At 38.3% G+C, this 52,383-nt stretch overlaps 2 protein-coding genes across 2 annotated transcripts in view; both read left to right on the top strand.

The window, feature by feature from the left end:
- Window positions 1-1,077, top strand: part of BCL10 (BCL10 immune signaling adaptor) — a 17,598-nt gene extending 16,521 nt beyond the window's left edge. Inside the window, exon 3 of the mRNA XM_007946169.1 lies at window positions 722-1,077. Coding sequence (XP_007944360.1) covers window positions 722-1,077 — 356 coding nt within the window. The remainder of the gene's footprint in view (window positions 1-721) is intronic.
- A 19,666-nt stretch (window positions 1,078-20,743) lies between these two features.
- CUNH1orf52 (chromosome unknown C1orf52 homolog) lies at window positions 20,744-28,171 on the top strand. Its single transcript, XM_007946168.2, has 3 exons — window positions 20,744-21,019; window positions 21,665-21,863; window positions 28,098-28,171. The coding sequence occupies exons 1-3, from the start codon at window positions 20,744-20,746 to the stop codon at window positions 28,169-28,171; spliced, it is 549 nt and encodes a 182-aa protein (XP_007944359.1).
- The last annotated feature ends 24,212 nt before the right edge of the window (window positions 28,172-52,383 follow it).

Below are 52,383 nucleotides of genomic sequence, written 5' to 3'. Positions count from 1 at the left end.
CTTTTTTTGGTATTTTCACGCAAATTCTTCTGCTAATTGGGGTTTAGTCCAATTCTGTATCCTTCCCTTCAAGGCTCAGGGGTCCACGATTATCTTCTGTGTCTGTGTTAACTGGTTTCCCTTTTCTTTGTTGAAGAGGGTCTGTGCAATCCTTCTGCCTAGTCCACCATCTTGCCAGAACTCCGTATATGGACATTCTTACAGCACATACAAATACATACGTAAAAATACTGTCTGCCAGCCTTACATATGGTCATGGGTTTATACCCTTTTGCCTAGACATCTGTGATTATTCAGGTTGTCTACCTATGTATCTACCCATAGATTAATGTTTGTTATTAATGATAATGCAGTACTGTATATGTAAAAGTATTTATCTTTGTTGTCTATACTTCTTGTGTACCTTTCTGTGTCTTCCTTTTCCATCATGTTAATTGTGTTGGTCACCTGCTTTTGGTATATTGCCTTTCCCTTCACCTAAATCTTACCTGTCTAGCAATTTTCCCTCAACTCAATGGCACCTAACAGCCACAACAACAACTTCATGGTTGTTGAGAAAAGTTAAATGAGATTTGAAGTGGATTATGATAGAATTTATAAATTGCTATTTAAATTATGATTGTGTAATGACTTGCTTGAAATCTTTAAAAAGTTAACAAAATGAGCATGGACTCAATATTTTAGTTACTTTTTCATTTATATCTGAATAATTTTATTTTAGGACTAAAATGTAACAACTGTGAGCCTTTTCCAGATGGAGCGACAAACAACCTGTCTAGATCAAATTCAAATGAGAGTAATTTCTCTGAAAAACTACGAGCATCCACTGTCATCTACCATCCAGAAGGAGAATCCAGCACAGCCCCCTTTTTTTCTACTGATTCTTCTCTGAATTTACCTGTCCTAGAAGTAGGCAGAACTGAAAATACTATCTTCTCCTCAGCAACACTTCCCAGACCTGGGGACCCTGGGGCTCCTCCTTTGCCACCAGAGCTGCAGTTAGAAGAAGGAGCAACTTGTGGAAACACTAGTGAGATCTTTCTTCCCTTAAGATCACGTGCTCTTTCACGACAATGATACTTTTCCTGCCTTATTTTAGGAAAAAATTTTCCTAAATTCTTTTTAATAATTACAAAAAATGTTTTAAAGGATATCAATCTTTTAATAAAATCACTGTAAAGACTTACTAACATTTGATATTTGTATTTTAAAACAAATATGCTAAAAAAAATTCTTTAAAGAATTCTAAAACATTCTTAAAGAATTTTTAAGAATAAAGGATGTACACTTTTAGCATAGCTAAATGTAAATCATGTTGATCATGTGCTTCCCTCATTATTTTCTACTTTCTGGGTATTTCGGTGTTTTCAGTGTATGTTTTAAGACTAATTCTAATAGGGAACATTTCTCTATTTGAGGTTAAAGACTTAGCCTGGCAATAATGTTTCTTCTTAGAGCATTTGTGCTATAAATTTTCAGGGCTTATAATAGTCCTTTCCAGAAGAGCTCTGGTGGTGCAGGGGTTAAAGCATTAGACTGCTAACCAAAAAGTCGGCAGTTCAAACTCACCAGCCATTCTGGAAGTAAGATGAGGCATTCCGCCTCAGAAAAGATTTACAGCCTTGGGAACTCTATGAGTCAGTTTTACTTTGTCCTTATGAGGTTGCTATGAGTTGGAATCAAGTCCATGGCAGTGGGTTTGGTTGGTTTTGTTTGTTTGTTTTTGGTTTAATAGTCCTTTCCATCCGTTCAGCAGTTAATTTCCAGGATTAAGCTGTTCCTTTTAGGTAATAAAGCCAATTACTGACTTGGAAAGCTGACAGTGTACCATAAAGAATATCTTTCCCACTTGATTTGGTTTCCATGAACTTCCAGAGTCCCCTACTGATGTTGGAGGAACACTTGATGGAATCTGATCCACCTAATATTTCAATTTGCCAAAATGTATTTCTTATTAACCTTACAAATTAATGCTACTTTCTTAGGATTTTTCATATTTTGTGCTTTATTGTTTTAATTCCTGTAGAAAAATATCTCGGTATAAACCTTCCATTTTTAAAGATATTTAAAGATGTTTTTTCTGTTCCTTTCATTCTTTAATGAGGACCACTGTACAGTTGAAATAACTGGAATAAATTGTTTTCTTATGTGTGTGGTTTGATGACAATTATGTTTTTAATACTTTTGGAATAAGCAGGCCATTGTCAAGGATTTATCTTTTTGTTATGTAACAAAACTTGACCAATTATATTCATTTATAAATATTAAGCTGATTATTTTATTTTAAATTCAGATTCTACCTGTTACCTTATACCTACTTTGTATGTATTTCTTTTATTAATTAAAGAAAGCAGAGATGGAAATTTGCCATTAGCAAAAGTTGTTAAAGTTTTAAAAAATGTAGTGATATATTTGGAAGTATCAAAAATATCAATAGGAAATCAAATATCTAAAACACTTCTTTTGTATATACCAATTTTTATAGAAAACATTACTTCAAGTTGTAAGATTAAGTTGCATTTCTGGATAAACTAATAAATTTATCAATCATGTAGAAGATTAACATACTGGTTTTAAGAAATTTGTAGGGTAAGTATCTTCTAAGGATTATGGAAAAACACTTCACCTCTAGAGTAAGAAAATAGTGGCATTATGTTTAAAGAAATCACTTTAAAAAGCAAAAACGGGCTTTTCGTTAAAATAAAGTTCAGTATGTAGCTTCCTTTTTTTAAATTTTGAATAGGACTTACTCAGAATCAAAGACTTTAATTTAGATATACTGTAGCACCTATATTTATGGATTATTTTATAAAAAATAAAATTTTTGACTATATAAAAATAAAGGTTTTTATAAGCTTAGGCTTTTGAGTTTTGTGAATACTATAGTGTCATTTTTTTTTCTCCTTTACAAACTGAAAACTAGCCAATCCCAATAATGTATAAATTAGTATGATGATGCATTTGGTTAGGAGGTTAATACAGCAGTGAAAATTAACTTTTCACAGATACTGTATTATCACTTAATACAGAAACAATTCCGTGGAGCTCACTTTTTCAAGAGATAGTTCATCTTTGGTCTGCATGTCACTCTTGACAAACATGGTTTTTTTAAATTGTGATTTTGGTGAAAGTTTATAGAGCAAATTCACTTGGCATACAGCAATTCACATACACTTTGTCTCATGACATTGACTACAATTTCCCACAATGCAACAGCTCCCCTCCTACATCCTCCCCATAGTTACCTCTTCCCTCTGTCCTTCCCTCCATGCACCCCTGCCCCCTGAGCTGTCTCCCTGTGCATACACAGCCCTTCTCTTCTCCCATGATTGATTTCTCCAAGGACTGTATCTACCTAGTGTAAATGTTCTCCTCATATGCCTGTCTTTTGTTTGGCTAGAAGCCACAGGAGTGGGTTCAAGTCCAAACCTAAAGAGCAGCTAGGGGCCATAGTCTCTGGTTCCATTAGGCTCTATCAGACCAGCAAACTTGGTCCTTTTTTTTAGTTTTCAAATGGTCTTGAGTTTTGTTCCACATTGTTTTCCTAGTTTATTCAGATCTCCTACATAGATCCCCCTCCAAGTGGTTGACAGTGGTAGCTGGACACCTTCTAGTTCTTCTGGTCGCATAGTCATATAGGCTGAGGATTGCATGGTGTGCCAGTCCCTCAGACTAAGTGTTTCCATGAATTTTTGTGGTTTTCTTCATTCTTCTTTGCTCTGGACGAGGAGAGACCCATTGTTGCATTTAGATTGTTGCTTGCAAGCTTTTAAGATCCCAGTGGTTACTCGCCAAAGTAGGAGGTGGAACAATGTTTTGTGTAGTATGTTATGCCAATTGAGCTTGATGTCTCATGCGACTATGGTCCTGAGCCCACAGTTCCAGCTACTGGTTCCCTCTGGGTAGCTGGCTGTGGCCAAAAAGTGACTACAACCTTGTCCCTGGTCAGCTCTACTATATACCAGGAAATTCTTACAGAACTTAACAATACACTTCTAGAAACATTGTCTGCCAACCCTATACATGGTCTTGGGCACACTCCCCCCTGCATAGACATACCTAATAGTTCAGCCTGTCCACCCATCTATCCACCTGTATATCCATGTTTGTCTTCACTGACAACACAGCAACTCTATTTGCAAAAGGGTTCATCTTTGTTGTCTGTACCTCCCATGTACCTCTCTCTGTCTTCCTCAGTGCCACTGTGTTGATCACTCACGTTTGGTACATTGCCCTTCTCTTCACCCAAATCAATACTTGTCTCTACCTATCTAACAGTGTTAACTCCCCTCCCCTCTCACGGCTGGTAACCAACAAAGAAAATTTCCTTCCATATATAAACCTTTCCTTGTGCATGTCACTCTTAGGGCAAGATCCAACACTGGCAAATTAGAGACAGGTACAGGATAATGGCATCTTTTAAAATCTCTTTGTTTTAGGTTTTGAGCATTTTGATTTTTTGTTAAACTTCAGTTCTTAATTTTCATTAAGTCCAATTTATCAATTTTTTATGGTTAGTGATTCTTGTCTCCTGTTTCAGAGATCTTTGTCTATCACAATGCCATAATGATAATTCTCTTTTCTTCTGGAAGGAGCTGTGGTGTCACAGCTGCTGTTAAAACATTCAGCTGCTAACCCAAAGGCTGGTGATTAGAATCCCATCAAGCAGTCTGCTGCTGTAAGATTTACACCCTTGGAAGTTCTGTGGGGGCAGTTTTATTCTGTCGTTCAGGGTCATTATGTGTTGGAATCACCTCAACAGCAGTGGGTTTTCTTCTGCAAGCTTAAGCTCTAGTTTCACATTTAGCTCTATAATCCACTTCAGAGTGTTTTTTGTGTCCAGTATGAGGTAGACATCAAGTCTTAGAGTTACCATCTTTCTACCTAAGCAGTGTAGAAGACAGCAGGAAGTTTTAGGCTCTGGCCCTACGTGTCTTGTATAACTGGATAAACACATACATTGTTGGCTTTGAAAAACAGCAAGTTAAAAACCAAGTAAGATCTACAGCTGTCAAATACAATCTTAAGAGGACTTCCTGAAAGGAGAGCTGCATTTAAGCATTAACAATACAAGAATGACTTGTGCTGCCCCTAAAATCCTCATCCTTAATTTACCATACTATTTAACTTAATCATAGACAATTGGTCCTCATAATGATTCGCAAACTTTGCTGTCAATTAGAATCACCTGGAGAGTTAAAACTCCTGCTGCCTAGACTACACTGAGTACCAATTAAATCAGAATGCCAGGTGTGGGAGACAGGTATCAGGATTTGTAAAGATTCCCAGTGATTCCAGTATGCAGCAAATTGTAGGAACCACAGTTTTATTGCATGCCACATAGACTGCTTGGTGTTCCCACATATGTGATCTCATTTTTATAATAACCCTGTAAAGTAGATTTTATTTTTACAGATAAGAAATAAACTCAAGTAAATGACTCAAAAGCCATGTAGTTCTTTAAGATTAAATCCAGGGATGACTGACTCCAAGGTAAGTGTCTCTTTCACAATTCCATGCTTCCTTACTAATATTTTTTAAATGACAGAAAGATAAGAGTTGGGATTATGTATTTTTTTACTCACTAATTCAGTAATTATATACTGATTAACTATTCGAGGTTCTGGAAATACACTGATAAAGCAGACAAAGTCCATATTTTGGAGATAAAAATTAAACAAGGAAGATAAGATCATTCCAGTTGTTAAGGAGATAGTGAAATAGGGTATAAACTAAAAAGAAACTTGAGAAAGTAATTATGGCATTACCCTGGAAGGTTTCTCTCAGCAAGTGATGGCTGCAACCTAAATCATAAGGAATGAGCTAGCCCTGTAAAGTTCTGGGGGAAAAGTTACAGATGTATAATGAAGAAGCAAAAATAAGTTAGAATTGAATTTACCTGTGTGGCTGGACTATAAGTGTGAAGGTTAGCAGTGGAAGTTCAGGAGCCTAGATTGATGAGGATTCATAGATGGTGAAGATCATATATGAAAGGCTTTATAAACTACTGAAAGAAGTTTGGATTTTCTTCTAAGATTGGAAGCAACTGGACAGTTTTCAGCAAGGGAGTGATTATCTCATTTGTGTTTTAAAAGTTCACTGTGGCTGGTATATGGAGAATTGATTGATGGGGAGACAAGGATGGAAGCAAAGAGAGAATAGCAAACATTTTCAGTCTTTCAGTTTTCCCTTTTTCTTTCCCATTCATTTCCTTCCCTGTACTTTTAACAATTCAATCCACAAGCTATTATGTGAGACTAAACACTGTATCCTTCTCCGCATCTGTGGGAGATGGTGAGGAGGTCGTAGTGGTCTACAGTTGGGTGTTGGAGGCTGACTGGGATGTGAATGGTATCTACATAAAGAGAGGAGGTATGGTATAGAATATTAGGACTCAAGATGAGAAGGGCATCTATGCAGATGGACAGGCTGGCATGGGCTGTCAGAGACCAAATGGAGTAGAGATGGCTCAGTGCATGGTGGCTGGGCCAAGAGTAAGGAGATGTCCACTCACAAGGGGTCAGAACCTGAGCCTGGTGAGGGGGATGTTTTTAGGGATGTGCCAGCATTGAAGCCTGAAGTATTCAATAGGAACAAAGTGAGGAGACCATCTTCATAGGAGAGCAGTCTGTTACAGAATGTTAGATCCTAATGGGGTAAGCAGGGTATCCACACAAGAGAAGGGCCAGCAGTGATGGTAGAAGATTGACTGTATACATGATGTCTTAGTTACCTAGTGCTGCTATAACAAAAATTCCACTAGTGGGTGGCTTTAACAAACACATTTTATTTTCTCACAGTTTAGGAGGTTAGAAATCCAAATTTGGGGTGCCAAATCTAGGGAAAGGCTCTCTCTGTCGACTCTGGGGAAAGTCCTTGTTCTTTGGTTCCTTAGTGATCTTCATGTGATGTGGCATCTTCCCTATCTTGCTTCTCTTGCTTGCTTGTTCAGTCTCTCTTAGATCTCAAAAGAAATCGACTTAAAACACACCCTACACTAATATTGTTTCATTAACAACAAAGAAAACCCATTCCCAAATGGGATTATAACTACAGGTATAGGGGTTAGGATTTACAACATACATTTTAGGGGGACACAATTCGATCCACAGCAAGTGAGGATTGTACAAATAAGTAAATATATTTAGGATAACTGAAGGCAGGTTTCTCAATGTTGGAGAATGGAGTTACAAATAAGGAACAAGAGAAAACTGGCATGAACCTGTTGTACTGGATTAAAATGGGAGATATCAGTATGAACTCAAGGTTTTTAATAAGTACATCCCTAGGTCTGTCTACTGAGAGTAACTGGGGACATTAACATTATTAGCAATGGGCACACCTCATTGCTGTCAGCTTGCCATTCTCCATTAAAAGGAATTGGATCCTTAGAGAAATGGCAAATTACTGGGCTGGGGCAGAAAAGTATAACATGAGTCTGGAACATCTTGAGTCAGAAATAATCAAGTACTCAAAGAATGGTGGGAACGTGTCCAAAGGACACAGAAACCTGCTTAAAGGAGCTCTCACTGACCAAGCCTTCAACATCAAATAATGATAATGGATTTTAACTCTTGGATAAAGTAGGAAATCATGAGTCTATGTTGATATAAATAAATAAATGAATAAATAACAATTTAATAAAGAATGCTATATTTACATAGTCTCAAGGTATATCTTCCTACAAAATAGTTAAGTACAAACAGGGAGCAAAAAAATAACTTTACAGTGGAGAAGGCTGGCAGACACCACCTAAACAAGGAATCAAAGTTGAAATCATCACTGACAGAACAAATCCAAATCAATGTGCATCCCAAAGCCAGTAAGAAGAACACAGTAGCACTTGAATGATATTCCTGCTGAAAATGCATAATTTGAAGACAATCATTAGGAAAACTAGACAAACCCAAACTGAGGTTATCTTCTTCAAAATAACTGACCTGTAATCTTCAAAATGTCAAAGTCCTGAATTAAAGACAGACCAAGGAACTAGTCCAGACTGACGGGAACTAACGAGACATGACAACTGAACGCAATGCATGAATCTAAGCTGAACACATTTGCCCTAAAGGCCATGTTGGGATAATTGGCAAACTTTAATTTGATACAAGACCTAGATGACAGTATTTATCTGTTAATTTCCTGATTTTGATAGCTCTATGTATTGTGATTGTTCCCACCACTCATTTTGTTGTATTGTGGTGGCTTGCATGTTACTTGCCTCCTCAAAGTAGAGTCAACTTTAATGATGTGGATAGAATAAAGCTTTCTAGACCTTCAATGCTGATATGGCAGGACTCAAAATGAGAAGACACAGCCAAAAATATCCTAATAATAGAAAGGTGGAATGTATGAAGTATGAATCTAGAAAAACTGGATGTTGTCAAAAATGAAATGGAATGTGTATAAAGACTGACATCCTAGGCATTAGTAAACTGAAATGGACTGTTATTAGCCATTTTGAATTGGACAGTCAATCCAATTTGAATGACAAATTGAAGAGAAATATTCAAAAAGACATTTCTAGATCTATCCTGAAATACAATGCTGTGAGTGATAGAATAATATCCATATGCATACAAGGAATACCAGTTAATATGAATAATACGCAAATTTTTAAAATAGAATCATTATATGATAGTAAAAGTGCTTCATAGTTTCTTCCAGAAAGAAAAGAAGATTTCAAAGGGTGGTTCAAGAAGACAAATTAAATTATTATAATAAAATGTGCAGAGACCAGGAGGTAGAAAAGTAAAAGGGAAGAACATGAATGGCATTTCTTAAGCTGAAAGAACTGAAGAAAAAATTCAAGCCTCCAACTGGAGGATTCTATAGGCAAAGTATTGAATGATGCAGGAAGCATCAAAAGAAGTTGGAAAGAGTACACAATGTCACTGAACCAAAAAGATGTGGTCGACATTCAACCATTTCAGGAGGTAGCATATGATCAAGAACTGATGGTACTGAAGGAAGAAATCCAAGCTGCACTGAATTGTCAAAAACCAAGGCTCCACACTGAGAATATGGCCCCTAACTGCCCTTCAGGTCTGGAATTAAACCCACACCTGTGGTTTCCAGCCAAATGAAAGACAGGCATATGAGTTGAACATTTACCTCAAGTAGATACTCTCCTTGGAGAGAACAATCATGGGGGAAAGAAGGGCTGCTTATGCACAGGGAGACAGCTCAGGGGGCAGAAGTCCATGGAGGGATGGACACAGGGAAGAGGTAACTATGGGGAGGAAGTGGGAGGGGAGCTGTTGCATTGTGGTAAACTGTGGTTAATGCCATGAGACAAAGTATATGTAAACTGCTATATGGAAAGTGAATTTGCTCTGTAAATCTTCACCCAAATCACAATAAAAAAATAAATAAATAATAAAAAAAAGTTAAAAAACCAAGGCTCCAGGGATTGACAGAACACTCACTGACATTTTTCAACAAATGGATGCAATGCTGGAAGCTCTCACTCATTTATGCCCTGGAATATGGAAGATAGCAACCTGGGCAGCCAACTGGAAGAGATCCATATTTGTGCCAATTCCCAAAGAACGGTTATCCAACAAAATGTGGAAATTATCAAACAAAACCATTAATATCACACAAAATGAAATTTGCTGAAAATAACTCAAAAATGGTTGCAGCAGTACATATACACGGAACTGCCAGAAATTAAGCCAGATTCAGAAGAGTACGTGGAACAAGGGACATCACTGCTGATGTCAGAAGGATCTTAAAGAGTGCCAGAAAGATGTTTATCTGTGATTTATTGACTATGCAAAGGTATAAGACTGTGTGGATCATAATAGATAATATTGCTAAGAATGGGAATTCCAGAACACTTGATTGTGCTAATGAGGAACCTAAAACCAAGAGACAAATGTTCAAACAGAACAAAGGGATACTGCCTGGCTTAAAAATTAGGAAATGTGTATCAGGGCTGTATCCTTTTGCTATACTTATTCAATCTGTATACGGAGTAAATAATTGGAGAACCTGGACTATATGGAAAATAATGTGGTATCAGAATTGGAAGAACACTTGTTAACAACCTGCCATATGACAATGTCACAACTTTGCTTTTTGAAAGTGAAGAAAACTCAAAACATTTAGTGGTGAAGATCAAAGACTACAGACTTTAATATGGATTATACCTCAACATAAAGAAAATTAAAATTGTCACAACTGGACCAATAAGCAACATCATGATAAATGGAGAAAAGATTGAAGTTATTAAGGATTTCATTTTGCTTGGATTCACAATCAACACGTATGGAAGCAGGAATCAAAAAATCAAATTATGTACTTCATTAGACAAATCTCCTGCAAAAAAACCTCTTGAAAGTGTTAAAGACCACAGATATCACTTTGAAGGGTAATGACCCAAGCCATGTTATGCTCAATTGCCTCAGATGCATGTGAAAGTTGAACAATGCATAAAGAAAACTAAAGAACCGATGCCTTTGAATTATGTTCTTGGTGAAGAATATTGACTATACCATGGACTGCCAGAAGAATAAACAAATCTGTCATAGAAGAAGTACAGCTAGAATGCTTCTGAGAAGCAAGGATGGCAAGAGTTCATCTCTCATTCTTTGGACATTTTATCAGGTAGGACCAGTTCCTGGAGAAGAATATCATACTTTTTAAAGTAGAGGATCAGCAAAGAAAAAGACAACCCTCAATAAGATGGAGGCAACGAGATAGGAGATGCAGTATCTCCAACAGTGGGCTCAAACGTAGCAATGATTGTGTGGATGGCCCAGGACTGGGCAATGTTTCATTCTATTGTACAAAGTGTGGCCATGAGTTAGAACTGCAGTGTAGTAAATTACTTAGTATGGCTTTTCTACCCTTAAGTCATTGTAAACTCAGTGGTGGAGTGAGCAACTGAGGAGCTCCTGATTGTAAATGTTATCTACCTGGGTTATTTCTGTTGGGCGTGGCACAATGCAATGTTATGGGAGGCTCACTCTCAGGTGCTTAGAATTCTGTTGTTATGATTGGTTGGTTTGGCCACTCTGCCAAGCTCAAAAGGAGGCCTCTTAGAGGCAGAACTCTCTCTGACTGCTGATTGAGGAAGACGTGCTGCTGAAAGAGACATGCGCTACTGAAAGAGACACATGCTGCTGGGAAAGAGACGCAAGAGACACGCGTTGCTGAGTAAGACACCAAGGGACATGCACTGCTGGGGGAGACTGTGAGAGACTTGGCTGAGAGACAGTGGGCTGGGAAAGAGACTGAGCATTTTTCCTGAACTTGAATTGTAGCCTGGTGCTTCCCTAATAAACCCCATAATCTGTGAGTTCCGTGTGGCCACTGCAGTGAATTATTGAACCCAGGAGAGAGGTGGTGGGTGCTTTGGGAGGAACGGTTGGAGAAAGGGCTGGAGGGAGGCAGCATGTCTGGCCTTGCAGGAATAGGCCTTGGGCTATTGATGGTGATTCTGTCTTCCTCTTGTAGGATTAGAGGAGGTCAGAACATGTGGCCTCCTTGCCCTTTTTGTAAGAACCCACTCAATAGCACCTAACAACTAACAGCAACATGGTGGTTGTGTAGAGAACGTCCTTGTAGGAAATACAAACAAGTCAAGTATTTTTACTAAAGTATTTAGAAGTGATAGAGCATATCAGCAAGTTATTTTAAAATATTTCTGGAATAAAAGTTATTGTGTACTTGAAACTTTTCAGTAAATTTAAAATTTTAAGATTTTAAAAAGAAACAATTAAAAAAAAAAAAAAGACTGTTATGGATTGAATGGCTTTCCAACAAAATACGTATTGACATTTTAACTCTCTACCTGTGGATGTGATCTCATTTGGGAAGTGTTTTCTCTATTATGTTAATGAAGCCATATCAGTGTAGGGTGTGTTCTAAATCTAATCACTTGTGAGTCATAAGAAACAGTATAGCTACAGAGACAAGTGAGCAGAAATGGAGGAAGACAGGTGACATGTGAATGCCTAGGAACCGAGGAATGCAGGGGCTTCAGAAGCTGAGAAAAAGAATCTTCCCCCAGAGCCAAGAGAGAGCCTTCCCCTATAGCTAGTGCCTTGAATTCAGACTTCTAGTCTCAAAAACTGTGTGATAGTTGGAGCTGTGTGTCAACTTGGCTGGACCACAATTATGTATGGTTTAAGCAACTGTGGTATGGGTTGTTCCCATGATGGGATCAGACTATATGTTTTGACCACCCAATCCATTGAAAGAGAGTTTCCCTAGGGGTGTGGCCTGCTTCCAGTATATTTATGGACATCCTGGGAAAAGAGACACTCTTCTGTGGACTGGGATTCTGTTGTACTGCCGACAACTGTCCATGAGTGAACAATCTACTGTTTGACCTGGAGATCTTGGATTCATCATTCGTTGGAGTCAATAGCCAGTATACTGCCTGCCAATGTTGAGCTCCTCAGCCTCTGCAGCTGTGCGAGTCGGGAAAATCCTCCAGCTTGACGTTTGATCCAAGAACATGGGACTTGTCAGCTTCTGTAAGTGTGTGAGCCATTTTCCTAAGATAAATTTCTCTTTCTCTATATATAAGCTTTACTGGTTTTGTTTCTCTAGAGAACCCAGTCTAACACAAACTGTGAGAAAATAAATTTCTGTTCTTTAAAGCCACTCATGTTTCTGTTACAGCAGCGCTAGGAAACTAAGGCAAAGACTATTTAATGTTAAGAAATACTAAAAAGAAGACTACTGCAATTGTCCAGGCAAAATACGAGGATAGCAAAGTTGGAATTTGTTAAAAAGGTTTGATTTGGAATATATTTTAAGTTTTTAATGACTAGATTTGCTGCCTCTTGTCCTGAGAATCTACATTACTGATGATACAATTTAAAGAGATGGGTAAGTCTATAGGAAGTGTGTTGTATTGAGGGTAGAGAAAGAAAAGTTCAGCTTTGTGCTACTGTTACATAACATATCACTCCAAAACTGAATGTCTTAAAAATAACAACCATTTATTTGCTCGACATTCTGCAAACTAAGTTGGGCTCAGCTGTATAGTTCTTCTGATTCTTGTGATATTCTAAAGGTTCAGCTTGGGCTAGAGATTCCAGATGGCTTCATTTACATGTCTGGTGTCCCAGCTGAGGCAGTTGGATTAGACTGAGCCTGGCTGGGCTTCTTTCTCCCCTTTATTCCTGCAGAATACCTGGACCTCTCTACATGGTGGCTCAAGGCTCCTAAGAGCAAAAGTAGAAGTATTCTATTCATTAAAGCAAGTTACAAGACCAGTCCAAATTCAACAGGAGTCAAAACAGACCCCACTTCTTCATGGGAGAAGTGGCACACATGTACATGGATGGGAAGAATTGCTGATGGACATCTCTGCTTACAATCTACCACAAATACGTTAGTTTTTTAACTACAAAGGGCTTTTTGGCACTGAAGTAAGAAACTGGATATAGAAGTCTGGTATTCAGAGAAGACTTCTGGGCTAGTTGTATAAATGCAGGAGTTATTAGCGTAAGAATTATATTGAAAAACCATGGAGCTTGAGTTCAATTTGAAAAGGAGGGTAGATAAAAAAAAGAGGACCAGGACTGAGCCTGAGGTGCCCCAACATTTAGAAGTCAGTCAGAGAATAAGGTAATAAAAGAAACTAAATAAGGGCCTGTGAAACTAAAACTAGAAGAAAATTAAAGTGTATGATCTAGTGCAAGGCAAAAGAAAAAATGTTTCAAGGAGGCCCATCTTATCAAAAGGTGGAGTAAGAAGTCATCATTAGACCTAGTCAGATGGGCGCTATTGATGACTTTGATAAAAGGGCCTCATGTTACCAAACTGAGTACTCCAATCCCAGAGGCACTCAGCAGTAGGCCAGGTTTAGAAGCTACAAGATAAATATGATTATCTTCTTAGAGTGTCAGTTTTACTCAATGATAAATAACTTTATATATATTTTTGAATATTAAAAGTTATATTAGGGACCAGTAGGCAAAGCTTGCATACATTTTTCCAGACAAAATATTGTGTGCCAAAAAAAGTTTTATTCACATGGAGGCTGTTGCAAATATATTCAAGGGTCCCTTGGGGCCATCATTTTCCTTTGTCCTTACAGGTACTTGGGTGGAAAAATCTGAGAAATACTAATCTAGAGTCACATTCTAATCAACTATAATCCAACAGTATTTACTGATCATCTACTGTGTGGCAGCCACTGAGCTGGGAACAAGGAATATAAAAATGAACAAAGCATAGTCCAGCACCTCCCTTCAAGGAGCTCAGAGACACTGTTCTACAGGACTTGGGAAAGAAGAGTGAAGAAAATAAATATAACTCTACCTTCCTGGAGCCTACCTCCAGTAAAGAATGGCAGGTGAGTAACATCTGAATGACCAAGCATCCTTGGTGGAGTCTTTCAATATTTATACTGATACTAATTTTACCACATTAACTTGATATCATTCCCTCTTAGTTCACTAGGAGTCAAAGATTTCTAGTTTCCTTGGTGACTGAGTAGATGATTATGTCATATACTAAGATAAAGCCAAAAAAAAAAAAAAGCAAACTCACTGCTATTGAGTTGATTCTGACTCATAGCAACTTCCACTGGGTTTCTGAGGCAGTAAATCTTTTACAGAAGTAAATTGCCCCACTTTCAAACCCACCGGCTTTGAACCACTGACCTTCTGGTGAAAGGTCAAATGCTTTAGGCACTGAGCCACTAGAACTCCTTTATACTAAGATAGGGAACACAAATGCAGAACAGGATAGATGGAAAGATAATTTACTGATCCAGTAAGTGGTGCTGGAAGGCTGGCAGACTGTCCATATGAAAAGTTTAAGAGCCAGGGAGAGATCTATTCAGTCTGGAGCTCGGAGGATGTGATGGTTAATTTTATGTATCAAATTGGCTAGTCTATGGTGCTCAATTGTTTGGTCAAATACTAGTTGAGATGTTGCTTTGAAGGTATTTTACAGATGCAATTGACATTTATAATCAGTTTACTTTAAGTATATTTACCCTCAGTAATGTGGGTGGCTACCACTCATCTGTCAGATTGTTGTACTGTGGTGGCTTGCATGTTTCTGTGAGGCTGGAGGCTATGCCAGTGGTATTTCAAATACCAGCAGGGTCATCCATGGTGGAAGGGCTACAGAGGAGCTTCCACGCTAAGACAGACTGGGAAGAAGAACGGGGCCATGCGCTTCTGAAAAGAATTGGCCACTGAAAATTTTATGAATAGCAGTAAAACACTGTCTGATATATTACTAGAAAACTTTATGAAGAACTGTGAAACACTGTCTGATATAGTGCTGGATGATGAGCCTATCAGGTTGGAAGGGACTCAAAATACAACTGGGAAAGCTGCCTACTTAAAGTAGAGTTGACCTAAATAATGTGGATGGAATAACGCTTTAAGGATCTTCATTTGGTGATGGGGCACAACTCAAAATGGAAGAAACAGCTGCAAACATGCATTAATGATTGGAATGTGGAATGTATGAAGTATGAATCTAGGAAAATTGAAAGTTGTCAAAAATGGAATGCATAAAAGTTGATATCCCAGGAAACAGTGAGCTGAAATGCACTGGTATTGGCCATTTTGAATCAGACAATCACATGGTCTACTATGCCAGGAATGACAAATTGAAAAGGAATTACATTACATTCATCATCAAAAAGAATATTTCAAGGTCTATCCTAAAGTAATAATGCTGTCAGCGATGGGATAATATCCACACACCTACAGGAAGACCAGTTTTGGCCATTTTGAATCAGACAACCATATGATCTGCTATGCTGGGAATGACAAGTTGAGGAAGAATGGCATGGCATTCATTGTCACAAAGAATGTTTCAAGATCTATCCTGAAGTACAATGCTGTCAGTGATAGGATAATATCCATTAGCCTACAAGGAAGGCCGGTTAAGACTACTATTATTCAAATTTGTGTACCAACCACCAAAGCCAAAGATGAGAAAACTGAACATTTTTACCAATTTCTGCAGTCTGAAATTGACCAAACATCCAATCAAGATGTGCTGATTATCACTGGTGATGGGAATCCAAAAGTTGGAAACAAAGCAGAATCCCCAGTAGTTGGAAAATTTGGCCTTGGTGATAGAAATGATGCTGGAGATTGCATGATAGAATTTTGCAAAACAAATAACTTATTCATTGCAAATACCTTTTTTCAACAACACAAATGACAATTATACATGTGGACTTCACCAGATGGAGTACACAGGAATCAGACTGACTAAATCTGTGGCAAAAATTGACGGAAAAGCTCAATATCTTTAGCCAAAACAAGGCCAGGGCTGATTGTGGAACAGACCATCAACGGCTCATGAAAATTCAAGTTCAAGTTGAAGACAATTAAAACAAGTCCATGAGAGCCAAAATATGACCTTGAATATATCCCTCCTGAATTTAGAGACCACCTGAAGAATAGATTCAATGCATTGAACACCAGTGACCAAAAACCAAAGGAATTGTGGGATGACATCAAGAACATCATCCATGAAGAAAGCAAAAGGTCATTAAAAGGACAAGAAAGGAAGAAAAGACCAAAATGGATGTCAGAAGAGATTCTGAAATCTGCCCTTAAGTGAAGAGTAGCTAAAGCAAATGGGAGAAATGACAAGATAAAAGAGCTGAACAGAAGATTTAAAAGAGCAGCTCAAGAAGACAAAGTCAATTATTACAATGAAATGTACAAAGACCTGGAATTAGAAAACCAAAAGGGAAGAATGCGCTCGGCATTTCTCAAGCTGAAAAAACTGAAGAAAAAATTAAGCCTCGAGTTGCAATATTGAAAGATTCTATGGGCAAAATATTGAATGATGAAGGTAACATCAAAAGAAGATGGAAAGAATACATAAAGTCAATGCACCAAAAAGAACTGGTCAATGTTCATCCATTTCAGGAGGTGGTATATGATCAAGAACCAATGATATTGAAGGAAGAAATTGAAGCTGCACTGAGGGAAATGGTAAAAAAAAAACAAGGCTCCAGGAATTGACAGAATACCCACTGAGATGTTTCAACAAACAAATGCCGTGCTGGAGACACTCACTCAGCTATGCCAAGAGATTTGGAAGACAGCTGGCTAACTGACTGGAAGAGATCCATATTTGTACCTGTTCCAAAGAAAGGTGATCCCACAGAATGTGAAAACCATAAAACAACATCATTAATATCGCATGCAGGTAAAATCTTACTTAAGATAATTTAAAAACAGTTACAGTAGTATCTTGACAGAGAACTTCCAGAGGTGCAGGCTGGATTCAGAAGAGGATGCGGAACAAGGGATATCATTGCTGATGTCAGATGGATCTTGGCTCAAAGCAAAGAATAGCAGAAGGATGTTTACTTGTGTTTTATTGACTATGCAAAAATATTCAATTGTGTGGATCATAACAAATTATGGATAACATTGAGAAGAATGGGAATTCCAGAACACTTAATTGTGCTCATGAGGAACCTGTACATAGACCAGGAGGCTGTCATTCGAACAGAACAAGGGGATAAAATCAAGGGACTGTGTCAGGGTTGTATCCTTTCACCATAGTTACTCAATCTGTACACTGATCCAATAATCCAAGAAGCTAGACTATATGAAGTATATGGCATCAGAATTGGAGGAAGACTCATTAACAACCTGCGATACTCTGACAACATAACTTTGCTTGCTGAAATTGAGGATGACTTGAAGCACTTACTGATGAAGATCAAAGATTACAGATTGCACTATGGATTACATTTCAATATAAAGAAAACAAAAGTACTTACAACTGGAACTATAAGCAGCATCACGATAAATGGTGAAAAGATTGAAGTTATCAAAGACTTCATATTACTTGGTTGTACAATCAACACTAATGGAAGCAGCAGTCAAGATATCAGACAACATATAGCACTAGGCAAATAGGCTGCAAAGGACCTCTTTCAAGTGCTGAAGAGCAAAGATATCTCTTTGAAGACTAAGGTGTACCTGACACAGCCATGGTATTTTCAATCACCTCATATGCATGTGAGAGCTGTACAATGAATAAGGAAGACTGAAGAAGAATCAATGGTTTTGAGTTGTGGTGTTGGCGAAGAATACTCAGAGTACCATGGACTGCAAAAGAACTAACAAATCTGTCCTGGAAGAAGTGCAGCCTGAATGTTCCCTGGTCATGTTGCAAGAAGGGACCATTCCCTGGAGAAGGATATCATGCTTGGTAAAGTGGAAGATTAATGAAAAAGGGGAAGGCCCTCAACAAGATGGATTGACACAGTGCCTGCAATGTTGGGATCAGGAATAGCAGGGATTGTGGAGCTGGCACAGGACTGGACAGTGTTTTGTTCAGCTGTACATAGGGTCACTATGAGTCAGAGACAACTCAATAGCACCTAACAACAACAATAACAAGGAAGACCAGTTAACATAACTATTATTCAAATGTATGCACCAATCACTGAAGCCAAAGGTTAAGAAATTTAATATTTTAACCAACTTCTGCAGTCTGAAATTGACCAAACATGCAACCAAGATGCATTGATAATTACTGGTGATTGGAATGTAAAAGCTGGAAATAAGGAAGAAGTATTTATAGTTCAAAAATGTGGCCTTTGTGATAGAAATGATGCCAGAGATTGCACGATAGAATCTTGCATGACAACTTATTCTTTAAAAATACCTTTTTTAAACAACATAAACAGTGACTATACACATGGTCCTTGACAGATGGAGTACACAGGAATCAAATCGACTACATCTGTGGAAAGAGACAATGGAGAAGTTCAATATCATCAGTCAAAACAAGGCCAGGGGCTTACTGTGGATCAGACCATCAATTGCTCAAATGCAAATTTAAGTTGAAACTGAAGAAAATTAAAACAAGTCCACTAGAGCTAAAATATATATCCCACCTGAATTTAGAGACAATCTGAAGAATATATTTGATGCACTGAACACCAATGGAGTTATAGATGACATCAAGAACATCATCCAGGAAGAAAGCAAAAGATCATAAAAAAAGATAAGAAAGGAAGAAAAGACTAAAATGGATGTCAGAAGACACTGAAACTTGTTCTTGAGTGGAGAGTAGCACCTAACAACCAAAGAATGGAGAGTAGCACCCAGCAAAAAGAAGAAATGCTGAAATAAAACAGATGAAGAGAAAATTTCCAACGGCAGCTTGAGAAGAAAAAGTAAAGTAGCATAATGAAATGTACAAAGACCTGGAATTAGAAAGCCAAAAGGGAAGATCATGCTCAGCATTTTTCAAGCTAAAAGAACTGAAGTTGAAAAATTAAGCCTCGAGTTGCAATACTGAATGATTCTATGGGCAAAATATAGAACAATGCAGAAAGCATCAAAAGAAGATGGAAAGAACACACAGTCACTGTACCAAAAAGAGTTGGTAGACATTCAGTCATTTCAGAAGTTAGCATATAATCAAGAACCAATGGTACTGAAGGAAGAAGTCCAAACTGCACTGAAGGAAAAAACAAAAAGCTTCCAGAAAATATTCATTGAGATATTTCAACAAATGGATGTAGCTCTGGAAGCACTTATTCATCTATGCCAGGAAATTTCGAAGACAGCTACCTGGCCAACCGGCTGGAAGAGATCGGTATTTGTGCCCATTCCAAAGAAAGGTGATTCCACAGAATGAGGAAATTATCAAACAATATCATTATATCGCATGCAAGTATGATATCTTTGATAATTTCCACATTCTGTTGGATCACTTTTCTTAGGACCGGACACAAATATGGATTTCTTCCACTTGGTTGACTAGGTATCTGTCTTCCAAATTTCTTGGTACAAGTGAGTGCTTCCAGCATTGCATCCATTTGTTGAAACATCTCAGTCCATCAATTCCTGGAGGCTTGTTTTTCTATTCCTTCACTGCAGCTTTGACTTCTTCCTTCAATACCATCAACATCCTCTACAAAATGTAAATATTGCTGAAAGATGATATAACATGTTCGAAAATACCAACATTTAAGTACTATGCAAAGGAACTCTGGGGGCATAGAAGATAAGAGACTTGACTGCTAACGGGAAGGTCAGCGATTCAAACTCACCAGCTGCTCCACGGAAGGAAGACTAGGCAATCCACTTCCCTAAAGATTTACAGCCTCAGAAACCCAATGGGGGTAGCTATGAACTTTTTTTTTTTTTTTTGGAAGGACCACGCACAGCAAAGCAGGCCCGGAGGGAGGCTAACAACGAGCAGCCAGAGAAGTTGGAGGACCTCCGCGGGTAGGATGGATACAAACCATGAGGAGTTTACCAAAGAGAAGCTGTTCAAAACATGCCTGAATGAGATCAAGCAGAGGAAGATTTTCTTTTTGAACTGGGAGTCTACCACTCATGGTGGTCTTCCACAATGATTTAGGGAAGCACACTGAAGGTAATTTTTAGTTGAAAGAGAAGATGTAGCGGGATCAGGAAAAAATTCTAGCCCCTCTGGGCAGGGGCTAAACGTGGAGTGGCAGTAAAAGACAAATTACTTAGCCCCTCTTATGCCTTTAATAAATACTTACTGAATTCTGAAAGTCCTGACGCTCCTCAAAGCTCCTCAGGAATAATCCCTGGCTCAAAATTAGCTCCTGTTTGGGAACGTGCCGTGCTTCCAGCCAAATCCACTCAATCCGGGTGCTGGAAAGCCGCACAACCACCAGGGGGCAAGGGCACACGCCTGTCTGAAAAAGTTGGGCGGGACCAGCCCTGGGGCGGGCCCGGGAACGGCTTCTGACTTCCGGCGGAGCCCTCAGCCACCGCGCGCCTCCGTCATGGCCGCGGACGAGAAGGACCCTTTGAGCTATTTCGCGGCTTACGGGAGCAGCAGCTCAGGCTCCTCGGATGAGGAGGACAACAGCGAGCCGGAGGAAACGAGTCGCAAGGCCTCGGATCCCGTGAAGGCTGCAGGGAGTTGTGGCAACAAGGCGGAGAAGCGGTTGCCGGGACCTGACGAGCTGTTCCGGAGTGTGACTCGCCCGGCCTTTCTCTACAATCCGCTCAACAAGCAGATAGACTGGGAGAGGCACGTCGTCAAGGCGCCTGAGGAGGTGAGGTCCCTGACCCCATTTCCCAGTTTCGGCCCCGCCTCCGTCCCCTTCCTCCTGAGCCCCCTTTTGGGGACAGGCTGTCCATTCCCCCACACGCACCCACGCCCTGCGGGATGCCGCACAAGCCCCTCTCATTTCCTGCCCTGGGGAGCCTGGGTCCCCTCCCCCAACCTGGTGGGTGTCAGACCAGACCCCCAGCTCCCGCCCCCTTGGAGAAGGCCCAAACCTCCGCCTTCGGTGCCCCGACCTTGCGCGGCGAGGACTAACGGTGGTGACTCCCCCGCCCCCCGCTGCAGCTTCTCCCCGAGACCCCTTCCCTTTGACGCCGAAGTGCCTGCGGTGCTGCCTCCAAGACAGTGTCTGCTGCAGCCTCCTGAAGGGGTCAGCCTTGGCGTAGTATCTCTGAGACTGGATTCTTCTTTGGTAACTAAAAGTTAATTAGCTTTATTCATATAGGGAACCCTTTGGCTTTTCACTTAACAGTATTGTGATTTGATTTTTTAAAAAAAATGTATGTTTACACCTTAAAAAAAAAAAAAGTCAGTCTGAACGCTAAGTGAACCGTAGGGAGGTGCATGTGCTGCTATCAATCGATCATAGGAACCTCGGTTCGTCACACTGCTTCTTAATGTGCTTGGTTAACAGCCTCCAAAAGAATTCAAAATATGGAAATCTAACTACATACCACCCCCGGAGACCTACACTACCGAAAAGAAACCACCACCTCCAGAACTGGATATGGCAATAAAATGGTCTAACATATATGAGGACAATGGTGATGATGCCCCTCAGAATGCTAAGAAAGCCAGGCTTCTACCAGAGGGGGAGGAGACAGTGGAATCAGGTAAGAAGGATCCTACTTTGGTGGCTTAAAAATAATGAAGTATTAAAAAAAAAAAAAAGCCAAAGTCACTGCCATTGAGTCAATTCCCAACACCCTTTGGATTTCTGAGGCAGTAAATCTTTACAGAAGTAGATTGCCCAATTTTTCTTCTGCCAGAGTGGCTGGTGGGTTTGAACTGCCAACCTTCTGGCTTGCAGTGAAATGCTTTAGGTACTACACCACCAAAGCTCTTCTATCTATATGAGATACTTAGTGAATAGTATTTAAATCTAGTGAATTAGCAAACTGATTATGATGGTCTTTAGGTACTTTTTGCTGTGTTTTTGAGAAAGTGTGTACATATTCTGGCTTTAAAGTGAAATCTCTGATATCTCAGCCACAGTACCATTTACTGTGTTTTAAGGAAAGATCATAACTTAGTTTGGCTTTAAAGTGAAATCTCTGTTATCTCATGGTGCCTTAATACTAGAACAGCTTGAAATTAATTCATGGATTCTTTCTTGTGACTGCAACTGTGAAGCATTTACGGCTTCGTTTTATATTAAAGCTGTTATCTTTAGAGCTAAAATTATCATGATAAAATGATTTTAACTGAATAGTACTACATAGTAATAGGAGGATAATGACTTAGTTGATTTGCCATAGCTCGTAATATGATTTGATCTCTTGGACTATCAGTAATTTCTGCCTCCATACTCTTCTTACCCCCTCAATTCCACACTTACCACCAAAGCTGGTGTTCACTTTGTAAAAGTCATTTCTGGTTATGTAACTCACTGCTTAAAACCCTTCACCAGCAGGATAGAATCAAGACCTTCTATGATAGGCCCTGCCTCTCCACAGTCATCTCCCACATCTCCCTTTTTTAGCACTTTTAAGATCATGAAATTCAGAACTCAATAGGCCATGCTATTATTTTGTGGTTTCCTACCTTTCAATATATATATTGCACCTTATCCTTCAAAATCTAACTCAAAGAAGAAAAAAAAAATCTAATTATTTGTTCCTCTGTACTTTGTATGTGCTAATGCTCTCAAATGCACTTTTCATCCTTAAGGTGATGGTTTGTTCCTAAGCCTATCTCTTTCATGAAAATGAGTTCCTTTAACAGGAGGGTCCAAATCTAATTATGTTTATATCAGAGTTTTTAGTATATTGTAAGCATTCAATGGATATTTGCTGAATTGAACTAAATATTTTGAAATATTATTTTTAAGAAAGGGTTGTCCTTTTTATTAAACAGCTTTCTGATCTTCCCACAATATAGGGACTATTAGCTCCTTTTACAGCCATGAAGAGAGTTTAAAATAGATAAGAGTAATTGTCAGGAATTCTTACTGTAGTTTTTATTTACCTAGCTTTCCATTTCTTTTACTGATTCCCCTATGTGGTTTAGAAGTCACTAATGGAGGCACAGCTTCAGTAAATGGCATGATTTTGTAGACCTTAGCTAAATTGGCATTTATAATACCTCACCTTATATAGTGTTTACATAATTAATAAAATATTTTCACATAGATAATTTTTAATCCTTACAACTGCTTATGAAATCAAATGGAGAAATGTTGATGAGCGTGTATATGATTGCTCCAAGGTGACAAAACTAGAAGATTCCAATAGGTATTGAATACCTATTGAAATAGGTACTCTCACACAAATTTTCCAATATTACTCTTAGCAACCTACTACAGAAATGGGACGTGATTTATTTTGCTGTTTTACAAATAAGAAAACAATTTCAGATGAAAGACTTTGCCCAAACTAATTCATACAGCTAGAAAGCCGAAAAGGGATTCAGATTTGGATATTTAAATGGAAAGTATGATATACTGAACTGGAATTTGATCTCCTGATGCTTTCTAAGCTAGAATGTTTGGGAAATAGCTCATCCTTCTGTAGGAAGAATGGTAGTAAGGACACTAGAGGTGTATTAGTAAACTGGAGTGTCATAAGCTAGTGTTCTGATATATTTGTGTGGGAGATGCCAGGATTATATATGCCAGGCCAAGCAAGAAAGAGTAGAATTATCTTTTTCCAGCTTGTCTTTTGAGTTCAAATAGGAGTTCTAAATATGTGGCAAATATCACTACTATTTCCATGGATAATTTGTCTCCGTTGATTACATACATGGTGGTTCTCATGAGAAAGCACGTGCAGGCAATATCAAAAGACAAAAGGACCAGTTTTCAAAGTTGCAACATGAGATTAAAAAATAATCCTGAAATCTTTTATTTTGACTTTAATGTTGGTCATTGAATATAATAGTCTATCTTCTTAAAGCACTCTGGTGGCGCACTGCCTAAAGCATTTGACTGCTAACCAGAAGGTTGGCAGTTCAAACTCACCAGCTGCTCTGCGGATGGAAGATGGAGCAATCTACTTCTGTAAAGATTTACTGCCTCAGAAACCCAGTGGGGGTTGCTATGAGTTGGAATCAACTTGATGGCAGTGGGTTTGGTTTAGTTTTGTATTTTCTGTTTATGATAAATACCTTCCTTTTTAGAAGTAATCTTTACCATTTTTTACTCCTTCACAAAGACTCGATTAAAATTTAGTTCCCAACATAATTTTTAACCTCTTGTTTTTAATTCACAACGTATCGTATATTAGAAACTCCACACTTTTCAATTTCTTAAATTATCTAGTTTTTAGATTGCCAAGTTATATAGTTTTTACTTTATCTAGTTTTTAGATTGCCAAGTTATATAGTTTTTACTTTTCCTTCTCGACCTTTTTTGATAGTTACTTCCAAATAATTGAAAGGATGCATGCACCATTTAAGAAAGTAATCATTTCCACTTGTGACTAATCAGCCCTAATTGCTTTCGTGGTTGTAAAATGTAGATCAGTATGGCTTAGATATTAATTGAAGCATTATTAATTGTAACTAATCATCAAAGCCTGGGTAATACAGGGTTTTTTTATTTTTGTTTTTTTTAGAATTTAGAAAGTAAGTTTCAGGGCTTTTGAATGGGTTCAGTCATGGTCAATGAAGTGAAACTAGAAGAGACTCAAATTTTTAAAATTTGGGTGAACAGGAATGAAAACCAGAAAAAATTACAGATCGAAGCCCTGGAGAAGGAGACTCAGAAGAAGTGTGGTTAGCCCATTCAGAGCTTGATGTGAGAAGTTGGATTATTGGTGAAACTGTAGAGAGAGAGAGACACATTCAAAGTGGTAAGGTCTGCCACCACCTTTGAGCCTTCCGTTGTTTTCCACTCCGTGGGCAAGAGATTGGTTGCTGTGCGACACATAACACTGCCTTCAGAGGGATTTTTAAGTTTCTAGCAGGGCTGCAACCTATACTTTTTCCATTTCAGTTATTGTGCCAGTTCACTGAAATTTTAAAAATTCAGGTCTGTTCCACGTCACTTCCACAGCCATGATTGAACCAGACTGAGCCAGTTCAAAGTGTTGGTTAGTTTGTATCAATAAGTTAAACTTAATTACATCAAGTGACATGAATTCCATAATAGAAAAATTGTTTCCTCAGCAGTGCAGTCATGATATCTGGCATAGTGTAGAAGCTCAGTAAATAATTGTTGAAGTAATTAACATTTTCAAATTTTATTTTCTTGCAGTTTTTAATGCAATGCCTTGTCATGTTGCTAGGTGGCATTAGCTCTTCTATCCAAATCACTGATATTGTTGTTTTTGTTATGTGCCCTCAATTCACTCCAACTCACAGGGACCCCTCCTTGGGTTTTCAAGGTGGTATCACTACAGAAATAGATTGCCCAACTTTCCTTCCGAGGAGTGGCTGCTGGGTTTGAACCACCAGCCTTCTGGTTAACAGTCAAGTGCTTTAGCTTTTAGAGCTTCCAAAAAACTCACTGCCATTGAGTCAGATTTGACTCATAGTGACCCCTTCTTGGGTTTCTGAGGTGGTACCACTATGGAAGTAGATTGCCAAATCTTTCTTCCAAGGAGTGGCTGCTGGGTTTGAACCACCAGCCTTTTGGTTAGCAGTCAAATGCCTTAGTCACTATGCCACCAGTGGTTCATGATTTTGTTGCTATTCAGTAAATTTATTTGTACTAAGTGTGTCAGATGGGAGCTCTGGTGACATAGTGCCTAAGGCACTTGACTGCTAACCAGAAGGTTGGCAGTTCAAACCCACCAGCCACTCCTCAGAAGGAAGATTGGGCGATCTACTTTCGTAGTGATACTGCCTTGGAAACCCAAGGAGGGGTCGCTATGAGTCAGAGATGACTTGACGGCACATAATAACACCACAAGTGGCAGGGGACAAGTAAAAGTATCTTAGGGTCATGTTTTTAATGCATATTAATGCTGGATTTTACACTGTTTTTTAGAGTTAGCAGGTATTTTCAGTGTTTTTATTCATACTTCTGAAAATGATAACGACAAAAGATAAGCATGATGGTAATTAAACTCCAATTAAAAAAAAAACAGGGCTTTGTTTTGTTTGATCTGTATGCCATATCAGCTAGTATTTTTGTGTATATATGGTAGACTACTAATTAAAACTTTGGTTTGTAAATTCCTGGGGTGAGTTGTTATGAATTGCATTTTATCTCACTGTCTAAATAAACCCATAGTGCTATATGAAGTATATGACTAATATCACCATGCTATGTTTGAAGATGAATGGACCTTTACTTCCTATTGATACCAGTTATTGTGCACATCAACAAATAGGATATTCTGCATGTGGTACAGTCAGTAGAAGGCAATTGAAGGCTTGAGAAGAGATTTCAAATATATTTCTATCAGAGTTTATGATCAGGTATCAGTGACTCCCCAAATTTTTTAATATGAAGACCTCTTTCAACATCAGAATATTTTGTAGACTGCTACTTGATAAGGAGCTCTGGTGGTGTGGTGCCTAAGGCATTTGACTGCTAACCAGAAGGGTAGTGGTTCAAACTCACCAGCTGCTTCGTGGAAGGAAGATGAGGACAATCTACTTCATAAAGGTTTACCACCTTAGAAACCCAATTGGGGTCTCTATGAGTCAAAATTAACTCAATGGCAGTGAGTTTGGTTTTTGGTATTTGATAGTAGTTGAACTTTTGAGTATCTGTTTATCATAAAAATAAAGTAAAAAATTTCAGTGAATTCAGTAATGTGATTAAAAATAAATTTACATTTTATAAATCACAACATTTGCATGGTATGTATTCTGTCTATACATAGTTCTTAAAATAATGGCATGCAGTTGTTTAGGGAGATGGGACTTGTAGCTGGATTCTGCTGCCCTGTGCTTTTATTTAGTTATGTAGTTAGATTTTCTTAATCAAATAAAGGGATTCACTTTTTCGTGTTTGATGACATTTTTTATTAAAACTATGGACATTGTTTTAATATGAGGTTCTTTATACATGCATACAAATATACCCCTCAGATTCTCCATAGTATGAAGAGGGAAGATAGGTGTTTTTCTATTGCAATTAGGATATTCTGACCCTTCTAGGAATGGGGAAAAAAGCTAAAATTTACTAACAAGTTAAAAAAAAACACCACCAAACCCACTGCCATCAAGCCAATTCTGACTTATACAACAACCCTGTAGGACAGAGTAGTATGGCCTCATAGGGTTTCAAAGGCTGTAAATCTTTATGTAAGTAGCCTGCTGCCTGTCTCTCCCACATACTCAAACTGCCAGCCTTTCAGCTAACAGCCAAGCACTAACCACTGTGAAATCAGGGCTCCTAAACTAACTACTCAGGACAAAATTGAAAATTGAAACTCAGTAAAATCTCTACCCATGAGTGATCTTCTTAATCTCAAAATACAAAGATTTTGGGGAGTATGAGGAAAAGAGGCAAGTTGTTTTTGACAGAAAGAAAGCAGATTGACAGGAAGAAGACAGCTGGTGTCCATTTAAATAATGATAACTTGCTATCTATTTTTGTGAAAAAGAAAACAATTTACACCATTATTACAAAGTATAGGTTGTATATAAATGTAAACAATGTGTGTACTATAGAATATTTGGGAACAACTTTTTTAGAACAAGTCTGAATTTCTTATTTTAAACTACATTAAATATAGCATTAAAGGATCACTTTATGAGGTTTTTTAAAAAAATAAGTCTACAAATTTTTAATTCCTTATTTTCACTTGTACTTTAAAATCAGAGTTCTAAAAGTTACTGTTTTTTATTTGAAAATGTTAAAAGAAACCGTTATGAGGTTATTGATTTCATATAAAAGACTTTTAATTAACCTTTTTTTTAAATTGATTAAAACTCTTCTTTCCTATTTAAAGATGATGAAAAGGAAGAGCATACGTCTAAAAAGCGTAAGATGGAAACAGGAGAACCAGTAAAGAAGAAAAAGTGAAAAACAACAAATGGCAAGAATTGGCTGGACTGTGAAACTTGTTGAAATGTTTCTTTGGACAGATTAAGTTGATATTGTAAATTATTATAATAACATCTCCATGAAATTACCTGTGTTAATTAACTAATGAGTATTGTTCTAGGACCTTTCCTCTGAAGATTTCATTTTTTATTTAAAACCTGTGTGTATTTAAAACTCAAATGGTAACTTGTGATCGTGGAATTGGCAACACTTGGAAGCATTCTTACTATCACAAAATTGGTGACATGCTTTGAGAATTTTGTCATATGTTGATATGCCAGTGTTCTATGAACCTTTTATAAAGGAATATATTTTTAAAGTAAATACATTGTAATGTACTGTGAAATTGTCGGGTGCTTATCAACAGTGTTTGTACAGTGTAAATAGATCATGAAAATAAATACTTATTCAATATTACAATTACTGTATAACATTTATAACATTAATATTTGGATATTTGTGATAAATACCCTCTTTGCCAGGTGACATGTTAGGTTGTAAAAGTATTACCATTTAGGGAGTGCCTCCTATGGTCCAGGTGCTTTGTGCAGTTATCTCTGTTCTTTAACCTAGTAATGTATTGTTATCCTTATCCTTCTTTTACAATAAAGAGAGATTAAGTAACTTGTCCAGTGTTACACAGCTAGTGAACGGTGAATTTGAGATTTAACCTAGGACACTTGAACCCCCAAATCATCCCAGTAAACCACCTACCCACCAATCTATATTTACCCATCTTTTAAGAGCAGCATCAATTGCCATCTCTTCCGGGTACTCCTCTGTGGTAGATAGTGGAGATACTTTCCTCCTGATTGTATTACAGTACTTACCATGTATGCCTTACATTATGAGTATTCATTCATTTCCCTGTTAAATAGATAAAGAGCTTATCTTCTACAATGGATTGCCAGATTTAGCAAATAAAAACATAAGATACTTAGTTAAATTTCAGATGAATAATATTTTTAGTATATATAGTATTGGGGACATACACTAGAAATTTATCTGAAATTGAAATTCAACTGAGCATCTTGCATTTTATCTAGCAACCTTACTCGTGCATCTTTTTCCTTCCCTTACTCCTGTATCTTTTCTCTTCCCAGCTCATATTTTAATGTTTTTACATATGATAGTTCTCAACAAAATGAACTAGGGTTTGTCAGGAAGATAGAACCTTTGATTTGAGTTCTGCAGTTCCAAGATGCAGAACAGTTATTTGTAACACTTCGAATGAAAAAAAGAACAGGTTATACACTCTTATCACTCTTTCCATGATTCTTGCACCTTTATCAGAAAATAAAATTCTTAATATTTTTAAGAGATGAGTTAATTATAGGATATCACATATTTAATGTATTCTAATTGTTTTTCCCCTTATTGGAAGCCAAAATTTGAAAAATTATACAAAATTTGTTTAGTTAGGAACATGAGTCAAGTAGGTTAAAATTTTGTGTATGTTGTTAAAAGTGATTTTGCCAGCTATGGTATTTTGTGGAATGAGAAGGAAACATAATCCACTAAGAACAAGCTTTTGTAACCTGTGTTTTAAAATATATTCAATTATGAGAACCAGACAATGGGAAATTTTTTAAGTTCTATCATGTTTAGTGCTGTTATTACTGGTTCTGAAGCCTGATGATAAATTGGAATTATCTAGGGACCTTTTATAAGAATATCAGTGGTCAGGTGCTGAAGGGGGAGGGAGGCCACATCTTCTGACCTCATCTAACCCCACAAGAGGAAGACAGAATCACCATCAGTAGTCCAACGACTATGCCTGCAAGGCCAGACATGCTGCCTCCCTCCAGCCCTTGCACCAACTCTGACACCAGTGTTTCCTCCCACAGCACCCACCACCTCTCTGCTGGGTTTGCTAATGTGCTGCAGTGGCCACACAGAACTCACAGATTATGGAGTTTATTAGGGAAGCAACAGGCTACAACTGAAGTTCAGGAACATGCCCGGTCTCTCTCAGCCAACAGTGTTTCTCAGTCTCTCAGCAGTGTGTGTCTCTCAGTGTCTCTCTCCCAGCAGTGTGTGTCAGTGTCTCTTTCTCAGCACTGTGTGTCTCATGTAGCTCAGCAGCATGTCTTTCTCAGCCAGGGTCAGAGAGACCCCTTCTGCCTCTACGAGGGCTCCTTTTGAGCCTGGCAGAGTGGCCAAACTAACCAATCATAGTATCAGAATTCTAAACACCTGAGAGAGTGAACTTCCCAGAACATTGCTTTGTGCCACTCGCAATAGAAGTACCTTAGGTGGATAACATTAACAATCAGGAGTTCCTCAGTTGCTCATGGCAAATTCCACCATGGAGTTTACAAAGACTTATGGCTAGAAAAGCCATACCAGGTAATTTACTACACCGCATCTGACATTTCCTTAGAGATTCTGACTGCTTTGGCTTTTTAAAGCTCCATAGGCAATTTTAATGTGAAGCCTACACAGAGAAGGTGCTCATTCTCTTAATATTATGTTCTAGTGTAGGTTTACAAACCCAGGCATATCTTATGTTACTGTGCTTCACTTGATTGCACTTCACAGGTACTTTGTTGTTGTTTTTTACAAATGAAGGTTTGTGGCAACCCTGTATATCATCAAGCAAGTATATCAGCACCATTTTTTTCCAACAGTATGTGTTTACTTCATGTCACTGGGTCACATTTTGGTAATTCTCATGACATTGCAAACTTTTTCATAATTGTCCACTTATTAGACTATAGTATATGTTAATATATGTATGCAGTGGGAAAACAATGTTTGTGACTTGCTTTATTGCAATATTTGCTTTGTTGTGGTTGTCTGGAACTGAACCTGCAGTATCTCTGACGTATGCCTATATATGAATCCCAAAATTGAAGTAATTCATAAAGCAAAAAAGGTTTTTTTGTTTGTTTAAGATTGAAGTCTTTGTATATGAATAATATGGAGGGGTGTGGTATCATATACTAGGGAGTAGTAGTAACACCAACATGAGACCAAACTAAACAAATGAGCGGGGTTATAATTACAACGTTTTGGTTCTCAAGTGCTGGAGAGAATCTGCACTCTGAATATAAGTATGTATTGGTGGAGCAGGTTATCTCAGAAGTAACTAATATTTCAGGGTTTTAAAATGAGCATGGAAGCAGACCTACCAAAAAAAAGCCCAGCATGTCACTTCTTGAAGATCTTTTTAAACTTTACCACTTAGTTCAACTCCCGATTTAGGCCAGTTAATTTAGCAAGGGAACAAAATCTCACTAAAACAGTCCTTGATGTTGCTTTGAGTTTCTTTTCTAGAACATAGTGGAAGGGAAGAAGGAAATGCCACTTATTTGAGGGAAGGAACGTATTTTAGTTTTTTAGGTAGTACCAGCACTTGTGAAGGTTAGTTAGCAACTTCTAGGCAATGTTTGGGGGCGTTGTGGTGGTGCAGTGGTTAAGAAATTTAGCTGTTAACCAGAAGATCAGTGGTTCAAACCCACCAACCGCTCCACAGAAGGAAGATGGGGCAATCTCCTTCTGTGAAAATACCCAGCCTCAGAAACCCAGTGGGGGTCGCTATGAGTCAATGGACTCAATGGCAGTGGGTTTGGATTTTGGTTTAGGCAATGTTTACCATTGCTAAGTACTGGCTATAGTTGCTTTTTATGAGCAGAAAGACAGGATATAGGAAGGAGGCTAAGTATTTTTGAAACAGTCCTACTGCAGCTGGCCATTTGTGTCTTGTTGGGTTGATTTTCAAAATACGGCCCTAAAATGGAATGGTTGCCATGAGTCAAATCAACCAGACGGCAATTAACAATAGGGCCATATCAGTCCTGACTTTTTTATTTTGTACAATGTAACTTAAGAATTAAGCATTTGTGGGCCATGTTTTAAAATTCAAAATACAAATGTTAGATGCTATCAAGTTGGTTCCAACGCTTAGCAACCCTGTATGCAACAGAATGAAACATTGCCCAGTTCTGCACCATCCTCACAATCTTTGCTATGTTTGAGACCATTGTTGCAACCACTGTGTCAATCTATCTCGTTGAGGGTCTTCCCCTTTTTTGCAGACCCTCTACCAAGCATGATATTCTTGTCAAGGGAATAGTTGCTTCTAACAACGTGAGCAAAGTAAATGAGATGAAGTCTGGCCATTCTCATTTCCAAGAAGCACTCAGGCTACAGTTCTTCCAGAACAGATTTGTTCATTTTTATGGCAATCCATAGTATTTTCAGTATTCTTCTCCAACACCACTTAAAGGCATCAACTCTTCTTCAGTCTATGTTATTCACTGTCCAGCTTTCACACACACATGAGGCGATTGAAAATACCATGGCTTGGGTTAGACGCACCTTAGTCTTCAAAGTGACATCTTTGCTTCTTAACACTTAAAAGAGGTCTTTTGCAACACATTTGTCCAATACAATATAACATCTGATTTCTTGACTGCTGCTTCCATGGGTGTTGATTGTGTATCCGAGTAAAATGAAATCCCTGACAATTTCAATCTTTTCTCCATTTATCGTGATGTTGCTTATTGGTCCAGTTGTGACAACTTGTTTTCTTTATGTTGAGGTAAAAAGCTTTGGTGGCATAGTAGAGAAGACATTTGGTTGCTAACCAGAAGGTCAATGGTTCAAACCCACTAGCAGCTCTGCAGAAGGAAAATGGGGCAATCTACTTCTGCAAAGATTTACAGCCTCGGAAACCCAATGAGGGTCACTATGAGTCAGAATCGACTCAATGGCAGTGAGTTTGGTTTGGTTTTTTATGTTGAGGTGTAATCCATATTGATGACTGTAATTTTTGATCTTTGTCAATAAGTGCTTCATGTCACCTTAACTTTCAGCCAGCAAGAGTGTGTCATCTGCATATCGCAGGTTGTTAATTAATCTTCCTCCAGTGCTAATGCTACATTCTTCTTCATGTAGTCCAGCTTCTCAGATTATTTGCTCAGTATATAGATTGAATAAGTATGGTGAAAATATACAACCTTAATGCGCAGGCTTCCTTATTTTAAACCATGCAGTATTCCCTTGTTCTGTTCAAACAACTGCTTCTTGGTCTGTGTTCAGGTTCTTCATGAGCACAATTATGTGTTCTGGAACTCCCCCATTCTTTGCAATGTTATCCATAATTTGTTATGATCTACATAGTCAAATGCCTTTGCACAGTCAATAAAACATAGGTAAACATCTTTCTGGTATTCTTTGCTTGCAGCGAAGATCCATCTGACATCAGAAATGATATCTCTTATTCCATGTCGTCTTCTGAATCCAGCTTGAGTTTCTTAAAGTTTCCTGTCAATATACTGCCGCGACCATTTTTGAATTATCTTCAGCAAGATTTTATTTGTGTGAGATATTAATGATATTTTTCAATAATTTCCACATTTTTCTGGATCACCTTTCTTTGGAATGGGCATAAATACTGATCTCTTCCAGTGAGTTGGCCAGATAGATGTCTTCCAAATTTCTTGGCATAAACGAATAAGCACCTCCAGTGCTGCATCTGTTTGTTGAAACATCTCATTGGGTATTCTGTCAACTCCTGGAGGCTTATTTTCACCAGTTCCTTCAGTGCAGCTTGGACTTCTTTCTTCCTTCAGTACCATTTGTTCTTGATCATATGCTAACTCCTGAAATAGCTGAACACTGACCAATTCATTTTGGTACAGTGATTCTTTGTATTCTTTCCATCTTCTTTTGATGCTTCCTGTATCATTCAATATTTTGCCCATAGAATCAAATCCTTCAATATTGTTATTTGAGGTCTGAATTTTTTCTTCAGTTCTTTCAGCTTGAGAAATACTAAGCATGTTCTTCTCTTTTGGTTTTCTAACTCCAGGTCTTTGCACATTTCATTATAATACTTTATTTTCTCTTCTTGAGCTGCCCTTTTAAATCTTCTGTTCAGCTCTTTTATCTCATCATTTTTTCAAGAGCAGGTTTTTCTTCTGACCCATTTTGGTCTTTTCTTCCTTTCCTACCCTTATAATGACCATTTGCTTTCTTCAGATATGATGGTTTTGATGTTATCCCAAAACTTGTCTGGTTTTTGGTCATTGGTGGTCAATGATCTGTTCTTCAAATGGTTTCCAAATTCAGGTGGAATATAATCAAGATCATATTTTAGTTCTCGTGGAATTGTTTTAATTTTCTTTAGCTTCATCTTGAACTTTCATAAGCAGTTGATGGTCTTTTCCACCTTCACCTCCTAGTCTTGTTTTGACTGAAGATATTGAGCTTCTTCATTGTCTCTTTCCACAGATAGAGTTGATCTGATTCCTGTATATTCCATCTGGTGGGGATCCTCGTGTATAGCCTGTTCATGTTGTTGAAAATAGGTACTTGTGGTGAATAAGTTGTTGGTCTTGCAAAATTCTACCATGCAGTCTCTGGCATCATTTCCATCACCAAGGCCATATTTTCCAACTATTGATGACTCTTCTGTTTCCAATTTTCTCATTCCAATCATCTGTAATATCAATATATCTTGATTGCATGTTTGAACAATTTCAGACTGCAGAAGTTGGTAAAAATCTTCAATTTCTTCATCTTTGGCTTTAGTGGTTGGTGAGTGAATTTGTATTAATAGTAGTATAACTGGTCTTCCTTGTAGGCATATGGATATGTATGGCACATATTTAGGTACTCAATAAAACTGTTAAATGTTGAGTGTTAAGCCTAATTCCTAAACCCTGCCTTAGGACTGATCCTGAATTGTCTTGGTATCATGCTGTATCTCTGAGCCAGAGGCTCACATTTTCAGTTATATGAGTCAATAACCTCCCACCCTTCAAAATTTAAGCAAGTCTGAGTGGGGTTTTCCGTAATTTTCCGTCAAAACATTTTAATTGATGTAAAACTCTTTTTATTCCTTTGGTTTCTTCTGTACTCTCCTGGGTCTCATCTTTATTTGTTTTCTCTAGCTCTTCCACTTCCACTTGCCATTAAATGCCAGTTTTTCTCATTCCACACTGATTCTTGATGACTTCAGGCTGAGTCCATGGCTACTTCCAACAGCAACACTCTGATGATTTATTACACTCGCTTGCTTTGAAAGCCCCTGATTTTTGTATCCAATTGTACATAATTTCTTGGGTCCCAAAGGTCTTTCACTTGCCAAATGTTCAAAATTAAACATTGTGCCAAAAGTCACACCACTTCCTATATTCCATGTCTGGTTAACAGCATTGCCATCAGCCCAGAAATCTGCCATCTGTCTCACTACTCATTACATAGGTTCAGCCAGAAAGTCCAGTGGTTTCTACCCTTTCATTCTCACACACTTCTTAATCCATCTCTAATGAATAATTTACAGTTTCCAGATATGTTATTTAGTTTTATAATTCTGTGCCTTCCATATGCTGTTTGCTTATCCTGGCCCTTTTCCATGTACCTAGTGAACACCTCTTTTATCCTCCAAGAACCAATTAAAAATTTCCTCCTTTATACACCTTATTTTATTTCTCTCTGTATCTACACCTGTACATTGTTTGTCCCCATGCTCAATGCTGAATGAATAACCAATGTTTATTGAATACTTGCTATGTGCCAAGCATTGTTACAAGTCCTTTACATGTAGTAATTCATTTAGTTATTTGAGGTAGATGTTATTATTAACCCTACTTTTCAGGAGAGAAAATTGAGGTACAGAAAGGGTAAGTGTTAAGGATTGAATTGTGTTCCCCAAAAATGTGTTGTAAATCATAACCCCTATACCTGTGGCCAATAAAACCTGTGTTTTGTTGACTATGCAAAGGCATTTGACTGTGTGGATCATAACAAATTATGGATAAATTGCAAAGAATGGATATTCCATAATACTTAATTGTGCTCATGAGGAATCTATACATAGAACAAGAGGCATTTGTTCGAATAGAACAAGGGATACTACATGGTTTAAAATCAGAAAAGGTGTGTGTCATGGTTGTATCCTTTCACCATACTTACTCAGTCTGTATGCTGAGAAGCTGGACTAAATGAAGAACACAGTATCAGGATTGGAGGAAGACTCATTAACAACCTGCGATACGCAGTTGACGCAGCTTTGCTGAAAGTTAACATGATGGGAAGCACTTACTGATAAAGATCAAATACTACTAGTCTTCAATAGAGATTACACCTCAACATAAAAACCACCAGAGCTCCTTTTCAAAGGGATTAATGTAAAAGTAAAACCAAATACCCACTGCCATCGAATGGATTCCAACTCATAGCAACCCATTAAGACAGGATACAACTGTCCTATAGGCTGTAAATCTTTACAGAAGCAGACTGGCTCATCTTTCTCCCATGGAGCAGCTGGTGGGTTCAAATCTCCGACCTTTTAGTTAGTAGCCAAATGCTTTAAGCTCTATGCTACTAAAGCTCCTCATGGAAAAGTAAAATCAATTTATTAAGTGCTTTAAAAAGATAATGCATATTTCAAGGTCATAAAACCAAACACCAGCCCTGTTGCCGTCAAGTCAGTCCTGACTCATTGAGCAGCTCTGTAGGGTTTTCTTGGCTGTAATCTTAACAGAAGCAGATCATGAGGTCTTTCTTCCATGGTGCTGCTCAGTAGATTTAAACTGCAAATCTTTGCGTTAGTTGTTACCCACTTCCCTCTGCCATTAAGTCAATTCCAACTCATAGTGACCCTACAGGGCAGAGTAGAACTACCCCATCGGGCTTCCAAAGCTGTAAATCTTTGCCTCTTCTTTCTCTTGCAGAGCAGCTAGTGAGTTTAAACTACCAAACTTTTGGTTAGCAGCCAAATGCTTTAACCACAGTGCCACCAGAGCTCCTTCTTGTTTTAGGCGCTGTCAAGTTGATTTTGACTCATAGTGACCCCACGTGATAGAGTAGAACTGCTCCACAGGGTTTTCTAGGCTGTAATCAGATGGCCATGTCTTTCTCCCACAGATCCTCTGGGTGGGTTCGAACCACCAATCTTTCAGTTAATAGCCAAGCACTTAATCACTGTGCTACTAGGGCTCCTTTCTAGGCTAGTACTAGAGCACAAACCATTTGTGTGACCCAGAGATTTTCTTCAAGGTCTTAGTAGCTTATCTATTACATATTTAGATTATTTTAATCCAAAAACCTTAAAATATAGCAGTAGAGCTGAGAAGACTTTCCTTATCCCCCAAAATACATTTTAGCTTTTCACTTGTTTTTCAAAGTCAACATTTTTTAAAGCAAAGTGAGACAGTTTTAAGCCATGAAAGCCATTAAGTTTTGCCTGTTTCATTGACCTTTCTCTAACATTTCTAATTATGGCTCAAGTTTTGAACCATAGTGCTGGGGGTAGGAAGGCCTCCAAGAGGTCACCCAGTACAGCCTTCCCAGAATGCCTGGGTGCCTTCTACATGATCTTCTTTCCCTCACTCTTCTAAGCTCACAGGCAAGCCCACAAAATGACAGGTTTACAGGCTGGATTTGAGGAGTTATTTCCTGTGTCTGTAATATTTTGGTACTTAGGACCTGGAACTCCTCTTCCTTTCCCTGTGTTTACCATTTTCTCAAAAAGAAGAAGAAACAGAGGATCTGGTGAATATCATTGAAATAAAAGTGCTCTATTTCTGGCATAATTGCCTGTCTCTGCGTCTAAATGGGACCAAAATCCTAGCAATCTTCCCTGGCCAGTTGAGGAGTTTGCGTTAACATTTTAAAGTTAGAATTCCTGAGGGAAACTGCAATGAAGTAACATAGCAATCACTTCCAACTAAGGAGGAGCTTGTCTGCCAGCAAATTTATAAGCAAGCCAACTGAGAAATAACTCCTCCAAGGTTTGTATTCTAGGGAGATTTTAAGAACCTGTTGCTGGTTTCCATCTGGAGATTATATACATGGAGCATTGATGGTTCGGTGGTAGAATTCTCACCTTCCACGTGGAAGACCCAAGTTTGATTCCCAGCCAATGCACTGCATGTGCAGCCACCACCTGTTTGTCAGTGGAGGTTTGAGTGGTGTTATGCTGCTGAACAGATTTCAGTGGAACTTCCAGACCAAGACAGACAAGAAAGAAAGTCCTGGTTGGTGATCTGCTTCCAAAAATCAGCCAGTGAGAACCCTATGGATCACAGTGGTCCAGTCTGTAACCAATCATGGTGATGGTACCAGACCAGGCAGTATTTCTTTCTGTTGTGCATGGGTCCCTATGAGTCCAGGGCCAACTCCATGGTAGTCAACAACATATATATATATGTATATATGAACCCACAGTTCTACTCTGATACACATGCGGTTGCCGTGAGTTGGAATTGACTTGACAGTAACTAACAACAATCATTGTGTGTGTGTGTGTGTATATATATGTATATATATCATGTGTACATGTGTAACAATAATATATGTATATTATATGTGTATATATACATATATTATTGTTACACATGTACACATGATATATATATACATATATATACATAATAATATATGTATATTATATGTGTATATATACATATATGGGAGCTCTGGTAGCATAGTGGCTAAGGCACTTGACTGCTAACCAGAAGGCTGGCGGTTCAAACCCACCAGCCACTCCTCGGAAGGAAGGTTGGGCAATCCTACTTCCGTAGTGATACTGCCTCGGAAACCCAAGGAGGGGTCACTATGAGTCGGGTTTGACTCGACGGCACATAACAACAACAACAACATGTGTATATATGTATACAGATACTTGTATCTATATATACATTTACATGTACCAGGATACATGTACATGCATATGTATATATACAAATGTGCATGTACAAGCATGTATATAAACACATATATAGATACATATAAATACACACATGCACACAAATGCAAACATACCACAAGGCTTTCTTTAAATTCAAGAGAACCTTTCTCTCCTCATTTTATTTTTTTTTATTGTATTTTGCTTTAATACTTGCCCTTCCAACCAGAGTTCTCCTTAACTGCAAAATGGGGTCTTAGCATTATATATATTATAGCCTTAGCAGTAAAATTTCTTCCATAACATCTGGAATCCATAAGTCAAATCTATACAACCCCAGCTCTTTTTTATTTTCTTTCATTGAATTTAGGCTTAATTACTTGAACTTGAACTCCAAATTCCCCCTGCGCCTACCTCCTTCCATACCAAGCTAATTAGGGCAATTATCAGAACCATGCATGGCTACAGATCAGTTAAAGCCTGTTATTGAGGTTAACAAACGAGAGGGTTAATTTCTCTTGATTGCTTCATAGTTGAGGCAGAAAGATAATAAGCCCTTATATTTGTAGGGTGCTTCTGAGGTTTTGAGGTCTTTTATCTCTACAGCAAGCAGCCACCCAGGAGAAGGGCTTACTTTGGGGTTCCAGACTGTCTGGAACCCTGAGATAAATGACTTAATTCTGAACTGAAGCACTTGGAATTTACTACTACACATAAAAGAGGGCCCTCCTAGTCTTGCTGCTTTAACTGTGTGAAAAAGATTCTGACACTTTTTAAAAGAAATCAGGTAGCAGTTTTTGGCACCAGTTTGGAGAGGTTGCCTTTAAGTCCCATGCAGTAAGTAACTGGCTTTTTCTATATACTTTGACCAGTGTCCTGTGTATTTTTAACTTATTTAGAAGTTGCTGAATTCATCCAGTCACTCTAGCTAATTATAAACTGTCTAGGTTTTTCTATTCTTTTTCCACTTTTGTTTCCACTGTAATAGTAGGAAGGCTATCTTATGTCAGTCTTGTTGGGCAGCTAAACCAGAGTCCCTAATTTAATCTTTGGCCCTAGAGGTTTATTTTAGATCACACAGCCTACCATTGAATTTTTTTAAGCCCATGAGAGTAGTTGAAAGACGTTATTAGGTTTTCTTGGCCTTACCATGATTTCAACTAATTTTTTTCAACAGGAATTTATGAAAATTTCATAAATAGTGATAGAGAACAGGCTTTCAACTGGATCACAGAAGTCTAACAATAAAATAATAATTCGTATGTCACAGAAGCATAGAAAAAAAAATCTGTATTTTCTTTACTTCAAATATACAGGTAGTCCTCAACTTACGACATACACAAATTACAAACGCATTTATGACTGTTCATTTTTGGGGTACATTTTATCGTTAGAATATGTACTACATCCATTGTTGCAGTATGTAATTTACTGATGTTATCATTCTCATGATAACAACCCTGAAAAGCATATAAAGATTGAATTTATAAAGATACTGATAATAGAAAGCAATAATAATAGTAAAAACAAAAGAGTGAGATATTCAAATTACATCAGAACAACTAGGAGAAAGTCATCGGAACAGAATCCCATTGTTAAGTCATGGCTACCTGCCTTTTCAAAAACTAGGTATTTACAACAAAAACATTATAAAAATACATTATACTTAAGTCACATTGTTTCAATTCTCATACCATTTTCATATAAGTATGAAAATGATACATGCTCATTGTAGAACTTCTAGAAAACAAGTAATAAGAAAATAGGTATCACTATTAATAGAGAAATATATTGTTAACATTTGATTACAGTATTTTTAGTGGTTTTTCTGTGTGTATATGTTGTTCTTGTTGTTAGGTGCCATCAAGTCGGCTCTGCCTCATAGCAATCCTATGTACAACAGAACAAAACACTGCCTGGTCGTATGCCAACTTCACAATCCTTGCTATACTTGAGCCCATTGTTGCAGCCACTATGTTGATCCATCTTGTTGAGGGCCCTCCCCTTTTTTGCTGACACTCTGATTCACCAAGCATGCTATCCTTCTCCAGGGAATGGTCCCTCTGACAACATGACCAAAGTAAGTGAGGTGAAGCCTGGCCAATCTGTGCTTCCAAGGCACTTCATCCAGGATAGATTTGTTCGTTCTTCTGGCAGTCCATTGTATTTTCAGTATTCTCTGCCAACACCATAATTCGAAGGCATCAACTCTTTTTCAGTCTACCTTATTTATTGTCCAGTTTTCACATGCATATGAGGCAACTGAAAATACCATGGCTTGGGTTAAACCAAACCAAACACACTGCCATCGAGTTGATGCCGACTCACAGTGACCCCTTTTGGGTTTCTGAGGCAGTAAATCTTTACGGAAGTAGATTGCCCAGCTTCCTTCTGGTTAGCAGTCAAATGCCTTAGGCATTCCTCCACCACAGTGCCTTAGTCTTCAAAGTGACATCTTTTCTTCTTAACACTTTAAAGAGGTCTTTTGCAGCAGATTTGCCTAGTACAGTATGACATCTTACTTCTTGACTGCTGCTTCCATGAGTGTTGACTGTGTATCCAGGTAAAGTGAAATCCTTGACAACTTCAATCTTTTCTATTTATCATGCTTATTGGGGCAAACCAAAAACCAAACTCACTGCCGTTGAGTCAGGTCCAACTCATAGTGACCCCTCCTTGGGTTTTCCAAGGAGGTATCACTATGGAAGTAGATTGCTCAACCTTCCTTCTGAGGAGTTGCAAGGATTTTTGTTTTCTTTATGTTGAGGTATAATCCATACTGCACACTGTAGTCTTTGATCTTCATCCGTAAGTGCGCCAAGTCATCTTCACTTTCAGCAAGCAAAGTTGTGTCATCTGTATATCACAGGTTGTTAATGAGTCTTGGAGAACTGGAGAATCCTGATGCTGTGTTCTTCTTTATGTAGTCCAGCTTCTTGGATTATTTGCTTAGCCTTCAGATTTAATAACTATGGTGAAAAGATACAACTCCGATGCACACCCTTCCTGATTTTAAACCATGCAGTATCTCCTTGTTCTGTTCGAATGACAGCTTCTTACTCTATGTACAGGTTCCTCATGAGCACTATAAGTGTTCTGGAATTCCCATTCTTTGCAATGTTATCCATAATTTGTTATTAACTGCACAAATGCCTTTGCACAGTCAATAAAACACAGGTTAACATCTTTCTATGATATTCTCTGCTTTTAGCCAAGGCCCATTAGACATCAGCAATGATATGCGTCATTTCACGTCCTCTTCTTAATCCAGCTTGAATTTCTGACAGTTTCCTGTTAATATACTGCTCCAACTGTTTTTGAATTATCTTCAGCAAAATTTTACTTGCTTGTGATAATAATGATATTGTTTGATAATTTCAACATTCTGTTGGATCACCTTTTTTTTTTTTTTTGGCATGGGCACAAATATCGATCCCTTCCAGTCAGTTGGCCAAGTAGCTGTCTTCCAAGTTTCTTGGCATAAATGAGTAAGCAGCTCTAGCACTGCATCCATTTGTTGAAACATTCAATTCCTGGAGTCTTGTTTTTCACCACTTTCTTCAGTGCACTTTGGACTTCTTCCTTTAATACCATTGGCTCTTGATCATATGCTACCTCCTGAAATAGATGAACATTGACCAATTCTTTTTGATTTAGTGACTCTGTGTATTCCTTCCATCGTCTTTTGACGTTTCCTGCATCATTCATATATGTACATATTCTAAATAATATAGATACTCTATATTTTACTTATTTTTATAGCATTATCAATTCCATGAAGAATTCTTTAAAAACCTAATATTTTGCCTGTTTGATTTTTTGTATCATAATTTATATAGTCTTGCCACAACTTTATAGTTGTGGTTTGTATGTTGCTGTAATGCTGGAAACTATGCTACAAGTATTTCAAATACTAGCATGATCATCCATGGTGGACAGGTTTCACTGGAGATTACAGACCAAGGAAGAAGGAGTTGGCAATCTACTTCTGAAAAAAATGGCCAATGAAAAACTCATGGATAATAATTGAACATTGTCTGATATACTTCCAGAAGATGAGCCCCTCCTGTTGGAAGGTATTCAATATTCAACTGGAGAAGAGCTGCTTCCTCAAACTAGAGTTGACCTTAAAGAAAGACATGGAGTGAGTAAAGGTTTCAGAATTTTCATTTGCTAATGTGGTATGACTGAAAATGAAAGAAACAGCTGGAAACATCCATTAGTAATCAAAGCATGGAATGTACTACCTATGAATCTAGGAAAATTGGAAGTTGTCAAAAATGAAATGAAACTCATAAAGATTGATATCTTAGACATTCATGAGCTGAAATGGACTGTAGTGGGCATTTTGAAACAGAGGAATATATGGTCTACTATGCCAGGACTGACAAAATGAAGATGAATGGCTTCAGACTCATCATCAAAAAGAATATTTCAAGATCTTAACATACAACACTGTCAGTGATAGAATAATATGCATACTTCTACAAGGAACAGCAGTTAATAAGACTATTGTTCCAATTTAAATACCAACTACTAATGCTAAAGATGAAGAAGTTAATGAGTTTTAGCAACTTCTGCTGTCTTAAATTGATCAAATATGCAATCAAGATGCACTGATAATTACTGGTAATTGGAATGTGAAAGTTGGAAACAAAGAAGAAGGATCAGGAGCTGGAAAATATGGCCTTGGTGATAGAAATGATGCTGGATATCTCATGATAGAATTTTGCAAGACCAACAACTTACTCATTGCAAACACCATTTTTTTTCAACAACATGAATAGTGACTATACACATGGACCTCACTGGATGCATTAAACAGCAATCAAATCAACTATATCTTCTGAAGAATGTCAATATCATCAATCAGAGCAAGGCCAGGGGCCAACTGTGAAACAGACCATCAACTGCTCCTAGGAAATTTCAAGATGAGGCTGATGAAAATTAAAACCAGCCTACGATCATGTTTTGTTTTAGGTGAAGGGAAAAGCAAGTAATTGACCAGCACAATAACACTAAGGAAATGGAAGACACAGAGAGCTGCAAAAGAAGTATAGACAACAAAAGGTAAATGCTTTTACACACACAATTCTGCATTATCAGTAACAACAAACAGTCTACAGGTGGATGCATAGGTATATAGGCAAAATGATGAGTTGGAGAAGGCAAAAGGAAATATATCCCTGACCATATGTAGGTTTGACAGATGATATTTCTACATATATATATTTGTATGTGCTGTAAAAATATCCATATATGTGGTAGTTAAGTATGTGTGTCAACTTGGCTGGGCCTGGTTGAGTGGCTGGGCAGCTGGATGTAGTATTCCCCATGATGAGACTAGTAATCAACTCCATGATGGAATCTACTGTGAGCAGCTGAGTAGCTGCCTTTGGGAATGTAGTCTGCTTCCTGTATATAAGCAGAAGCCTTGGGGAATGGTCTCTAGCTTATGGCACACTTGGACGCTGCATGCAGCCATGTTGTTCAGCAGCCTGCCATGCTCTGCTGACTTTGGGACTTACAATGGACTTGAATTAATGGCCTGCCATGTGGTTTGGTAACATTGAAGCTGTGTCTTTTCACTTGTCAACCTTGGACTTGTTAGCCTCAGCAGCCAGCAGCTGTCTGAGTGAAGAAATGCCTCTAGCTCTAGTGGGCCGGGAGCAAGAGGCAGAGCTGGACCCCAAGGTTGAGGGGCTTTCACCCAGCCCCTAGAGCATGGCACTTTTAACTTGGACTTAAAGCCTCCAAACTATGAGAGAATAAATTCTTGTTTGTTAAGGCCATCCCATTTGTGGTATATTCTTGTCAGAGCAGCACTAGGTAACCAGAACAATATATAAAATAGAGATAACATGGGGCAAAGTTATTATTTTTTTAGCCACAACTAAACTCTTTCAGGAAGTGAGTTGCTGGGCCTGTGGGCTCAGGACCATGGTCACAGTGGTCCTCAAGCTCAATCAGCATAACAGTACACTAAAACATTGTTCTACATCCTACTTTGGTGAGTAGTGATTGGGGTCTTAAAAGTTTTCAAGCAGCCATCTAATGTGCAACAATTGGTCTTGTCTCTCCTTATCCAGAGCAAAGAAGAGTGAAGAAAATCAAAGATGCATGGAAATAATTAGTCCAAGGGAGTAGTGGACCATGGGAACTTTAGCCTCTTTTACCCTGAGACCAGAAGAACTGGTCTGCCCAGTTACCAGTGCCAATCACTGGTATCTTCAGAAAGGGATCAAAATTGGAGATCCTGGATAAAGTGGGAGAAATATGCAGAACAAAACTCAAAATCATAAAAAAAAAAAAAGACCAGGCTTACTGGTCTGATAGAGACTAGTGAAGATTTCCCCAAGACGGTAGCCCCTGGTCATTCTTCAGGCCTGGAATTGAACTCACTCCATTGGCTTAATTTACAGCTAAACAATAGACAGTCCTTTGTGGTAAACAATTATATCAGGTAGGTACACTCCTTAGAACAATCAGCCATGGGAGATCAGAAGGGTAGCATTCACACAGAGAGAAAGCTCAGAGGGCAGGACTGCATGGGAAAGAAGGTCACAGGAAAAGGTAACTGCAGGGAGGAAGTGGGAAGAGGACTGTTACATTGTGGGGATTGCAATCAATGTCACTAAATAAAATGTGTATGAACTGTTAAATGGAAAATGAGTTTGCTCTGTAAATGTTCACCCAAATCACAATAAAAATTTAAAATAAATAAATAAAATACAACTAGTCCACAAGAGCCAAAGTAAGATCTTGAGTATATCCCACATGAATTTAGAGACCATCTCAAGAACAGATTTCATGCATTGAACATTAATGACTGAAGAACAGATGAGTTGTGGGATGACATCAAGGACATCATACATGAAGAAAGCAAAAGGACATTAAAAAGACAGAAATTTAAAAAAAAAAAAAAAAAAGACCAAAATGGATGTCAGAGACCCTGGAAATTGCTCTTGAATGTAGAGTAGTTAAAATGAATGGAAGAAATGATGAAGTAAAAGAGCTGAAGAGAAGATTTCAAGGAGCAGTTTGAGAAGACAAATTAAAGTATTATAATGAAATGTGCAAAGACCTGGAATTAGTTACCCTGTGATTTATTATTTTCTTCCCAAGTTTAAAACAGTCTGTTTTATCTCAAAAATTGTCTTGACTTCCTCTCCACTGGAAATTCTGTAATGACACTATTTATTCCTTCTTTTTGTTTATAGTTGTCTTCATTTACAAATTCATGTCTCTTGTTTCCTGTTTTAAGTCTTTTAAGTCTATTTTACTCTGGATACTTCTACATCTGAGTTGGTTTCTGGGTGATACTGCCATGGTGTTAATTACAGACTGTTGTGTGCTGTTGTTGGTTCTCTGTCCAAAGGACTCTCTTTAGCATCTCTTATAAGGTTGACCTTGTTTTTCACAAATTTGTTTAACTTCTGTTTATCTGGAAATGTCCTAATTTTGCCCTCATATTTGAGACACAATTTTACTGGGTATATAATTCTTGGTTGGCCATTTTTTCTTTAAGCGTTTTATATATGTTATCCCATTGCCTTCTTGCTTGCATGGTTTCTGCTGAGAAATCAGGGCATAGTCTTATTGGTTGCCTTTTGTAAGTAATTTTCATTTTTTTCCCAAGCTGCTTTCAGGGTTCTTTCTTTGTTTTTGGTTTTGGAAAGTTTGATTATGAAATGTCTTGGTGATTTTCTTTTGGGGTCTATCCTGTTTGCGGTTCATTGAACTTCTTGAATGCATATCATCTTGTCTTTCATCATATAAGGGAAGTTCTCTTCCAACAAATTTTGGGCTATTTTCTCTGTAGTTTTATTTGTCTCTTCCTGTTCTGGAATTCTCATTGTATGTAAGTTATTCCTCTAAATGGTATCACCCTTAAATCTTAGGCTTTCTTCTTCTTCTTTTTTTCACTATCTTTTCTGATTCTTTCCTTAATAAAGTAGTACTGAGAGATTTGTCTTCAATGTTGCTAATAGTGTCTTCCATTGATTCATTTCTACTACTTCGCCCTTTCTATTTCTGAAATCTTAATATCAGTCTTCAGAATTTCTATTTGCTATTTTTGTACGGTTTCTAATTTTTCCTTTGTTTTGTCAGTTTGTTCATGTATGTTTTCCTGTGCTTTGTCTGTGTTTTTCTTAATTTTTTCAGTGTCTTCCTTGCTCTGTTTCTCAATCCTTTGAAGGTATCCACATATAATTCTTTTGAATTCTTTAGCAGGTAGCTCCAAAGCCACTTCTTCAGAAGGTATATTGATGGTATTGAAGGAAGAGCTCTAAGCTGAACTGAAGACATTGTCAAAAAACAAAGCTCCAGGAATTGACTGATGTGGTGCAGTGAATTACTTGGTATGGCTCTAATAGCCATGGTTTTTGTGACTCTGATTCCCATCACATGACTGGGTAGAACTATGTAAATGTTCTTTACAGTTTTACAGCTTACCAAAGAGATTGAATAGCTTGGTAGTAAAGTAACTAAGGTACATGGCACCCTTGTAGGGGTGGGACAATGGAAACAAGGTGTAGGGAACCCTAATGAGGGGATTGGTCAGTTTTGTCATTCCGCTAGGCTTAAAATAAGTCCTCCCAGAGTCAGAAAGGGTGAATCTACTACATCAAGACAGAAAGCAGCATGCTGAGTGAAATCAATCAATCACACATGTACATGCTGCCGTGGAATGGGATCTGACTCATAGCAACCCCTCCTTGGGTTTCCTATGTGGTATCACTACGAAAGTAGATTGCCCAACCTTCTTTCTAAGGAGTGGCTGGTGGGTTTAAACCACCAGCTTTCTGGCTAGCAGTCAAATGTCTTAGGTACTACATCACCAGAGCTCCTAAATAGATGGGTAGATAAGCTAAATGATCAGATACGTCTAGGCAAAAGGGAATATATCTATGACGATGTATAAGGTTGGCAGACGATGTTTCTGCATATATATTTGTATGTTCTATAAGAAGGTCCATATAAGTAGAACTAAGAGGCCAAAGTTATGACTTCTTAGGCACAGTCAACCACCCTGATGGAGTGAGTTGTTGGTCTTGTCGGCTCAGGACCATGGTGGCAGGAGACATCAAACTCATTTGGCAAAACATACTACATGAGCTCTAGAAGTGTAGTGCCTAAGGCATTTGACTGCTAACCAGAAGGCTGGTGATTCAAACCCACCAGCCACTCCTCAGAAGGAAGGTTGGGCAATCAACTTCTGTAGTGATACCGCCTCGGAAACCCAAGGAGGGGCTGTGAGTCAGATCCCACTCCACAGCAGCGTGTGTGTGCGTGATTGATTGATTTCACTCAGCATGCTGCTTTCTGTCTTGATAGTAGTGAGATCCGCCCTTTCGGACTCTGGGAGGACTTATTTTAAGCCTAGCGGAATGACAAAACTGACCAATCCCCTCATTGGGGTTCTGTACACCTTGTTTCCATCATCCCACCCCCACAAGGGTGCCATGTACCTTAGTCAGGCCCGATTTGACAGCACATAACAACAACAACAACAACAACACATCCTACTTTGGTGAGTAGTGACTGGAATCTTAAAAGCTTTCAAGTAGCCATCTAGCTTTCAAAAGGCCGTCTAGATGCAACAATGGGTCTCTCCTCATCCAGAGCAAAGAAGAATGAAGAAAACCAAAGGCACATGGAAACAATTAGACCAGGGGACTAGTGGACCATGAGAACCTCAGCCTATATGACCATGAGACTAGAAGAACTAGATGGTGCCTGGCTACCACTGTCAACTACTTAGAAAGGGATGAGTACAGGAGATCCTGTATAGAGTGGGAGAACAACATGGAACAAAACTTAAAATCATTAAAAAAAAAAAAAAAGGGACCAAGTTTACTGGTCTGATAGAGTCTGGTAGGACCCCTGAGACTATGGCCCTTAGTTACCCTTCAGCTCTGGAATTGAACTCATTCCTGTGGCTTCCAGCCAAACAACAGACAAGCATATAGAGTGAATATTTACATCAGGTAGATACACTCCTTAGAACGAGCAATTATGGGAGAACAGAAGGGCAATATTGGCACAGGGAGATATCTCAGGGGGAAGGAACACATAGGAAAGAAGGACACAGGGAAGAGGAGTACAAGGAAGAAGTGGGAAGAGAGCTATTACACTGGGAAACTGCAGTTAATGTCATAAAACAAAATGTGTATGAACTGCTGTATGGAAAATGAATTTGCTCTATAAACTTTCACTCAAATCACAATAAAATTTTTCAAAAAATAAAAAGACAGCAGTCAGGAGTGGAGAGTGTCCTTGGACCTGAAAGCCCTGCACTGAGACAGCAGAGTTGGCAGAAAGTTGGCAGGGAGACAGCAGAGAGATGATGACAGCAGCAGCAGCAGAACTGAGAGACTGTCTTGAGGCAGAACTATAATCTTTCTGGCTCAAGAAGCAAGAAAGCTGAGTGCCTTTGGGCAGGAGCCTTGCTGGTGGAGTGGGGTGCACCTAAGTGCACCTATCAGCAGAACTAAAAGAGCTTTGTAACACTTGCCAGAGCAGGTCAGAGGCCAGGCAGAGAGGCCAAGGGCCAAAGAGAGGCATGCCATGAGGAAGGCCATGGCCAAAAGGAGGCTGTCCTGATTGAATTGTATCCTGAGCATTCTTGAACCTGAATTGTAGCCTATTACTTCCCTAATAAATAACAAATTGTGAATTCTGTGTGGCCATTGCAATGAGTTATTAAACCTAGCCGAGAAGTAGAGAGTGGTAGGGGTGGGAGGGTTGGTGTCAGAATTGGTAAAAAGGTTGGAGGGTGGTGGCATGTCTGACATCCACATCATACTAATCAGCCTTGGTCTGCTGATGGTGATTCTGTCACCCCCTCGTGAAGTTAGAGGAGGTCAGAGGAAGATGCTGTCCCCATGTGCTTTTTGTAGCATACCAACTGAGGTGCTTCAACAAACAGATGTAACACTGGAAGCACTCACTCCCTGTCTTAGCCTAGGTTCTCTAGAGAAGCAAAACCAGTGAAATTTAAATATACACAGAGAAAAAAAGTTATTTCAGGGAAATGGCTCACACAGTTGTAGAGGCTGGCAAGTCCCAAGTGCATGGGTCAAATGCCAAGTTGGTGGCTTTTCCTGATTCATGCAGCTTCAGTGGCTGAGGAACCCAACCAAGATTGGCAGGCAATATAATAGGCTGCTGACTTTGGTGGATGACGAATCTAAGATCAGCAAGTAAAATGATGGTTTGTTGTCTCATAGGCTAGGAAGGCAACATTCTCAAGATTGGCAGGCATTATGACAGCCCACTAGTTCTGCTCCCAAAACCAGATGATGATAAGCTAGATGCAGGATCCAGATCCAACAGAAAAGCTTGAGAATTTCCACAGGATGCCCATATATATATATCAGAAGCAGGCCACACTCCTGAGGAAACTCCCTTTCAACTTTCAAGGAAAATGATTACCTTACATCAGATCTCATTATGGAAGTGACTACACCACAACTGCTTAAACTACTTAGAATCATGGTCCAGCCAAGTTTATACACAATTTACCTACCACACTCCTCTATGCCAAGAGATTCGGAAGATAGCTACCTGGCTAACTGACTGGAAAAGATACATATTCCTGCCCATTCCAAAGAAGATCCAACAGAATGCAGAAATTATTGAATACCATTAATATCATATGCAAGCAAAATTTTACTGAAGATAATTCAAAAATGGTTGCAGCAGTACATTGACAGGGAACTGCCAGAAATTCAAGCTGGATTCAGAAGAGGATGTTGAACGAGGGATATCATTGCTGATGTCAAACGGATCTTGGCTGAAAGCAAGAAAACACCAGAAAGATGTCTACCTTTTTTTTTTTTTTTAATTGTGTGAATCATAACAAATTACATATATCAAAATACGGGGTTTCCAGAACACTTAATTGGGTCCATGTAGAACCTATACATAGACCAAGAGGCAGTTGTTCAAACAGAACAAGAGGATACTGCATGGTTTAAAATCAGGAAAGGTATACATCATGGCTGTGTCCTTTCAACATACTTATTCAGAACCTGTATGTTGAGCAAATAATAAGAAGAAAAATGCAGCATCAAGATTGGAGAAAGACTCATTAACAACCTGTGATATGCAGATGAACAACCTTGCTTGCTGAAAGTTAAGAGGACTTGAAGTATTTACTGATGAAAATCAAAGACTACAACCTTCAATATGGATTACACCTCAACATAAAGAAAACAAAAATCCTCACAACTGCATCAATAAACAACATCATGGTAAATAAAGAAAAGACTGATGTTTTCAAGGATTTAATTTTACTTGGATCTACAATTAATGCCCATGGAAGCACTAGTTAAGAAATCAAACAGCATATTGCATTGGGCAATCCGCAGCAAAAGACCTGTTTAGAGTGTTCAAAAAGCAAAGATGTCACTTGAGGACTAAGGTGGGTCTGACTCAAACCTTGTTATTTTCAATTGCTTCATTTGCATGAGAAATCTTAATGCATAAGAAATAATGAACAATGAATAAGGAAGATGACACCTTTGAATTATGGTGTTGGTAAACAATATTGAATATATCATGGACTACCAGAAGAATGAGCAAATTTCAGAAGAAGTACAGTCAGAATGCTTCTTAGAAGTGAAGATGGTAAGATTTCATCTCACTTACTTTGGACATGTTATCAGGAGGGACCAATCCCTGGAGAAGGACATCATGCTTAGTAAAGTAGAAGGTCAGAGAAAAAGAAGAAGACTCCCTACAAGAAGGATTAACACAGTGGCTGCAATAATGGGCTCAAGCATAGTAATGATTGTGAGGATGGCATAGGATCAGACAATATTTCATTCTGCTGTACATAATGTCACTATGAGTTGGAACCAACAAGATGGCACCTAACAGCAACAATAATTTGTTTAATCAATCATTTATCTATTGAACATGAAAAATATTTCCAAATGTTTAACATTATAAATAATACTGAGATGAACATGATTGTAAATAAGGAGGTAGTTGTAGTATTTGATTATAGAATGGCTTTTGTGTGTAAGAATTCAAGATAGAGTCATACATACTTAAAGCTCATCTAGTTTGCTTAACTTCCTGCTCCTAACTTGTTCACATCACACTTAACACAAGTTTCAAAACTTTTGTACCTCTTCTTGAGATTCTAAATGGTTAAGTCCCTTATGTAAAATCAGCCCTTTGTAACATGGACTAATGTGCCCTCTTTTAAGCAGTTTTCAAAAAACCACATTTCTTTTGAGACTGCTCCAAAAAGCTATTCAAACATCTCCAGTACTTAATGAAGAATCTGGTTATTCTGCCTCCAACAAAAGGAATTTGTAGCCACTCTGAACTAAAGAAGGAGCCCTGGTGGTAGAGTGATTAAGTGCTCACCTGCTAACCCAAGGGTTGACAGTTCAAACTCCCTAGGCACTCTGTGGGAGAAATGTGGCAGTCTGCTTCTATAAAGATTACAGCCTTGCTCAGCTAGTGTGTTAGACTGGGTTCTCTAGAGAAAACCAAACCAGTAAAGCTTATATATATATATATATATAGA

Source organism: Orycteropus afer, unplaced genomic scaffold, assembly GCF_000298275.1.
Source record: "Orycteropus afer afer isolate SDZICR_OR568_19922 unplaced genomic scaffold, OryAfe1.0 scaffold00152, whole genome shotgun sequence".
Taxonomy (NCBI): domain Eukaryota; kingdom Metazoa; phylum Chordata; class Mammalia; order Tubulidentata; family Orycteropodidae; genus Orycteropus; species Orycteropus afer.
The sequence above is the reverse complement of the archived record's forward strand: the minus strand, read 5'-3'. Positions and strand labels throughout refer to the sequence as shown.

What these genes read in the sequence shown, in the direction of transcription:
- CUNH1orf52 (XM_007946168.2), top strand. Translation starts at nt 20,744, where the DNA reads ATGGCCGCGGACGAGAAGGACCCTTTGAGCTATTTCGCGGCTTACGGG. An exon ending in TCGTCAAGGCGCCTGAGGAG is followed by an intron (nt 21,020 to 21,664) that starts GTGAGGTCCCTG and finishes CTTGGTTAACAG; the next exon opens with CCTCCAAAAGAATTCAAAAT. An exon ending in GGAGGAGACAGTGGAATCAG is followed by an intron (nt 21,864 to 28,097) that starts GTAAGAAGGATC and finishes TCCTATTTAAAG; the next exon opens with ATGATGAAAAGGAAGAGCAT.